At 45.7% G+C, this 72,089-nt stretch overlaps 1 pseudogene; it reads left to right on the forward strand.

Moving 5' to 3' along the window:
* The first annotated feature begins 10,365 nt into the window (after positions 1-10,365).
* Positions 10,366-51,312, forward strand: LOC147116259 (uncharacterized; annotated as a pseudogene).
* Positions 51,313-72,089: the final 20,777 nt, after the last annotated feature.

The raw sequence follows: 72,089 nt of genomic DNA on the forward strand, positions 1-72,089 counted from the left end.
TGGGAACATCCTCACCGCATCCACCCGATCAAGCCCCTTCACAATCTTATATGTTTCAATAAGATCGCCTCTCATTCTTCTGAACTCCAATGAGTAGAGTCCCAATCTACTCAATCTCTCCTCATATGACCACCCCCTCATCCCCGGGATTAACCGAGTGAAACTTCTTTGTACTGACTCGAGAGCAAGTATGTCTTTTCTTAAGTATGAACACCAAAACTCTATGCAGTATTCCAGGTGCAGTCTCACCAATACCTTGTACAACTGCAGCAATACCTCCCTGTTTTTATATTCCATCCCCCTAGCAATAAAAGCCAACATTCCATTGGCCTTCTTGATCACTTGCTGCACCTGCATACTAACTTTTTGAGTTTCGTGCACCAGAACCCCTAGATTCCTTTGTACCACAGTACTTTCCAGTTTCTTGCCATTAAGATTATGGGCCAGAAATTCCAGGCCAGAAGCGTGAGTACGGTCGGGTTACTCACGCATCTGGCCGTTGGAAATGCCGGCGTTCAGCAGGAACAGCGCATGCGGGGAACGCTGGCATTTCCAGACCCGAGGTCTATTCACAGCGCGTGCGACTGCACAGGCAGCGCTTGCGCAGTGAACTTTGTAGATTTCACTGATGGATTCAGTGAGGGTAAGTCCCTAGAACTTGCACTTGAAAAAAGCAAGTGTAAAGTTGTTCATTGGCTGGGGAAGGAGATATATTTTATGGAGGAGCTTATGAAATGCAATATTTAGGTTTGGGAAAGGGAGGGAAGTTATTTTAAGAAATTTTAACTAAGTTTTAAACTTTAATTTATTTTTTTTTAACGGGTTTTCAGAACGGTAGGTAGAAGGAGCAATTGTGGCTGTGTGAATGGAATGTGAGAATGAGTTATGTATGTATGTCCACATATATTCCTTTACATATATGTATGTATGTTTTATATTCCTTTACTAATGTGTATGAATGTATATTTTTAATTATGATTTTCCAATAAGTTACTTTCTCTGAAAGTCATAATTAAATAATACATTCATACACATAAGTAAAGGAATATATACATAACACACAAAGGAATATATACAGACATACATACTTTCAGAAGCTCCACGATAAGAAATATCTTCCTCCGCAGCCTCTGGAGCAACTGTACCCATGCTTTTTTCATGTGTAAGTTGTAATGACTGGACCTCACTGAAAGCATTAATGAAAGCGGCGAATTATACTGCGCACGCGCTGCCTCTGAACCCCTTCGTTCAGAGGACAGGAAATGCCGGTTTTCCCCACATGCACTGTGCATGCTGAAAACCGGCATTTCATCCGGCCAGATGCGTAAGTACCCCGACCGTACTAGCGCATTTGGAAGGGAATTACTGGGCCAACATTTTACATGTCAATAAAATAAAAAATTTAACAATTGCACAACTTGCCCCCTCGCATCTGCGACTGAGGGTCCAAGGAGGTGCATTGCGCAAGAGGTCATCATCGTACGTATCCTCACACTGTTCCCTTTGGGGAACTGTATGAAGTGGTGGAAGGATTTATGGCCGTGATTAACGCTCATTCCGTGACCGTAACCATCTTTGAACCAGCCATTAGGGTGGTTAGTCCTATGGTGGGCGGGTTTTACGGGCTCCCACAACCCATCTGAGGCGGGGGGGCCACCAACACCCACAGACGCAAGCATCCCGCTGGATGTCCACCCAGAATTTAAAGTTGGAGCTCCGACTCCACTTGCCGGGACTGTCTTGAGTGGGGTTCAAAACCCTACTCATTCTGGCCCAGCGGCGGGGATGCTTACTGCTACACAAAAGGCCCACTCTGCACAAAAGGTGACACCCATACGTTTCCTGCGCCTTTTCCCTCCCTGTGACTGGAGCCCTATGCTGCCATTTCACGTTGCTAATTGGATTGGGCCTTTGTCATAGCGGTAGGATCCCCGCCGCTGGGCCAGATCAGGGTAGGGTTTCGAACCCCGCTCCAGACAGTCCCGGCAAGTGGAGTCGGAGCTCCGGCTCTAAATTCTGGGTTGACATCCAGTGGGATATTTGCGTCCGTGGGTGTGGGTGGCCCCCCCTCCTTGTATAGCTTGGGGGAGCCTGTAAAACCCTCCCGCCATAGGACTAACCACCCTAATGGCTGGTTCAAAGATGGTTACGGTCACGGAATGAGCGTTAATCATGGCCATAAATCCTTCCACCACTTCATACAGTTCCCCAAAGGGAACAGTGTGAAGATACATATGACGACGACATTGCTAAATAAATAAATGGAACTAAAAAAATTCTTTTAGGGCTTTTAAAAGTCTTTAAATTGCTTTAATTCTCTTTAAAACTACTTCAGATTACTCAAAATAATGTAAACATTTTAAACAGTTTATAAAAGTTACCAAAATCTTCAAAAAACTTCTAAAAACCTATTTAAACTGCTGCTTTGCATGTAAAAATCCTTAGCAGCTTGACAGAAACATTGGGGGCGTGTCCAGTGAAACTGAGACCTCAAGGGGCGTGTCTCACTTACACTGCACGCTCCTGGTTTTGCGCTGGCTGCACTCCTGGGCGGCGTGACATCATACGCTGCCCGGGAGTGTGCTTTCTATTTCTGCAAGTTCAGACGTCCCAGAAGCTGATCGGCACGAGTGCAGGGTAAGTGCAAATACGGGGCTTGCACGCGCTGCAAGCCCCGTTCTGGAATTTCTGGGCCAATAACTTGCACTATGATTTTTCCTGCCAAAGTGCATAACCTCACACTTTCCAGTGTTGTATTCCATCTGCCAAATCTCTGCCCACTTACATAGCCTGTCTATGTCCCTTTGCAGGTTTTTTATGTCCTCCTCACTCACTACTTTCCGTCCCATCTTTGTATCATCTGCAAACTTTGATATGTTACACTCGGTCCCCTCCTCCAAATCATTAATATAGATTGTAAAGATTTGGGGACCCAGCACTGACCCCTGCGGAACACCACTAGTTACTGGTTGCCAATCAGAGAACGAACCATTTATCCCAAGTGTCTGCTTTCTGTTAGAGAGCCAATCCTCCACCCACGCCAGAATATTACCCCCAATCCCGTGATTTTTTATCTTGAGCAATAATCTTGTGTGGCACCTTGTCAAATGCCTTTTGGAAGTCTAAATACACTACATCCACTGGTTCCCCTTTATCCACCCTGTATGTTACTTCCTCAAAAAACTCCAGCAAATTTGTCAAACATGACTTCCCCTTCATGAAACCATGCTGAGTTTGTCCTATTAAATTATGTTTATCCAAATGTCCCGTTACTGTCTCCTTATTAATGGACTCTAACATTTTACCAACCACAGATGTTAGGCTAACAGGTCTATAGTTTCCAGCCTTCTGCCTACTACCCTTTTTAAATAAGGGTGTTACATTAGCAGTTTTCCAATCTGCCGGGACCTTTGCTAAGTCCAGTGAGTTTTGGAAAATTATTACCAATGCATCCACAATCCCTGCCGCTACTTCCCTCAAGACCCTAGGATGCAAGCCATCAGGTCCAGGGGATTTATCCGCCTTGAGTCCCATTATTTTACCAAGTACCACTTCCTTAGTGATTTTAATCGTATTTAGTTCCTCCCCTGCTGGAGCCCCCTGTTTGTCCAGTGTTGGGATATTCTTAGTGTTCTCTACTGTAAAGACTGATACAAAATAATTGTTCAGTGGTTTTGCCATCTCCATGTTTCCCACCATTAATTTCCCGGTCTCATCCTCTAAGGGACCAACATTTACTTTAGCCACCTTTTTTCTTTTTATATAACTATAGAAACTTTTACTGTCTGTTTTTATATTTTTTGCTAATTTACTTTCATAATCTATCTTCCCTTTCTTAATCAATCTTTTAGTTATTTTTTGCTGTCTTTTAAAGACTTCCCAATCTTCCATCCTCCCACTAGATTTGGCTACCTAATATGCCCTTGTTTTTAGTCGGATACTATCCTTAATTACTTTACTTAGCCACGGATGGCTATCTTTTCTTTTACACCCTTTTTCCTCAGTGGAATATATATTTTTCGGAAGTTGTAAAATAACTCCTTAAATGTACACCACTGATCATATACCGTCTTACACTTTAATCTATTTTCCCAGTCCACTCTAATCAATTCCGCTCTCATACCTTCATAGTCTCCTTTATTCAAGCTCAGCACGCTTGTTTGAGATCCAACCTTCTCACCCTCTAATTGAATATGGAACTCAACCATGTTATGGTCACTCATTCCAAGGGGATCCTTTAATAGGACATCTTTTATTAATCCTGTCTCATTACACAGGACCAAATCTAAGGTTGCTTGCCCCCTGGTCGGTTCAGTTACATACTGCTCAAGAAACCCATCCCTAATACACTCAATGAACTCATCCTCAAGGCTGCTCTGCCCAATTTGAATTGTCCAGTTAATATGATAATTAAAATCCCCCATAATTATAGCTGTTCCCTTATTACAAGCCTCAACTATTTCCTGATTAATACTCCGTCCAACAGAGTTGCAACTGTTCAGAGGCCTATAGACTACACCCACTAGTGTTTTTTTCCCCTTATTATTCCTTATCTCCACCCAAACTATTTCACTACCCTGCTCCTTTGACCCAATATCATTTCTCTGTATTGTAGTGATTCCTTCCTTTATTAACATAGCCACCCCACCTCCTCTCCCTTCCTGCCTGTCCTTCCTGATTGTAAAATAACCTTGTATGTTTAATTCCCAGTCATGGTCACCCTGCAGCCATGTTTCTGTAATGGCCACAAGATCTTACCCATATGTCGTTATTTGTGCCGTTAACTCATTCATTTTGTTACGAATGCTACGTGCATTCAGATAAAGAACTTTCAAATATGTTTTGTAACACTTAGTTCCTGTTTTTTCCCTTTTTAGTACTTTACTTTTTGCTCCATACCTTCTGTCCATTCCTGACGCATTCTGTTTTTTAATTCCCCCACTGCTACCTAAATCCATGACCTTCTCTGTTGTCATTTCTATTATTTGCTCTCTAGAAACCTCCCTCCCACTAATTAGTTTAAAGCCCTCTCTACAGCCCTAGTTATATGATTTGCCAGGACTCTAGTCCCAGCACTGGCCAAGTGGAGTCCATCCCAACGGAACAGCTCCCTCCTGTCCCAGTACTGGTGCCAGTGTCCCAAGAAGCAAAACCCATTTCTCATACACCAGTCTTTGAGCCACACATTTAACTCTTTAATTTTATTTATCCTAGCCATATTCGCTCGTGGCTCAGGTAATAACCCAGAGATTATTACCCTTGAGGTTCTGTTTTTTAATTTGGCCCCTAGCTGCTCAAACTCCCTCAGCAGAACCTCCTTCCTTGTCCTATCTATGTCGTTGGTACCAACATGGACCATGACAACTGGATCCTCCCCCTCCCACTCCAAGTTTCATTCCAGCCCAGAAGAGATCTCCTTAACCCTCACACCGGGCAGGCAACACAGCCTTCGGGACTCCCGCTCTTGACTGCAGAGAACACTATCTATCCCCCTAATGATACTATCCCCTACCACTACAACATTTCTTTTTACTCCCTCCACTTGAATGGCCCCCTGTACCACGGTGCTGTGGCCAGGTTGCTCATCCTCCCTGCAGTCCCTGCTCCCGCCCTCACAGGGAGTATGAACCTCGATCCTGCTGGACAAGAACAAGGGCTGTGTCTCCTTCAACACTACATCCTGGAGCCCTGTACCTTCCTCACTCATAGTCACACCGTCCTGTCCCTGACCACGGACTACATCTGCAGTAATTAACTTCATAGGTGTGACCATCTCCTGAAACATAGAGTCCAGGAACTTCCCCCCCTCCCTGATGTGTCGCAATGTCTGAAGCTCGATCTCAAGCTCCATAACATGGAACTTGAGTTTCTCTAGCAGCAAACACTTGTCGCAGATGTAATCACCGTGAGCCTCAATGGGGACCACCGGCTCCACATCTCGCAACAGCAACACATCACCTGCTCCATTCTATATAATTAATTACATTTCTTATTATTAGTTATGAAGACCCTGCCCGGATATAGATGATAATGTCACACCACTATTCAAAGGACTTACCAACTTAAAGGTATAAAAGAGAAGAGAAGGAAGAAAACCAACCAACCAGCTGATCACCAACCTCCTCCTTGAATACTGTCTGTGGGGCCTGTTTGGTTGACTTGTCTCGCTGCTCTGCCTCCGCAGTGTTGTCCAAGCCTGGGAGTGGGGAACAAAACAGAGCAAAAAACACACCCTCACCTCCCACGTATCCGAACTCTCCCACTTAGCAAAACTCCAGCACCACTCAATGCACAAGGCACTCCGTGCACTGCACTAGCCCCTCCCCTTTTATACCCGGATTCTACTTCCGGTTTAAACTGCCCAAGAGTTTAAAAAACCCTTAAAAAATGAAACTTACTTCAAATAATTGACTTCTTAACACACTAAAATTCACAAAATACACTTAAATGATTTTTCTCCCACTTAGCAAAACTCCAGCACCACTCAACCTTTCTTCATAAGACAACCCCTTCATCTCAGGAATGAACCTAGTGACCGTTATCTGAACTGCCTCCAATGCAAGTATATCCCTCCTTAAATAAGGAGACCAAAACTGTATGCAATACTCCAGGTGTGCTCTCACCAGCGCCCTATACAGTTGTTGCAAGACTACCCTCTATTTATATTCCATTCCCCTTGCAGTAAGGGCCAACATTCCATTTCCCTACCTAATTACTTGCTGTACCTGCATGCCAACCTTCTGTGTTTCATGTACAAGGACACCCAGATCCCTCTGTACCACAGAATTTTGTAGTCTCTCTCCATTTAAATAATAATTTGCTTTTTTATTCTTCCTACCAAAGTTGATAACCTCACATTTTCCCACATTATACTCCATTTGCCAATGTTTTGTCCACTCACTTAACCTATTATATATCTTTGCAGACTCTTTGTGTCCTCCTCACAAATTGCTTTCCCACCTATCTTTGTATCATCAGCAAATGTGACTTCGGTACACTCGGCCCCTTCATCTAAGTCATTAATATAGATTGTAAATAGTTGAGGCCCCAGCACTGATCGCTATGGCACCCAACTAGTCACAGTTTGCCAAACCTAAAAATTACCCATTTGTCCCGACTCTCTGTTTTCTATCAGTTAGCCAATCCTGTATCCATGCTAATAAAGCGCCCCAACCCTGTGAGCTCTTACCTTCTGCAGTAACCTTTTATGTGGCACCTTATCGAATGCCTTCTGGAAATCCAAATACACGACATCTACTGGTTCCCCTTAATCCACCCTGCTCCTTACATCCTCAAAGAAAGTTTTGCTACAAATGTACAGGGCCTTGGTGAGATCACACCAGGAGCACTGTCCACAATTTTGGCCTCCTCTTCTGAGGAAAGATATACTTGATTGATTCCTGAGATGCGAGGGTTGTCCTGTGAGGAGGGATTGAGTAAATTGGGCCTATACTCTCTGGAGTTTAGAAGAATCAGACGTGATCTCATTGAAACAAAAACGATTCTGAGGGAGATTGATAGGGTAGATACTGAGAGGTTGCTTCCCCTGGCTGGAGAGTCTAGAACTCGGGGGCATTGCCGCAGGGTGTGGGTTGGGCCATTTAAGATTGAGATGAGGAGGAATTTATTCACTCAGAAGTTAGTGAGTCTTTGGAATTCTCTAACTTCATTTGGCTGTGGATGCTGAATCGTTGAGTATATTCAAGGCTGAGATAGATTGACTTTTGGACTCTAGGGGAATCAAGGGATATGGAGATCTGGTGGGAAAGAGGAATTGAGGTCGAATATCAGCCATGATCTTACTGAATGGTGGAGTGGGCTCGTGGGGCCGAATGCCCTGCCCCTGCTCTTAATTCTTAAGTTCTTATATCTTGTGTTCTTATGGGGGATTTTATGTTATGGGTTATTTTACTCCTTTTGCTCTTTCTTTCTCTCACTTTCACACACACACGCGCTCTAGCTGCAGTCTGTGATGTGCAGTTGGGTATCCAACCCCGCTGAGTTATTATTTTTGGATCTGCACATGGATTCACTCTGACATCGCTATTGTTTGTGAGCCATCTTTAGGTCTCTGGTAAATTAAAATAAAAGTGCTTATCTGTGATAGTAGCGATGGGGTGTTAATGCACCCTCCCATTACTTGAATTTGACTCGTAGTTGGATGCAAATTCAGGGCAGTATCAATCGTGGTGTAAAAATGTGCATGTTTAAAGGGGAAGAGCTTCGCCTTGTCAAGCTTCTTGAACGCTCGAATGTTTTAATAGTTGCAAGTGCGCTCTGCCCAACACAGTATCCCTGACGCACCCAGCTCTCTCCTGGAGCTGACTGTTAGCAGTCGAGGGCCAAGCAACATAAACTTCGGTCTGCTTGGCAGACCAGAAGTAGAGCTATTAATCTAAGGTCGGCTGCTGCATTGTAAATGCACTCTAAAAAACAGTTCAATTAAATAAGATAAATCTTATCTTTAATTCTTACTTATGGCTTCAGTTGTGCAGCAAGGGTGAAGTTAGGGTGCAGATAAATCTAAACCTTTTGAACATTTAGCTTCATCTGAAAGACCACTTGGTTCATCCTAGCTCAGCCATCTAGAAATCTACATTTCCCCATTAATAGCATTTAATTGTCTCTTAAATTATTTCAGAGGGTTGCCCTCACATGAGTTCCCCAAGTCCACTTCCATTATCGATCAGTCTCTGTGTGAAGAAAAGCTTTTCCATTTCTGTGCTCGGAATGGGGGTGACACCTGCAAGGCTGCATTTATTATCCATTCCTAGTTGCTCTATACAAAGTGGTGGTGGACATTTTCTTGAACTGCTGCAGTCTTTACGGATAGTTTGCTAGAGTCTTCTAGGATATTGACCCAAAGATGATGAAGGAAAGGCGGCGTATATCCAAGTCAGGATGGTGTGTAACTTGGAGAAGAACTTGGCGATGATTACGTCCCCATGAAGTTGCTGCTCTCATCCTGCTCGTTGGTAGAGGTCAAAGAGTTGGGATGTGTTGCCCAATAAGAACTTCCTTATATCAGTCCTAAATTGGCTTGCATCCCGGTAGTCGGATAATAGATTCAGTTTACAAAGCGTTTGGAACACGACCGTAAACTGTATGACTTTTAGACAGTCCGCCTGAAATTTCACTTCCCACTATATTTTCGTTTATTTGAAATAAATATTTGGAGCTGAGAATTGTAAGATATATGAGTCCTGCATGGGTAGAATTGTTTTAATAAACGCATAAAGTGATGAAGTCTACAGCAGGACGCGTCTTGCAACGGGGACGTGATACCGCTATCTCAAGACACAATGCAAGCCCAGGGCTTCCTAGAGTAGTACAAACAAGCATGTTATTAACCAACAGCTAATTATTCTGTGTACACCTTATGACAATAGTTTTTTTATGGAATGATTTCAGGAAAGGAAGTTGGTGGCGAGGTTTTTCGTGGGTGACAAAGGTCACTATACTTATCAGTGTTCATAATGTCCAAGCGCACTTTCATGCCAAGCAGTTATTTTCCCCTCAACAGCTCTGGACTGTCTGCAAAGTCAAGGTCGTCAAGAATTGAAGATGCCCCCATATCGAGAGAGATTCTGATATCACCGACACTCCTGGACAGAACAACAGAAAAGCCGTCTCATCCAACACTTCTTCCCATTCTCATCTCCAGCGTCTAAGTCCCTCCCACCATTGTTTTCCAAAGCTATCATATTACTGTCAGCGCTGTTCCAAATGTTTCCCTCTTTCCCTCCTAAACTGCAAACATGTCTTCCAGCAGGCCCTTCCTCATTTCTGCTCCCTCAAATAATTGAAGTCAAGAATTATTCCTTCTGAAGACTTCCAAACCTTCCTCAGTCTTTGCTTCCTCCGATTATCGTCAGGATTTCAAAAGCTCTGCTTACCATTATTAATCACTGCCTCCTGATTTAACTTGTTTTCCATCTTGCACTTTTCAACCTCAAAGGTGACCAAGTCCGTACAACTTGGTTTCTAAATTTAAAAGAAGCTGAAATGTATGTGGCATTGTGTTTGGAACATTACGAACCTTTCTGTCACCATTGCAGACGCTCATAAAACACATCAAATTACATTGGCCAGCGCAATTGCACTGATCAATAATGTTCTCAAGTAGAACTTATTATAAAATTTAAAGATATTTTCAACAGATACATGGGTCTGAGGCTGCCTTGAAATAAAATTGGGTGAAGTGATGATGCTCTAATCTACATGAAGCACGCACCTTCATTTCACTCTCTAAACACAGCCGTTGGCACCACAGTCAGAGGCGTGTAGTCACACACGTCCTTGTCTCACAATTCCCATTAACTTATGCACTGCGTTATTTCCCAAAACTATTGCAGCTTCGTGTCAATGAGAGCCGTACTTCGGAGCTTACGGTTCATGGGGATTATTTTCATAGGTATTTTCTTTAGTTCACTCCGAGTCTTTATGTTTCGCCTTCTCGCTCTCTGAATCTCTGTCCGTGTTTTTTATAACTGTAACAAATGTTAATTTTCTTAAAAGTTGCTGCCGATACTCAGTTTGAAGTAACCCAAGCCCCTGAAAATAACAATTCGATCGCTCGTACAAACATTGTCTTCAATTGCACAATTCCTATTTTGGAAGACGATTCAGTTGGGAATATTTATTGGTGAACACTTGGCGAAAAGGAATTGATACAACCAGGCTCAGTCACCAGCAAACGATTTCTTACTGAGAAAGGAAGAGCCTCGTTCCAGCTCCGCAATGTCAGTGCCCAGGACTCTGGAGATTATCACTGCGGAGTGACACATCTGGGGAACAGGAAAGCAAATGGAAGCGGTTCAAAGTGGTAAGAACATTATAAAGAGCGTATCGGCGGTATAGTCTCATAGTTATTCAAGATAAATAATGAAGTATGGCATTCCCCACTCTCTCGTGTCGCTTTAAAATTTACATTAGAAATCAAATGCTTCAGCTATAGAGATTATATAGATATAAAATACATCACAAGTAGGTCTGTGTGCTTTTTTTAAAACCATCTTGATCGTTTTATTAATAATTTGTTTCTGTTATTTCATCATGTAAGCTTGCGCAGGAAGCGTTGTCATGCCATACAGGTGCGAATACAAATTGTGATAACTTGAAAGGTTTTCAGTATAAATAACATTTTGATTAGCCTTTTTTGAATATATCCTGAACTGCTTAAAGCTGCAGTTAGATGACCATTTAAACTATCACAATAAGTGTGCTGTTGTCGAGTATAAAGTCTGATTTCAATTATAACATGCACACAGAAGTTAATCCACGTGATCATTTTTGAATGTTGTGTCCCCGCTCTTGCTGCGATAAACAAGAAAAAACTTGTACTTATGTAGCGCATTTTGGTGTCCCAAAGCATTTTACAATCTAGTTGAAATGCTTTTGAAGTGTAGTCACTGTTTTACTGTAGGAAAAGGTGGCAGCCAATGTGCACACGGCATTGTCCGACAATGCGATAAAGACTAGATCATTAATGATGGTGCTTGAGGGATAAATATTGGCCAGGACACCGGGACAATTTCCATGCACTTCTTCGAATAGAGCCGTAGGATATTTTATGTTCCCCTGAGAGGGCAGAGGGGCCGAGGTTTAATATCTCATCCAAACATCCCTTCGACACTGCAGCACTCCCATCATAATGCACTGAAGGATCAGCCTTGATTATGTACTGAACTCTCTGGAGTAGAGCTTAGAACTCAGGAAGTTCTTACTCGGAGGCAAAAGTGCTACCACTGAGCCACGGCTGACATTGTGTTCTCTAGGACTGAGAGATCAGAGTCTCGGAAGGCTGGCTGTATTTCCTGTTATTCAGTCAATAGCTTTTCTTAGCCTCTGATAGAAGAACCAAATAATTGTTATCTCCTCAAATCCCTTCAAAAACGAATATGTCATCGATAAAGAATGTTGTGAATGTGTCCCTCAGTTGTGCAAACTCCATTCGCCACAGTATTTACTTTCCAGGTATTAATGTCTCTCACGCCGAAGTAACCTGTGAAGTGGAAGGTTCACCTTACTGATTGTGATGGTGTACGTTTATTGTAAACCATACAAGTAATACGAATAAAAAACCTCGTGGCTGGAAGTAGAATTCCTTTCGTCGTCGGGGCTAATTGTGAAATAATTCGTCTAAGATGCTATGCCGCCGCTTTTTATTTCTCGGGTTACATCAATAACAAGACGGGCGATGGGCGTGGGGTTACGCTTCCTCTGCTCACTGTAGGTAGCGACAATGTGTGAGCGTCGGGTCGGGAATAGTAGGCATAGAAGGCCTTCACAAACGCACCTTCTATTCGCTACAGAGACCAGGGAAATGCTTCACCCACGCGTTCAAATTGTTCTCAATAACGAGGTTACACTGGGAAGTTAGGTTTCGAGGTTTGATAGAGGGAGCTGTATAAATTGTGTACATAATGGTTAAAAGAACCAGAAGCAACATGAGGGGAAAAATACGCAGCGAGTTGTTATGATCTGGAATGCACTGCCTGAAAGGGTGGTCGAAACAAATTCAACAACAACCTTCAAAAGGGAATTGGTTAAATACTTGAAGGGGGACATTTGCAGAGTTATGCGGAAAGGGCAGGGGGGTGAGATTAATTGGACAGCACTTCCAAAGAGACGGCTCAAGCACGATGGGCCGAGTAGCCTCCTTCTGTGCTGAGCCATTCTATGACTCAATCATCTACAGTAATTAAAATTTAATGATTTCGCTATACCATAAACAAACAGATTTATAGTTATCTGATATTGTTGTAGTCGATCTGAAGTCGTATCAATTCGACTTCAGAAATTCCAGAATAGACCAGATATTTAACTTTCTTCTTCGACCTGTCACCAACTCCCCTGAGGATTATTTCCAACTCATCTGAAAGTAATGTATCCAGTTCTTTGTCTCTCGTGTGTGAACTGGCTTCATTTTACCCAGAGGGACTGGCTGTCAATGGGTACAAAAATAATGGACGCATTGAAACCGGAATACATACCACTAAACAGTTCAATAGAGTCAGGATGTATGAAGCTTCTAGTTATATTGAAGAGGCAAAGCCTGTCCAGGGAGTGACTGTTTATGCCTCTCTGGTTTCTCACGTGACCCTCCAGTTTCCAGCCATGGCAATTTACTTGGATCCAAATTCTAACACAGGTAAGATATCACATTGCTTACAAAACAAACGTCTGCCAGAAATCTGTGAGTGGTGCATTGCCAGACGGGACGATTTCCTTTTTTGATTATTGAAAGGGAAACGTGTAAGAAATTTGACTACAAATAGCGAACAGTGGAAATTATCCACCATGTAATATTTTGGTAAAATCCCATCAAAAGTAGAAATATTACAATTTAATGTTTATATGCAGAGCACTTATATATTTTTTTTCATCTACCACCTCCTCTGGAATGGTTGCAATTGGGCGGAAATTTCATCTTCGGTGGGGCGTAAAACTAGCGGTAAAGGATCGGCCATGTTACACATACCACCAGATTTTCCTTTCCATTTGTTTTGATATGCCTGCTGAAGTTGAAAGTTCTCCCAGTGCACGTGTACGCCGTCAATTCAGTAAATATTGCAACATAGAAACATAGAAGATAGGAGCAGGAGTAAATCATTCGGCCCCTCGAGCCTGCTCCGCCATTCAATGAGATCATGGCTGAGTAAGACTCAGTACCGTATCCCTGCCTTCTCCCCATATCCCTTGATCCCTTTAGCCTTAAGAAATATATCTAACTACTTCTTGAATATATTTAATGAATTGGACTGAACTGCATTCTGTGGTAGAGAATTCCACAGGTTCACCACTCTCTGGGTGAAGAAATTCCTCCTCATTGCTGTCCTAAATGGCTTACCACTTATCCTTAGACTGTGACCACTGGTGCTGGACTCCACCGCCATCGGGAACATCCTTCCTGCATCTAGTCTGTCTAGTCCTGTTAGAATTTTATAAGTTTCAATGAGATCCCCTCTCATTCTTCTAAACTCCAGCGAGTATAAGCCCAATCGACCCAATCTCTCCTCATACGTCATTCAAGACATGCCAGATATCAGCCTGGTGAAGCTTCTCTGAACTCCTTCCATGACAGGAATATCCTTCCTCAGATAAGGCGAGCAAAACTGCACACAATACTCAAGATGTGGTCCCACCAAGGCCCTGTACAACTGCAGCAAGACATCCTTGTTCCTGTACTCAAACCCTCTCGCTATGAAGGCCAACGTACCATTGGCCTTTTTAACCGCCTGCTGCACCTGCATGCTTACCTTCAGCGACTGGTGCACAAGGACACCCAGGTCTCGTTGCACTTCCCCTTCTCCCAATCTATTGCCATTCAGATAATAATCTGCCTTCCTGTTTTTGATGCCAAAGTGGATAACCTCACATTTATCCACGTTATATTGCATCTGCCATGCTTCTGCCTAATCACCCAACCTGTCCAAATCATCCTGTAGTTTCTCCACATCCTCCTCACAGCACACATGCCCACCCAGCTTTGTGTCATCTGCAAATTTGGAGATATTACATCTAGTTCCCTTGTCTAGATCATTAATATATATATTGGGAATAGCTGGGGTGCAAGGACCAATCCCTGCGGCACCCCACTAGTCACTGACTGCCACTCTGAAAAAGACCCGTTTATTCCAACTCTTTGCTTTCTATCTGCCAACCAGTTCTCTATCCAAGTCAATACCTTGCCCCCGATCCCATGTGCCTTAACTTTACACACTAATCTCTTATGTGGGACCTTATCGAAAGCCTTCTGAAAGTCCAAATACACCACATCCACTGGTTCTCCCTTATCTATTTTACTAATTACATCCTCAAAAAATTCCGGTAGATTAGTCAAGCACGATTTAACTTTTATAAATCCATGTTGACTTTGTCCGATCCTGTCACTGTTTTTCCAAGTGCTCTGCTGTTACATCTTTTATAATGGATTCTAGCATTTTCCCCACTACCGATGTCAGGCTTACCGGTCTTTAATTCCCTGTTTTCTCACTACCACCTTTTTTGAATAGTGGGGTAACATTAGCTACCCTCCAATCCATGGGTACTGTTCCAGATTCCATCGAATGTTGGAAGATGATCAGCAATGCATCCACTCTTTCTAGGGCCACTTCCTTAAGTACCCTAGGATGTAGATTATCAGGCCCTGGGGATTTATCGGCCTTCAATCCCATCAATTCCCCAACACCATTTCCCTACAAATACAGATTTCTTTCAGTTCCTCCCTTTCATCAGACCCTATGTTACCCGACATTTCTGTGAGGTTATTTGTGTCCTCCGTTGTGAAGACAGAACCAAAATATGTATTTAATTGGTCGGCCATTTCTTTGTTCCCCATTATAAATTCCCCTGATTCTGACTGCAAGGGATCTACGCTTGACTTCACCAATCTTTTTCTCTTCACATATCTATAAAAGCGTTTACAGTCAGTTTTTATATTCCCCGCAAGCTTACTCTCATATTCTATTTTCCCTTTCTTAATTAATCCCTTTGTCCTCCTTTGTTGAATCCTAAACTGCTCCCAATCCTCTGGATTACTGCTTTTTCTGGCCAATTTATATGACCTCTCCTTGGATCTTATGCTATCACTAATTTCCCTTGTTAGCCACGGTTGAGTCACCTTTTTCATTTTATTTTTATACCAAACTGGGATGAACAAATTCTGTAGTTCATCCATGCAGTCTTTGAATGTTTGCCATTGCCTATCCACAGTTAACCCTTTGAGTGACATTCCCCAGTCAATCCTACCCAATTCGCGCCTCAGACCATCATAGTCTCCTTTATTTAACTTCAGGACCCTAGTCTCTGAGTCAACTATTTCATTTTCCATCTTAATGAAGAATTCGATCATATTATGATCGCTCCGATCCAAGGGGCCTCGTACAAAAAGATTGCTAATTAATCTTTTCTCCTCTTGCTCTATGTGTGAATTCAGGGACGCTGCCTGTGTCCCTGAAGACCATGCATGCCAGAAATGTATCCAGCTGCAGCTACTCGTAGACCGCATTGCAGCACTGCAGCTGCGGATGGATGAGTTTTGGAGCATTCACGATGCTGAGTGGGTCGTGAGTAACACATTTAGTGAGTTGTTCACACTGCAGGTAAGGGCTGCACAGGCAGAAGGGAAATGGGTGATCATCAGGCGGAGCAGTAGAAGCAGGCAAGGTGGACATTCACCTCTCAAAGAGGTATACCGATTTCGATACTGTTGAGGGGGATGACTTACCAGAGGAAGGCAGCAGCAGCAAACTTCCTGGCACCAGGGGTGCGTCTGCTGTTCAGGAAGGGAGCAAAAAGAGTGGGAGAGCAATAGTGGTAGGGGATTCTATCGTAAGGGGAACAGATAGGTGTTTCTGTGGCCGTAGACGTGACTCCAGGATGGATTGTTGCCTCCCTGGTGCCAGGGTCAAGGATGTCACTGAACGGCTGCAGGGCATTCTGAAGGGGGAGGGTGAACAGTCAGAGGTCGTGGTTCACATTGGGGCCAATGACATGGGTAGGAAGAGGGATGAGGTCCTGCAGCAAGAATTTAAGGAGCTAGGTAGCAGACTAAAGAGCAGGACCTCAAAGGTTGTAATCTCTGGATTACTCCCAGTGCCACGTGCTAGTGAGCATAGGAATAGGAGGATAGAGCAGATGAATGCGTGGCTAAAGAGTTGGTGCAGGAGGGAGGGCTTTAGTATCCTGGATCACTGGGCCTGCTTCAGGGGAAGGTGGGACTTGTACAAGTCGGACGGGTTGCACCTGAACCAGAATGGGACAAATATCCTTGTGGGGAGGTTTTCTAGCACTGTTCGGGGGGGTTTAAACTAACTTGGCAAGGGGCATGGGATACAGAGTGGAGCTATAATAGGGGGTGATGTACAGCCAAATATAGAGGAAAAAACAAGTCAGACTGGAGGGCAGAGCAAATATGTAACGGCACAAGGGAGTAGGGCAAGGCTAAATGGCATTTATTTTAATGCAAGGAGTCTTACGAATAAGTTGAATGGACTGAAGTTGTTGATGAACACATGGGAGTATGATATTGTTGCTATCACCGAGACATGGTTGAGGGAGGGGCAAGACTGGCAGCTCAATATTCCGGGGTATAGAATCTTCAGGCGAGACAGAGGGGGGGGGTAAAAGAGGAACGGGTGTTGCAATATTAATTATGCAGACAATTACTGCTGTAAGGAGGGATGATATATTAACAGGTTCCTCTAATGAGGTCATATGGGTTGAACTTAAAAACAAAAAGGGGGCTAGCACATTGCTGGGAGTGTACTATAGGCCCCCAAACAGCCAGGGGGAGATAGAGGAACAGATATGTAGGCAAATCTCAGAGAAGTGTGCAAATAATAGGGTAATTATAGTGGGGGATTTCAACTTCCCCAATATTAACTGGGATAGTCAGAGTCTGAAAGGCTTAGAAAGTGCAGAATTCTTAAAGTGCATCCAGGAGAGCTTTTTGAGCCAGCATGTAGAAAGTCCTACAAGAGAGGGGGCGGTACTGGACCTAATTCTAGGGAATGTGGCCAGGCAAGTGCTAGAAGTGTTATTAGGTGAGCACTTTGGTGACAGTGACCATAATTCGGTGAGACTTAAGGTAGTCATGGAAAAGGACAAGGATGGACCAGAAATAAAGGTTCTAAATTGGGGGAAGGCCGATTTTAATGTGATAAGGCAGGATCTGGCCAATGTGGACTGGGAACAGCAACTTGAAGGAAAATCCACATTGGAGAAATGGGAGTCTTTCAGAAAGGAAATTGAGGGAGTACAATGGCAACATGTTCCTGTAAAGGTCAAGGGTGGGACCAACAAGCCTAGGGAACCTTGGATGTCAAGGGATATACGAGAATGGATTTGGAAAAAAAGGGGGGCTTTTGGAAGATACAAAGGACTAAAGACAGAGGAAGCCCTAGAGGAGTATAAAAAGTGCAGGGGGATACTTAAAAAAGAAAGTAGGAGAGTGAGGAGGGGCCATGAAATAACACAGGCGAGCAAAATAAAGGAAAATCCTAAGGTGTTTTATAAGTATATTAAGGGCAACAGGATAACTAGGGAAAGAGTAGGGCCCATTAGGGACCAAAGTGGCAAACTGTGTGTAGAGCCAAAGGATGTAGCTGGGGTTTTAAATGAATTTTTTGCATCTGTGTTCACTGTGGAGAAGGACGATATGGACATAGAAATCGGGCAGGGGGACTGTGATATACTTGAACATATTAGCATCGAGAGGAAGGAGGTACTAACGGTTTTAGCAGGCTTAAAAGTGGATAAATACCCAGGCCCGGACGAGATGTATCCCAGGTTACGATGTGAGGCAAAGGAGGAGATTGCAGGGGCTCTGACACAAATTTTCAAAACATCTCTGGCCACAGGGATGTGCCAGAGGACTGGAGAACAGCTAACGTAGTACCATTATTCAAGAAGGGTAGTAGGGATAAACCAGGGAATTACAGGCCAGTGAGCCTAACATCAGTGGTAGGGAAATTATTGGAAACAATTCTGAGGGACAGAATTGGTCTCCACTTGGAGAGGCAGGGGTTAATTATGAATAGCCAGCATGGCTTTGTCAAGGAAAGATCATGTCTGACCAATTTGATTGAATTTTTCGAGGGGGTGACTAGGTGTGTGGATGAGGGTCGTGCAGTGAATTTGGTTTACATGGATATCAGTAATGCTTTTGATAAAGTCCCGCACAGGAGACTCGTCAGGAAGGGAAGAGCCCATGGGATCCAGGGTGACTTGGCACATTGGATCCAAAACTGGCTTAGTGGCAGAAGGCAGAGGGTGATGGTGAAAGGTTGTTTTTGTGACTGGAAGCCTGTGTCCAGTGGGGTACCGTAGGGATCGGTGCTGGGTCCCTTGCTGTTTGTGGTCTACATTAATGATTTGGCTGTGAATGTAAATGGCATGATCAGTAAGTTCGCAGATGACACGAAAATTGGTGGGGTGGTAAATAGCGAGGCGGGAAGCCTCAGGCTACAGGACGATATAGATTGGTTGGTCAGATGGGCGGAACAGTGGCAAATGGAATTTAACCCTGAAAAGTGTGAGGTGATGCATTTTGGATGGACTAACAAGGCAAGGGAATACACAATGAATGGTAAGACCCTAGGAAAGCCAAAGGATCAGAGGGACCTTGGTGTGCATGTACATAGATCCCTGAAGGCAGCATAACAGGTGGATAAGGTGGTTAAAAAGGCATATGGGATACTTGCCTTCATTAGCCGAGGCATAGAATATAAGAGCAGGGAGGTTATGATGGAGCTGTACAAAACACTGGTAAGGCCACAGCTGGAGTACTGTGTGCAGTTCTGGTCGCCACACTATAGGAAGGACGTGATTGCATTGGAGAGGGTGCAGAGAAGATTTACCAGGATGTTACCTGGGCTGGAGCGCTACAGCTATGAAGAAAGACTGGACAGGCTGGGGTAGTTTTCCTTGAAGCAGAAAAGGCTGAGGGGGGACCTGATTGAGGTATACAAAATTATGAGAGGCATAGATAGGGTGGATAGAAAGGAACTTTTCCCCTTAGTAGAGGGGTCAATAACAAGGGGGCATAGTTTCAAGGTAAGGGGCAGGAGGTTTCGAGGGGATTTGGGGAAAGACTTTTTCACCAAGAGGATGTTTGGAATCTGGAAGGGTGGTAGAGGCAGGAACCCTCACAACATTCAAGAAGCATTTCGATGAGCACTTGAAATGCCATAGCATACAAGGCTACAGACCAAATGCTGGAAAATGGGATTAGATTAGACAGGGCTTGATGGCCGGTGCAGATGTGATGGGCCGAAGGGCTTCGTTCTGTGCTGTATAACTCTATGACTCTATGACTATGACTCTATATTGGTCCAGGAAACCATTCTGTAAACACTCCAGGAATTCCTCCTCCACAGTATTGTTACTAATTTGGTTAGCCCAATCTATCTGTAGATTAAAGTCACCCATGATGACTACTGTGCCCTTTTTGCACGCTTCTCTAATTTCCCTTGTAATGCCATGACCAACCTCCACATTAACTGTTTGGAGGTCTATGTACCAGTCCCGCTAACGTTTTCTGCCCCTTGCTATTTCTCAGTTCTACCCATACAGATTCCACATTATCAGAGCTAATATCCTTCCTTACAATTGTGTTAATCCTTTCTTTAACCAGTAATGCTACCCCACCTCCCTTTCCTTTTTGCCTATCTTTCCTGAATATTGAATACCCCTGGATGTTGTGTTCCCAGCCTTCGCCACCTTGGAGCCATGTTTCCGTAATCCCAATCAAATCATATTCATTTACCTCTATTTGCGCAGCTAATTCATCCACCTTATTATGAATGTTCCTCGCATTAAGACACAAAGCCTTCAGGCTTGTTTTTTTTAACGCTCTTAGACCTATTAGAATTATTATATACTGTGGCCATGTTTGATTTAAACAGTTGATTTCTCTGACTGCCACTTTTGTTTTTCTCCTTCCTATCTTTTGCTTTTATACTTGTTTCCCTTTCCTCTGTCCTCCTGCTCAGGTTCCCAACCCCCTGCCATTTTAGTTTAAACCCTCCCCCAAAGCATTAGCAAACAGTCCCCCTAGGACATCTGTCCCGGCCCTGCCCACGTGCAAACCGTCCAGTTTGAAGTGGTCCCACCTCCCCCAGAACTGGTTCCAATGTCCCAGGAATTTGAATCCCTCCCCCTGGCAACATTCCTCTAGCCACGTATTCGTCTGAAATATTATTCTATTTCTACTCTGACTAGCACGTGGCACTGGTAGCAATCCTGAGGTTACTACCTTTGAGGTCCTATTTTTTAATTTACCTCCTAACTCACTATATTCAGCTTTTATGACTTCATCCCATTTTTTACCTATATCGTTGGTACGTATATGCACCACGTCAACTGGCTGTTCACGCTCCCATTCCAAGGTGTTCTGCAGCCTCTCTGAGACATCCTTGACCCTTGCACCAGTGAGGCAACACACCATCCTGGATTCTCGTTTGCGGCCGCAGAAACGCCTATCTATTCCCCTTACAATAGAGTTCGCTATTATTATAGCTCTACCCCTCTTTTTCCTCCCGTCCTGTGCAGCAGAGCCACCCCTGGTGCCAGGAAGTTGGTTGCTGCTGCCTTCCCCTGGTAAGCCATCCCCCCATCAGTATCCAAAGCGGTATATCTGTTTGAGAGGGGGATGGCCACAGGGGACCCCAGCACTACCTGCCTGCGCCGATTACTCTGCCTGTTGGTCACCCGTTCCGTTTCTGCCTGTGCCACCTTTGCCTGCAGTGTGACCAACTGATTAAATGTGCTATTCACGATGTCCTCAGCATCGTGAATCGTCCACTATGTATCCAATCACTGCTCCAGCACCGCAATGCGGTCTGCCAGTAGCTGCAACTGGACACACTTCCTGCACACATGGTTGTCAGGGACACAGCAACTGTCCCTGAGTTCCCACATAGCGCAGGAGGAGCATACCATGGCACCGGGCTGTCCTGCCATGATTACCCTTTAATTAATTGCAATTAAATTAAATAAAATCAATCCCACCAATTACACTACAGTTAAATGGTATATTTAAGGGTACTGGATTACAAACAGTCCCCGCTACACCACAGAGACTTTAGAAACTATAAACCACAGAGTTTAAGTTTAAAAAAGAGAGAAATACTCACCAGCCAATCACTTACCTGCTTTCTGGTGATGTCACACTTCGATTACTTTTTACTTCTCTCCTTCCCTCGGAGTTCAGAGACTGGAGACAGGTAAGCCTACCTGAGTCTCTGGGGCCTTTTTTACAGACGCTGCACCGCGATTCCTGCCACTCTCGCGCCACACTGAGGCCTACCTGGGTCTCTGGGGCCTTTTATACAGCCGCCGTTCCGTGATTGCCGCTGCCTCTCACGCCGCACTGAGGCCTAGCTGGGTCTCTGGGGCCTTTTATACAGCCGCTGCTCCACGATTCCCGCCATCTTTCGCGCCGCACTGAGGCCTACCTGGGTCTCTGGGGCCTTTTATACAGCCGCTGCTCCGTGATTCGCACCACCTCTCATGCCGCACTGAGGCCTACCTGGGTCTCTGGGGCCTTATATACAGCCGCCGCTCTGTGATTCCTGCTGCCTCCCATGCCACACTGAGGCCTACCTGGGTCTCTGTGGCCCTTTATACAGCCACCGCTCCACGATTCCCGCCGCCTCTTGTGCCAACATAACATTTGCCTTCTTAACCACCTGCTGCACCTGCATACATAACTTCAGCGACTGGTGCACAAGGACACCCAGGTCTCGTTGCACTTCCCCTTCTCACAATCTATTGCCATTCAGATAATAATCTGCCTTCCTGTTTTTGCCACCAAAGTGGATAACCTCGCATTTATCCACATTATACTGCATCTGCCATGCATCTGCCCAATCACCCAACCTGTCCAAATCATACTGGAGTTTCTTCGCATCCGCCTCACAGCACACAGCTTTGTGTCATCTGCAAACTTGGAGATATTACATCTAGTTCCCTCATCTAGATCATTGATATATATTGTGAATAGCTGGGGTCCTAGGACCGATCCCTTTGGTACCCCACTAGTCACTGCCTGCTACTCGGAAAAAGACCCATTCATTCCAACTCTTTGCTTCCTGTCTGCCAACCAGTTCTCTATCCAAGTCAGTACCTTGCCCCGAATCCCATGTGACTAAACATTACATGCTAATCTTTTATGCGGGACCTTATCGAAAGCCTTCTGAAAGTCAAAATACACCACATCCACTGATTCTCCCTTATCTATTCTACCAGTTACATCCTCAAAAAATTCCAGCAAATTAGTCAAGCACGATTTATATTTTTTAAATCCATGTTGACTTTGTCCGATCCTGTCACTATTTTCCAAGTGCTCTGCTATTACATATTTCATAATGGACTCTAGCATTTTCCCCACTACCGATGTCAGGCTTACCGGTCTATAATTCCCCGTTTTCTCTCTACCACCTTTTATGAATAGTGGGGTAACATTAGCTACCCTCCAATCCATGGGAACTGTTCCAGAGTCTATAGAATTTTGGACGATGACCAGCAATGCATCTACTATTTCTAGGGTCACTTCCTTAAGTACCCTAGGATGTAGATTATCAGGAGCTGAGGATTTCTCGGCCTTCAATCCCATCAATTTCCCTAACACCATTTCCCTACAAATACTGATTTCATTCAGTTCCTCCCTCTCATTAGACCCTATGCTCCCTGACATCACTGGGAGTTTATTTGTGTCCTCCTTTGTGAAGACAGAACCAAAGTATGTAGTTAAATGGTCAGCCATTTCTTTGTTCCCCATTATAAATTCCTCTGATTCTGACTGCAAGGGGCCTATGCATGACTTCACCAACCTTTTTCTCTTCACATATCTATAGATGCTTTTACAGTCAGTTTTTATGTACCCTGCAAGCTTACTCTCGTGCTCTATTTTCAGTCTCTTAATTAATCCCTTTCTCCTCCTTTGCTGAATCCTAAACTGCTCCCAATCCTCAGGTTTACTGCTTTTTCTGGCCAATTTATATGTCCTCTACTTGCATCTTATGCTATCCGTAATTACTCTTGTTAGCAATGGTTGAGTCACCTTTTGTGTTTTATTTTTATGCCAAGCAGGGATGAACAAATTCTGTAGTACATCCATGTGATCTTTAAATGTTTGCCATTGCCTATCCACTGTCAACCCTTTGAGTTGCATTCCCCAATCAATCCTACCCGGCTCACGCCTCACACCATCGTAGTTTCCTTTAATTAAATTCAAGACCATAGTCTCTGAGTCAAATACTTCACTCTCCAACTTAATGAAGAATTCTATCATATTATGATCGCTCCACCCCAAGTGGCCTCGCACAACAAGATTGCTAATTATTCCTTTCTCATTACATAATACCCAGTCTAAGAACGCCTGATCTCTAGTTGGCTCTTCAGCATATTGGTCCAGGAAACCAACCCGTGTGCACTCCAGGAATTCCTCCTCCACAGTATTGTTACTAATTCAGTTAGCCCAATCTATATGTAGAGTATAGTCACCCATGATAACTGCTGTGCCCTTATTGCACGCGCCTCTAATTTCCTGTTTAATGCCATCACCAATCTCTGCATTACTGGTTAGGAGTCTGTATACAACTCCCACTAACGTTTTCTGCCCCTTGGTATTTCTCAGCTCTACCCATACAGATTCCACATCATCAGAGCTAATATCTTTCCTTACAATTGTGTTAATCTCCTCTTTAACCAGCAATGCTCCTTTCTACCTGTCTTTCCTGAATATTGAATACCCTGGATGTTGAGTTCCAAGCCTTGGTCACCCTGGAGCCATGTTTTTGTAATCCAAATCATGTCATGTCCATTTACATCTATTTGCGCAGCTAATTCATCCACCTTATTACTAATGTTCCTCGCATTAAGACAAAAAGCCTTCAGGTTTGTCTTTTTAAATCTCTTAGACCTTTTAGAATTATTATTTAAAGTCGCCATGTTTAATTTAAACCCTTGATTTCTCTGACTGCCACTTTTGCTTTACTCCTTCCTGTCTTTTGCTTCTATCTTTGTTTCCCTTTCCTCTGCCTCCCGGCACAGGTTCCCAACCCCCTATCATTTTAGTTTAAACCCTCCCCTATGGCACTAGCAAACACCCCCCCAAGGACATCGGTGCTGGTCCTGCCCAGGTGCAAACCGTCCAGCTTGTACTGGTCCCACCTCCCCCAGAACTGGTTCCAATATCCCAGGAATTTGAATCCCTCCCCCTTGCACCATTCCACTAGCCATGTATTCGTCTGAAATATACTTCTATTTCTACTCTGACTAGCATGTGGCACTGGAAGCAATCTTGAGATTACTACCTTTGCGGTCCTATTTTTAATTTACCTCCTAACTCCCTATATTCAGCTTTTAGGACCTCATCCCGGTTTTTACCTATATTATTGGTACCTATATGCACCATGACAACTGGCTGTTCACCCTCCCCTTCCAAAATGCTCTGCAGCTGCTCCGAGATGCCACCCTTGCAACAGGGAGGCAACATACCATCGTGGAGTCTCGTTTCCGGCCACAGAAACGCCTATCTATTCCCCTTACAATAGAATACCCTATTCCTATAGCTCTCCCACTCTTTTTCCTCACATCCTGTGCAGCAGAAGCACCCACAGTGCCAGGAAGTTGGCTGCTGCTGTCTTCCCCAGATAAGCCATCTCCCCCAACAATATCCAAAGCGGTATATCTGTTTGAGAGGGGGATGGCTACAGGGGAAACCTGCACTACCTGCCTGCGCCTACTACTCTGCCTGGCAATCACCCATTCCCTTCCTGCCTGTGCAGCCTTTACTTGCGGTGTGACCAACTCATTAAATGTGATATCCACGACGTCCTCAGCATCGTGAATGCTCCAGTATGTATCCATTTGCAGCTCCAGTGCCGCAATGCGGTCTGTCAGTAACTGCAGCTGGATACACTTCCTGCACACATGGTCGTCAGGGACACAGGGAGTGTACCTGATTTCCCACATAGTGCAGGAGGAGCATACCATGGCGCCGACCTTTAATTAATTAAAATTAAAATTAAATCAAGTCAATCCCACCAATTACACTACAATTAAATGATATAATCAAGGGCCCTTGTTTACCAGCAGCCCCCGCTGCACTGCAGAGACCCTAGAAACTACAAACCACAAAAATTAAGTTTGGAAAAAGCAAAAGAGAGAGAAATACTCACCAACCAATCACTTACCTGCTTTCTGGTGACGTCACACTTCGATTCTTTTTTACTTCTCCCGCTCTCGGAGCTCGGTTTAAATCAGCCTCTCCTGCTCTTGGAGCTCTGTTTAAATTAGTCTCTCTCGGAGCTCTGCTTAAATCAGCCCCTCTTGCTCGTGGAGCTCGGTTTAAATCAGCCTCTCCCGCTCTCGGAGAACAGTTCTGTACAAAATTCTTCTTTTCACATCAGGTGATGTTTATTCATTAATATTGACTCTTCATTCAAACTGCCCTCACCCTCATTCAGTTGTCAAATCAAGTAACCGCTGATTTAGCGCCACATGGTCGAAACTGTAATTAGCTTATTTTGTCCTAGAACAAGTCTGTGGCGTGAATGTTGAAAATCGTTATTCTGAAGGGTCAAATGAGGTAGAATTCCGCTGATCGCTCTATGACAAATATATATATAAACATTTCCTGTGATCGCTATTGATAGGGAAATGGGAAACAGATAAAACCAAAGTTATGTTTGGTACCGCATTCTAGCTGCTTATTTCTACTTTTCTTGAAATAGTGGCAATCATATGGTTTGGAATGAATGGAGCATTGATAAAACAAAGGGGCGGCGGGAGAAATTTTACAAACATAATTCTGCAGAAAAAAGCAACATGCCTAGATATACCTAACAGAGGAAACCTTCGCAAAATAAGTTACGACATAACCCCACATAGTGACGATGGCAATTGTTAATTGAATTAATTAACTACTTAAAACTAAAAATTAAGTTTTATTCTTATCAACAGAACATACTTCTGTCCAACAGAGTGAAAAACAGATACAGAAACTAAAGATCGGTCAGCCTTCCAAAAACATAAAGTAAACAGGGGATGAAATTGGTCTTCAGCGATAGCGCAAAATGGCCGACAGTGAATCAGCAGCCGGTTTTGCATTCCTCGCGCGATTTTCTGTTCTATTAGCCCGTTTTCCACTGGGCGATAATGTCTCCCACCCGTTTCGTTTAGTTTTAAATAGCGATAAAACAACTTCCATCAGTTAACAATTTGATTACCCATGCTCAACTGCTGTAAGCAATTGTTCAAATATCAGATTCCATTTAGGGCTCTCACTACCGACGGCATCCTCAACAATGCACAGCTCCATATGTGAATGTTATTTTCATCTCGCAGGTAGTGACAGTGCTTCGCCCTCGCCTTATTTACCGATCTTTGGATATGCAGGCTTTGCATTGACGTTTCTGGTGCTGTTGATTATCATTGGAATGTCGTTCAGATTCAGTAACTGTAAAGGTAAGTTATCACAAGTTTGTTTAATTTAAATACAACTTACAATGAACAGAAAGGGCTAGTCAGCATGGAGAGAGGATTGTTCGACGTTATAATTTACTGGTCAGAAGTTTTGTTGGCGCGGGAATAGAGCTCAGTTTGGCTGTTGAATTTTGAATCGGTCTGTGGTCCTGAATTGCAGCATTTATCTTAGAATGGTATGAACATGAAGATGGATTGTATTCCCGCTGCGCTACCACCCCACCCTGATCCAAAAATCGTCACTCTGATCTCCACATGTTTAAATATACAAGGGGATGAACATATCTGAAATTCTTCTGCCTTTTTTTACGCAGAAGTGTCAAACTGTTTATTTTTTGTTGAAAGCAATTTCGCATCAGTATTGGTCAACTAGCATCCCACGGCGAAAATCCAAGTTGCGGAATGTTATGATTTTTTTCGACTTTGCCCTCTCTGTAAATTGACATTCGCCATACTTGCTGAATCATATCGTGCATCGTTCACAATGAATTTTTGAATGTTGTATTTTACTAGGCAGAGAGAGAAAATATGAAGCAATCAATTGTGACAAGTCTGTAAGTTTATTAAATTCATCCGATTGATATTTGAATGTAATGTGATAATTTTGTGTTGAGCTGAGAACATTTCAAATCTATTTCAGACTAGGGTAACTTGTTTGTCCACTTTTCCAGCTGACTTACATCAGACTGAGACATCGAAACCGGTCAGCATGTAATACTCCCAAGTGAAAGTTGGCGCAGAATTCGTACCGAAATCCATTGTCTAGGCGCTAAGTGCACTCAGTCTGCTCAGGTCCAGCAGTAGCTTTTGTCAGGTACAATAACATGGTCAGGGGACACTCCCAGTGCATGCCGACTCCATGGCAGGGTCTAGTGACCGGTTAGAAAGAGAGGAAATTTGAGTGAGGCCCCGGGCCGTAGGATTCTGAAAGCAGCAGGCTCCCAAGCTCGGAGAATGGTTTAGTAACTTGGAGTGTTCAACTTCACTTTTAGCTTTATGTTGGTTTTGATGCTACGCCTTTGCCGGCCATCTAGTCGGAGGAGAGCAGGCAGACATGGCGCAAATCTAACACCATATTCATGTGGCATCCCTGCATTTAGATATTGACAATTCTTCGTTTTGAAAATGTGAGGGAGACCTGGAGCTCCCTCTCCCTCATGATTTCCATCAATAGGTCGGGCTGCTGCTACTGCTTTCACTAGATCCCGGCGCAAAGTAATGGGGATTAGGCCCTGTGTAATTGGTAATCGCCCCTATTTTCCTGACCGATGCGATCAAGGACTGGTCATTTCACCACGGCAAAAATCTGAAAATTGAACCATAATCAAATTCCCACCTTTGGGTGTTTTACTTTCAAACATCGATATCCTTTCTTCTGAGATTATTGATAGAATGTTTCAATTAGCCACAGTTCCGGACCAGCAACCATTGTCTGCCCACGCCTCCAGGGCAAGTTGCCCACTGCAGCTGGAAACCCAGCTTGGAGCCCTGCAAGGAAATTTTAAAAGGTTGGCCACGAAGATTTGCTGGAGCCAATGGCACAACAGTAAGTGGCCACAAACAGCACTGCACCAAATTAAATTGTTTGTGTTGTTGTTATGCATCATGTAAATGAGAGTTTTAAATTTATGCCCCATGCTTTGGGTACTCAAAGTGGGTTGAGGCTGCGTCCTTGAGGCGGATGTAGCATTTCAGAGATTTAGGGGGGAAATTCAATACCTTAGCGCCTCCCGTTAGCGGCAGCAGATGGTACTAATGGGGTGCTAGAGCATTATTAATGGTGCATGGCAAATCCAATGCCACACATAAAACCACCCTCTCCCCTGCAGCCCTGGCGCTAAAAGCTATTGCCAGAAACCTCAACGATAGGTGGATTGTGATGCCAGTCAGTGTGCAATGCTTACTGACTTCCCAATCTACAAAATTGATTGTTGCCACCTACCTTAACGCCTGAAGGATACAGCGACAGGGAGAGCTGGTGTGAAGCACCAGGAAGCTGGCTCCAGGGACGTTATTTAAAGCAATCATCAGTAATGAGTCTCAGCTGTGTGTTAGTGGAGTTTCAGTTTTTTCTTGCCAGTTTCACATAGTGCAACAGTTTTATTCTGTGATTTCTAGGTTATTTATTAGAAGGAGTGTTGTGGCAACTAAAAAGTAGATACATTGAATCTTAAAAAAATAAAACTGCTATACTTGGTTACATTAAGGGGCTGTAATTGCAGTCGACCTCGGCCTCCAGGATCTACAGTGAAGGGAGCAGAGACAGCGAGAAAGTCTGCAACATGTGGTCAGAGGGAAAAGGAGGGCCATCAAACCTCAGAACAGAATGCCTATCTGTCTGAGGGTATTCCGAGAGCACTTCCCCTAGCTCCAATTAAGTGAGGAGCAGTGCATTAGAAAGCTCCACTTCACCAAGGAGGTGATAACAGAACTCTGCCACCTCCTGCAGCCAAAGCTCCAGCCTCAGATCAGGGTGACCACGGATCTCTCAATGGCCATCAAGGTCACCATCACCGTCAATTTCTTCGCCAGTGGATCTTTCCAGTTTGCAGCAGGAGACAAAACTAACATCTCGCAGTTTGCCATCCATCGCTTCATCCAGGACGTCAGAGAGGCTCTCTACAGTAAGAGAAGGGACTACACTTCATTCCCCACCACCAAAGAAAAGCAGGACGAGCGTGCATGTGACTTCATCAGGATAGTGGGACTCCCCACGATGCAGGACACCATTGACAGCACCCATGTGGCTTTGCAGGCACCACATAACAATCCTGAGATCTTATGTAACCGCAAAGGCAACCACTCAGTTAATGTGCAGTTGGTGTGCGACCACAGACAGTGACTCCTCAATAGAGTCAGAGTTAAACAGCACAGAAAGAGGCCCTTTGGCCCATCGTGTCCACGCTGGCCATCAAGCCCTGTCTATTCTAATCCCATATTCCAACACTTGGACCATCGCCTTGTATACTATGGCATTTCACCTGCTCATCTAAATGCTTCCTGAATGTTGTGAGGACTCCTGCCTCTACCATCCATTCAGGCAGTGAGTTCCAGATTCCAACCACCCTCTTGGTAAAAAAAGTTTCTTCAAATCCCCTCTAAGCCTTCCGCCGCTTACCTTGAAACTATGCCCCCTTGTTATTGACCCATCGACTAAGGGGAAAAGTTCCTTTCTATCTATCCTATCTATGCCCCTCATAATTTTGAACACCTCAATCAGGTCCCCCCTCAGCCTTCTCTGCTCCATGGAAAACAACCCCAGCCTGTCCAGTCTCTTTTCATAGCTGAAGCACTCCAGCCGAGGTAACATCCTGGTGAATCTCCTGTGCACCCTCTCCAATGCAATCACATCCTTCCTATAGTGTGGCGACCAGAACTGCACACAGTATTCCAGCTGTGGCCTAACTAGCGTTTTGTACAGCTCCATCAAAACTTCCCTGCTCTTATATTCTAAGCCTTGGCTAATGAAGGCAAGTATCCCATATGCCTTTTTAACCACCTTATCTACCTGTCCTGCTGCCTTCAGGGGTCTATGTACATGCACACCAAGGTCCCTCTGATCCTCTGTCCTTCCTAGGGTCCTACCATTCATTGTATATCCCCTTGCCTTGTTTGTCCTCCCAAAATGCATCAGCTCACACTTTTCAGGGTTAAATTCCATTTGCTATTGTTCTGCCCGTCTGGCCAAAACATGTGTATTGTCCTATAGCCTGGGGCTTCTCTTCTCCCTATTTACCACTCCACCAATTTTTGTGTCATCTCTGAACTTACTGAGCATACCTCCTACGTTCATATCTAAATCATCAATGCACACTATAAACAGAAAGGGACCCAGCACCGATCCCTGTGGTACACCACTGGACACAGACTTCCAGTCACAAAAACAACCTTCGACCATCACCCTCTGCCTCCTGCCACTAAGCCAATTTTGGATCCAATGTGCCAAATTGCCCTGGATCCCATGGGCACTTACCTTCTTGACCAGTCTCCCATGCGGGACTTTGTCAAAAGCCTTACTGAAGTCCATGTAGACTACATCAACTGCACTACCCTCATCCACACACCTAGTCACCCCCTCGAAAAATTCAATCAAATTGGTTAGACATGATCTCCCCCTGACAAAGCCATGCTGACTGTCCTTGATTAATCCTTGCCTCTCCAAGTGGAGACCCATTCTGTCTCTCAGAATTTTCTCCAATAATTACCCTACCATTGATGTTAAGCTCACTGGGCTGTAATTTCCTGGTATTTTCCCTAAAACCCTTCTTCAATAATGGTACTACGTTATCTGACTTCGAGGCATCTGGCACCTCCCCTGTGGCCAGAGAGGTTTTGAAAATTTGTGTCAGAGCCCCTGCAATCTCCTCCTTTGCCTCGTACAACATCCTGGGATACATCTCGTCTGGGCCTTGGGATTTATCCACTTTTAAGCCCGCTAAAAACGATAGTAACTCCTCCCTCTCAATACTAATTTGTTCAAGTATATCATAATCCCCTTGCCTGATTTCTATGCCTATATTGTGCTTCTCCATAGTGAACACAGTTGCAAAATATTCATTTAAATCCTCACCTACATCCTCCGGCTCTACACACAGATTACCACTTTGGTCCCTAATAGACCCTATTCTTTCCTTGGTTATCCTCTGCCCTTAATATACTTGTAAAACACTTTGGGATTTTCCTTTATTTTGCCCGCCAGTGTTTTTTCATGCTCCCTCTTTGCTCTCCTAATTTCTTTTTTAACTACCCCCCTGCACTTTCTATACACCTCTTTCCACTGTTTTTAGTCCTTTGTATCTGCCAAAAGCCTCCCTTTTTTTCCTAATCAATTCTTGCATATCCCTTGACATCCAGGGTTCCTGGACTTGTTGGTACCATCCTTGACCTTTACGGGAACATGTTGGTGCTGTACTCTCTGTATTTCCTTTCTGATTGACTCCCACTGCTCTGATGTGAATTTTCCTACAAGTAGCTGATCCCAGTCCACTTTGGCCAGATCCTGCCTTATCATATTAAAATTGGCCTTCCCCCAATTTAGAACCTTTATTTCCGGTCCATCTTTGTCCTTATCCATGACTACCTTAAATCTCACCGAATTATGGCCTGTCACCACTTACCACTTGCCCAGCTACATTCCCTAGAATTAGGTCCAGTACCGCCCCGTCTCTTGTAGGACTTTCTACATGCTGGTTCAAAAAGCTCTCCTGGATGCACTTTAAGAAATCTGCACCCTCTGAGCCTTTCACACTCTGACTATCCCAGGTAATATTGAGGAAGTTGAAATCCCCTACTTTTATTATATTATTATTTCTACACTTCTCTGAGATTTGCCTACATATCTGTTACTCTACCTCCCCTGACTGTTTGGGGGCCTACAGTATACTCCCAGCAAAGTGCTTGCCCCCTTTTTGTTTTTAATTTTTACCTATTTGACCTCATTACAGGAACCTGATAAGATATCATCCCTCTTTACTGCAATAATTGACACCTTGATTAATATTGCGACACCCCCTCTTATTTTACACCCCCCTCTGTCTCGCCTGAAGATTCTATGCCCTGGAATATTGAGCTGCCAGTCCTATCCCTCCCTCAACCATGTCCCTGTGATAGCAACAATATCATACTCCCATGTGTTCATCAACACCTTCAATTCATCTGTCTTACTCGCAAGACTCCTTGCATTAAAATAAATGCCATCTAGCCTTGCCATACTCCATTGTGCCATTACATATTTGCTCTGCCTTCCAGACTGACATGTTTTTTCCTCTATATTTGGCTGTGCATCACCCCCTACTATAGCGCCACTCCATATCCCATCCCCCTGCCAAGTTAGTTTAACAACCCCCACCCCCACTACAGCACCAGCAAACATCCCCACAAGGATGTTGGTCCCATTCCGGTTCAAGTGCCATCCGATTTGTACAGGTCCCACCTTCCCCAGAAGCAGACCCAGTGATCCAGCAAACTAAAGCCCTCCCTCCTGCACCAGCTCTTTAGTCACGCATGCATCTGCTCTATCCTACTATTCCTATACACACCAGCACGTGGCACTGGGAATAATCCAGAGATTACAACCTTTGAGGGCCTGCTTTTTAATCTGATACCTAGCTCCCTAAATTCTTGTTGCAAGACCTCATCCCTCTTTCTTCCTATGTCGTTGTGAACCACGAGCTCTGACTGTTTGCCCTCCCCCTTCAGAATGCCCTGCAGCCGTTCAGTGACATCCTTGACCCTGGCACCAGGGAGGCAACATACCACCCTGGAGTCACGTCTGTGGCCACAGAAACGCCTGTCTGCACCCTCATTATTGAGTCTCCTACCACTATTGCCCTTCCACTCTTACTCCTCCCGCCTTGTGTAGCTGAGCCAACCACAGTGCCGTGAACTTCGCTCTGGCTGCACTCCCCAGAGGAACCGTCACTTTCACCGTTTTCCAACACAGAAAAACGGTTGTTGAGTGAAATGCACTCTGGGGCTTTCCTGAGTACCTGCCTGCCCCCCTTCTTCTGACTGGTGGTCACCCATTCCGGCTCTGACTGCACTTTGTCAATGCCTGCTATCTTGGCAGCAGCCACAATGCCTTCATGCTGCACCAGCATTGTTACAGCCACCACATCAAGCTCATGGCTGGCTGGTTGGAGAGAAGGGCTATCCGCTCTCCACTGGGCTCATAATCCCGCTCTACAACCCCAAAACTCCTGCTCAGCGCTCACATAATAAGACCCAAGCTGCCACCAGGAACATAATCGATCAGACCATTGGGGGGCTCAAGCAACAATTCCACAGCCATGACCACTCGGGAGCAGTCCTCCAGTAAACTCGGCTGAGTGGGTGTTCCATTTTGTGGTGGTCTGCTGCATGCTCCACAACTTGGCCATCATGAGGGCCCAGACCTTGCCACCAGCAATTGCGAGACCACCTCAGGAGGAGGAAGAGGGAGAGGAGGAGGAAGATGAGGATGAGGAGGAAGTGGAAGCTGAGGAGCAGGAGTAACAGGAGAGAGCGAGGAGGCAACCACTCAATCAGCCTTCCAGATGGGTTGTCCGTGACCACCATATCAGACTGCAAATTAATTTAACAACAGTTCGTCCTTGCTCACCACATCCCTATAATTCCATCCCTGTTGCAGGCCATATCACAGCGCAAACCTAAAATGAGATACACCAGAAAAGAATCCAAACTGAATTAATATATTTATCAATAATCAGTAAACACGTATTTACAACAAAATATTGGCCCTGAATTTCCGATCGGAGGCTTCCTGCGGGCGGATGCCTCCTTTCGGAATAAAATCTATGAACCTACCTGCTTGTTCCATAGATCCCGAGGCTTCTGATCCTGAGCCCCTCCAGTTGGAAATGCGCAGAGGCCCACATATCCCAGGGGCACATGCGGTTTGCAAGCACTCCTGGGATTACGTGGGCCAGGTGAACCAATCAAAGAAGGGAATCCCCCTTCTTAATTTTGACCGGTCAGTAGGGATTGAGCTGTCAAAAGTATGAATAAGGTACCACATTTAAAAACACACTAAAACATTAAATAAATTTAAAAATAACATTAAATAATTCAAATTAATTAAAATTCCATTTAATTATAAAAATTAATTTATATTTTGGAAAAAAATGTAATGTTTTTACGAGTCTAAAAATAAACTTACCTTTGTGAAGAGTATTTTTAATTTATGACTGTGTTATCAAATTTAGTTTTTCTATTTTTCAACACTCTTAAGCTGGTAAAACCAGGCCTTATGCCTGCTTTTACCTGGCATAAGAATACTGTGGCCTTTCAGTTGGGCAAAAAGTGCAACACTCCACCCACAGAGGCACTTTTCCTGGGAAGGTGGATGATCTGTCAAGAGAATTCTTGACAAATCGCAATTGCCGGTTTTCAACTCATGCATGTGTGGCAGCAGACTCAGCTGGCCCGATGACAGGCAGCAACAAGGACAATGGTGACTGGCAGTGGTGGGAGCAGGAATGCTGTCATCCTGAGGATGGAAGGCAGGTTCCTGCTACACTGACCTACTGCCACTCCTCCTAGGCAACACCTCAGCATTCTCAGCAATTTTTTGGAGCAGATTGCTGGCCTGCTGATACAACGTGGTAGACTGAGCCAAGATGGCAGCAGTCAGAGAAAGAAAAAAAGACTTGCATTTCTATAGCGACTTTCATGACGACTGGACATCTCAAAGCGCCTTGCAGCCAATTAAATACTTTTTGAAGTGCAGTCACTATTGTAATGTAAGAAATGCGGCAGTAAATTTGTACACAGCGAGTTTCCACAAACAGCAACGTGATAATGACCAGATAATCTCCTGCACTTCCGCCCTCACCCCTGCCCCTCCCTCCCGGAATGACGATAGGGTTCCCCTTGTCCTCACCTTTGACCCCACCAGCCTCCACATTCAACGGTTCATCCTCCGCCATTTCCACCACCTCCAGCATGATCCCACCACCAAACGCATATTCCCCTCCCCTTACCTTTCAGCATTCCATAGGGACCACTCCCTCCATGACATAGAAACATAGAAACATAGAGATAGGAACAGGAGTAGGCCATTCGGCCCTTCGAGCCTGCTCCGCCATTCAATGAGATCATGGCTGATCTTCGTCTGAGATCATAGCTGATCTTACCAGTTCAGTACCCCGTCCCCGCCTTTTCTCCGTAACCCTTAATCCCCTTAGCCTTCAGAAATATATCCAATTCTCTCTTGAAAATATTTATTGAATTAGCCTTCACAGCCCTCTGTGGCAGGGAATTCCACAGGCTCACCACTCTTTGAGTGAAGAAATTCTTCCTCATCTCTGTTTTAAATGATTTGCCCGCTATTTTTAGACTGTGGCCCCTGGTTCTGTGCTCCCCGGCCATTGGAAACATTCTCTCTGAATTCAGCCTGTCCAGGCCTGCCATAATTTTATATGTTTCGATGAGATCCCCTCTCAATCTTCTAAACTCCAGTGAGTACAAGCCCAAACTATTTAATCTCTCTTCGTAGGTCATTCCCGCCATTCCAGGTATCAGCCTGGTGAATCGCCGTTGCACTCTTTCCATGGCAAGAACATCCTTCCGCAGATGGGGCGACCAAAACTGTACACAATACTCCAGATGCGGTCTCACCAGCACCTTGTACAGCTGTAGTAAGGTATCCCTATTCCTATACTCGAACCCCCTTGATATGAAGGCCAACATACCATTTGCCTTCTTGATCGCCTGTTGCACCTGCATGCTCTCCTTCAGTGACTGGTGCACAAGAACACCCAGGTCCCTCTGCACTTCCCCATCTCCCAATCTATTGCCATTTAGATAATAATCTACCCTCCTGTTTTTACCCCCAAAGTGGATAACCTCGCATTTATCCACATTATAGTGCATCTGCCACGTATCTGCCCATTCCCCCAACCTGTCCAAATCGCACTGTAGCCTCCTGACATCCTCATCAGAGCCCACCCCTCCTCCTAGTTTAGTGTCGTCAGCGAATTTGGAAATATTGCATCCAATTCCCTGATCCAGATCATTTATATATATTGTGAACAGCTGGGGTCCCAGGACAGATCCTTGCGGCACCCCGCTGGTCACTGCCTGCCACTCTGAAAATGAGCCGTTTATTCCAACTCTCTGTTTTCTATCCGCCAGCCAGTTCTCTATCCACGTTAATACTTTGCCTCCAATCCCATGAGCCTTAATTTTGCATGATAATCTTTTGTGTGGAACCTTATCGAAGGCTTTCTGGAAGTCAAGGTACACCACATCCACTGGCTCTCCCCCATCTATTTTACCAGTTACTTCCTCAAAAAATTCCAGCAGATTAGTCAAACACGATTTACCCTTTGTAAATCCATGTTGACTCTGTCCGATCCTTTCCCCATTTGTCAAGTGCTCCGCTATTTTATCCTTAATAATGGACTCTAGCATTTTGCCCACAACCGATGTAAGGCTTACTGGTCTGTTAGATTCAGGAGATGGTTCTGTGATAGTGGATTGGCGGTTAGGATCAGATCAGCCATGATCTTATTGAATGGTGGAGCAGGCTCGAGGGGCCGATTGGCCTACTCCTGCTCCTATTTCTTATGTTCTTATCACAACCTAGTCCACTCCTCTATCACCCCCAGCACCCCTTCCCCTTCGCCCAGCACCTTCCCATGCAAGCGCAGGAGATGCAACACCTGCCCTTATACCACCCCCTTCCCACTGTCCAGCTGAAACTGTGATAAGAACATAAGAAATAGGAGCAGGAGTAGGCCAATCGGCCCCTCGAGCCTGCTCCACCATCCAATAAGATCATGGCTGATCTGATCCTAACCGCCAATCCACTATCACAGAACCATCTCCTGAATCTAACAGAATTAGACACACGAAATAGGAGCAGGATCAGGCTACATGGCCCCTGGGCCCGCTCCGCTACCCACAGGGCCATGACCGATCCGAACCTAGACTCATGTCCAAATTCCTGCCCGCTCCCCGTAACCTTTAATTCCCTTTACTTCTAGGAAAATGTCTATTTCTGTTTTAAATTTCTGTAATGATGTAGCTTCTACAGCTTTTTGGGGCAGCATATTCCATGGACCTACCACCCTCTGAGTGAAGTAGTTCCTCCTCATCTCAGTTTTGAAAGAGCAGCCCCTTATTCTAAGACTATGCCCCCTAGTTCTAGTTTCACCCATCATTGGGAACATCTTCCCCGCTCCACCCGATCCAACCCCTTCACAATCTTATATGCTTCAATCAGATCGCCTCTCATTCTTCTGAACTCCAATGAGTAGAATCCCAATCTACTCAACCTCTCCTCATATGTCCATCCCCTCATCCCCGGGATTAACCTTCTTTGTACTGACTCGAGAGCAAGTATGTCCTTTCTTAAGTATGGACACCAAAACTGTACGCAGTATTCCAGGTGCGGTCTCACCAATACCTTGTACAACTGAAGCAATACCTCCCTATTTATATATTCTATCCCCCTAGCAATGAAAGCCAACATTCCATTGGCCTTCTTAATCACTTGCTGCACCTGCATACTAACCTTTTGAGTTTCGTGCACCAGGACCCCCAGATCCCTTTGTACTTCAGTACATTCCAGTTTCTTGCCATTAAGATAATAACTTGCTCTATGATTTTTCCTGCCAAAGTGCATAACCTCACACTTTCCAGTATTGTATTCCATCTGCCATATCTCTGCCCACTTACTTAGCCTGTCTATGTCCCCTTGCAGGTTTTTTATGTCCTCCTCACTCACTACTTTCCCTCCCATCTTAGTATCATCTGCAAACTTTGATATGTTACACTCGGTCCCCTCCTCCAAATCGTTAATATAGATTGTAAAGAGCTGGGGACCCAGCACTGACCCCTGCAGAACACCACTAGTTACTGATTGCCAGTCTGAGAATGAACCATTTATCCCAACTCTCTGCCTTCTGTTAGATAGCCAATCCTCTATCCATGCCAGAATATTACCCCCAATCCCGTGATTTTATATCTTAAGCAATAATATTTTGTGTGGCACCTTGTCAAATGCCTTTTGGAAGTCTAAATACACTACGTCCACTGGTTCCCCTTTATCCACCCTATACGTTACTTCCTCAAAGAACTCCAGCAAATTTGTCAAACATGACTTCCCCTTCATAAAACCATGCTGACTCTGCTTGACTGCATTATCATTTTCCAAGTCCCTGCTACTGCTTCCTTAATGAAGGACTCCAGCATTTTACCAACGACAGATGTTAGGCTAACTGGTCTATAGTTTTCTGCTTTCTATCTCCCTCCTGTCTGAAATAGGGGTGTTACAATAGCGGTTTTCCAATCCGCTGGGACCTCTCCAGAGTCCACAGAATTTTGGAATATTCAACCAATACATCCACTATCTCTGCAGCCACTTTTTTAAAGACCCTGCGATGCAGGCCAGCTGGTCCAGGGGACTAGTCATCTTTTAGTCCCACTATTTTACCAAGTACTATTTCCTTGGTGATAGTGATTGTCTTTAGTTCCCCCTCCCTGTGGCCCTCTGATTATCTATTATTGGGATGTTGTTAGTGTCTTCTACCATGAAGACAGATACAAAATATTTGCTCAGAGTCTCTACCATTTCCCCAATCCCCATTACTAATTCCCCAGTTTCATCCGCTAAGGGGCCAACGTTTACTTTAGCTACCCTCTTCATTTTTATATATCTGTAGAAGCTCTTACTATCTGCTTTAATGTTTCTTGTCAGTTTACTCTCATAATTCAGCTTCACTCTCTTCATTACTTCTTTAGTTATCCTTTGCTGGTTTTTAAAAAATCCCCAATCCTCTGGAGCAATCTTGGCAACATTGTTTGCCTTCGTTTTCAATTTGATACAATTCTTTACTTCCTTAGTTAATCACGGATGGTGCTCCCTTCTCTTAAAATCTTTCGTTCTCACTGGAGTATATTTTTGTTGAGAGTTATAAAATATCTCCTTAATGTCTGCCACTGCATTTGAAATGTCTTACCCTTGAATTTATTTTTCCAGTCCACTTTAGCCAGTTCTGCCCTCATGCCACTTTAATTGCCTTTGTTCAAGATCAGGACATTGGTTTGAGATACAACTTTCTCAACCTCCAACTGAATTTGAAATTCAACCATGCTATGATCACTCTTTCCTAGAGGATCCTTTACTATGAGAACATTTATTAATTCTGTCTCATTATATAGTACCAGATCCAAGATAGCCTGCTCCCTGGTTGGTTCCATTACATACTGTTCTAGGAAACCATCCCAGATGCACGCTATGAACTCCTCCTCAAGGCTACCATGGCCAATTTGATTTGTCCAATCAATATGGAGATTAAAATCACCCATGATTAATACCATACCTTTTTTACAGGCCTGCATTATTTGTTGATTTATACTCTGCCCAACAGAATTGTTACTCTTCGGGGGCCTGTAGACGATGCCTACCAGAGACTTTTTCCCTTTATTAATTTTAATCTCCACCCAAACCGATACTACACCTTCATCTTCTGAGCCAATATCACTTCTCACCACTGCACTGATCCCATCCTTTACCAACAAAGTGACCCCGTCTCCCTTTCCTTTCTGTCTATCCTTCCGAATTGTCAAATATCCAGGAACATTCAGTTCCCAGCCCTGATCACCTTGCAACCACGTCTCATTAATTGCGATCAGATCATACCCTTTTGTATCTATTTGTGCTGTCAATCATCCATCTTGTTACGAATGCTGCATGCATTCAAATATAGAACTTTTAACTTTGTCTTTTGACCATTCTTTCTTCTTTTGGCCCCATTTTCTGTTGCACTCTTATTTTTAAACATTCTTTCCCTTCCTGTCACATTCTGGTTATTATTTCCCCGATCTCTATCCTGCTCTATTGCTTTCTCATTTGTCATTGACTTTTTAAATTCCCACTCACCTTGATCCTCCCCCACCCAGTATTTAGTTTAAAGCCCTCTCTACAGCCCTAGTTATTCAATTTGCCAGGACTCTAGCCCCAACATCGTTCAGGTGAAGCCCGTCCAAGCGGAACAGCTCTCTCTTATCCCAGTACTGGTGCCAATGCCACACAAATCGAAACCCATTTCTCCCACACCAGTCTTTAAGCCAATCGTTCATTTCTCTGATCTTATTTACCCTATGCAAATTCGCTTGTGGCTCAGGTAATAATCCAGAGATTATTACCTTTGTGGTTCTGCTTTTAAATTTAGCCCCTAACAGCTCATACTCTCTCAGCAGATCCTCTTTCTTTGTCCTAACTATGTCATTGGTGCCAACGTGGACCATGACAACTTGATCCTCCCCATCCCACTCAAATTTCTCCCCAGCCCAGAGGAGATGTCCTTAATCTTGGCACCGGGCAAGCAACACAGCCTTCATTTCCAGCCTCGCTCTCTATGGTGCCCTGAGGGAAAGTCTGGTAAGGTGCTTGCTCATTATCTGAAGGGATAAAGGCACAAAAGTCAGGTTAAGGTGAGGAGAGGGGGGCTGGAAGGGGGAAATGAATGCATACAGCATGATTAGCATGAAAGTGCAAAAGGCTTGTGGGGTGAGGGGGAAGTGGGATGTGAGAAGTAAGAGTAGGGATGAACATTCCGTTTTTATCCCCAAGGGGGTCAACATCGCCGGTGGCCACGGCGCCCACCACCTAGCGCCAATGATTTGAGCACTCTTTCCACCAGAAACTGGTTGGGTGTCTGGTTGCCCCCCGTGTGCACTCCTGCTCCCTCCTGTTGTGAGCCACCGTGGCCTGCAAGAGAAACGAAAGTGTGTGAATGAGTGTGGAGCAATGTGTTTGGGTGAAGTGCCTGCCATATTGAATAGCTGTCATTGTGTGCAAGGTGTGAGAAGTGGGGTGAGCGTTGGTAGGTAAAGATTGATGGTGGGTGAGGGTGAGGTAAGAACATAAGAACATAAGAAATAGGAGCAGGTGTAGGCCAATCGGCCCCCCGAGCCTGCTCCACCATTCAATAAGATCATGGCTGATCTGATCCTAACCTGAAATCTTCTATCAATCTACATCCCACCCGAACCCATGTGATCTCCCGGGAGAGGTGAAAAACCAGATAAAAAACCCAATGGCCAATTTGGGAGAAAAAATCTGGGAAATTCCTCTCCGATCCATCTAGGCGATCGAAACTCGTCCAGGAGATCACTCTGTCCCTATATTTTCTGCAGTACTTACCTTCTGTAAAGACGAACTCCACCCCAGCCAGGAACAGGAATAAAACCATCTCCTGAAATCTAACACATAATTAGAACACAAGAAGGAGGAGCAGAACCACGCTACATGGCCCCTGGGCCCGCTCCACTATCCACAGGGCCACGACCATTCCGAACCTAGACTCATGTCCAATTTACTGCCCGCTCCCCGTAACCCTTAATTCCCTTTACTTCTAGGAAACTATCTATTTCTGTTTTAAATTTATTTAATGATGTAGCTTCCACAGTTTTCTGGGGCAGCAATTCCACAAACCTACCAGCCTCTGAGTGAAGAAGTTTCTCCTCATCTCAGTTTTGAAAGAGCAGCCCCTTATTCTAAGATTATGCCCCCTAGTTCTAGTTTCACCCATCATTGGGAACAGCCTCACTGCATCCACCTGATGAAGCCCCTTCACAATCTTATATGTTTCAATTAGATCGCCACTCATTCTTCTGAACTCCAATGAGTAGAGGCCCAATCTACTCAACCTCTCGTCATATGACCACCCCCTCATCCCCGGGATTAACCGAGTGAACCTTCTTTGTACTGACTCGAGAGAAAGTTTGTCTTTTCTTAAGTATGGACACCAAATCTGTATGCAGTATTCCAGGTGTGGTCTCACCAATACCTTGTACAACTGCAGCAATACCTCCCTGTTTTAATATTCTATCCACCTAGCAATGAAAGCCAACATTCCATTGGCCTTCTTGCTCACTTGCTGCACCTGCATACTAACTTTTTGAGTTTCATGCACCAGGACCCCCAGATCCCTTTGTACTACAGTACTTTCCAGTTTCTTGCCATTAAGATAATAACTTGCTCTATGATTTTTCCTGCCAAAGTGCATAACCTCACACTTTCCAGTATTGTATTCCATCTGCCAAATCTCTGCCCACTTACTTAGCCTGTCTATGTCCCTTTGCAGGTTTTTTATGTCCTCCTCACTCACTACTTTCCCTCCCATCTTTGTATCATCTGCAAACTTTGATATGTTACACTCAGTCCCCTCCTCCAAATCGTTAATATAGATTGTAAACAGTTGGGGACCCAGCACTGACCCCTGCAGAACACCACTAGTTACTGATTGCCAGTCTGAGAACGAACCATTCATCCCAACTCTCTGCTTTCTGTTAGAGAGCCAATCCTCCACCCATGCCAGAATATTACCCCCAATCAGGTGATTTTTTATCTTGAGCAATAATCTTTTGTGTGGCACCTTGTCAAATGCCTTTTGGAAGTCTAAATACACTACATCCACTGGTTCCCCTTTATCCACCCTGTATGTTACTTCCTCAAAGAACTCAAGCAAATTTGTCAAACATGACTTCCCCTTCATGAAACCATGCTGAGTTTGTCCTATTAAATTATGTTTATCCAAATGTCCCATTACTGTCTCCTTAATAATGGACTCTAACATTTTACCAACCACAGATGTTAGGCTAACAGGTCTATAGTTTCCAGCCTTCTGTCTACTACCCTTTTTAAATAAGGGTGTTACATTAGCAGTTTTCCAATCTGCTGGGACCTTTGCTGAGTCCAGGGAGTTTTGGAAAATTATTACCAATGCATCCACAATCCCTAACGCCACTTCCCTCAAGACCCTGGGATGTAAGCCATCTGGTCCAGGGGATTTATCCACCTTGAGTCCCATTATTTTACCAAATACCACTTCCTTAGTGATTTTAATCGTATTTAGCTCCTTCCCCCCTAGAGCCCCCAGTTTGTCCAGTGTTGGGATATTCTTAGTGTCCTCTACCGTAAAGACTGATACAAAATATTTGTTCAGCGTTTCTGCCATCTCCATGTTTCCCACCATTAATTTCCTGGTCTCATCCTCTAAGGGACCAACATTTACTTTAGCCACCCTTTTTCTTTATATATAACTATAGAAACTTTTGCTATCTGTTTTTATATTTTCTGCTAATTTACTTTCATAATCTATCTTCCCTTTCTTAATCAATCTTTTAGTTATTTTTTGCTGTCTTTTAAAGACTTCCCAATCTTCTATCCTCCCACTAGATTTGGCTACCTTATATGCCCTTGTTTTTAGTCGGATACTATCCATAATCACTTTACTTAGCCATGGATGGCTATCTTTTCTTTTACACCCTTTTTTCCTCAGTGGAATATATATTTTTTGGAAGTTGTAAAATAACTCCTTAAATGTACACCACTGATCATGTACCGTCTTACCCTTTAATCTATTTTCCCAGTCGACTCTAATCAATTCCGCTCCCATACCTTCATAGTCTGCTTTATTCAAGCTCAGCACGCTTGTTTGAGATCCAACCTTCTCACCCTCTAATTGAATATGGAATTCAACCATGTTATGGTCACTCATTCCAAGGGCATGCTTTACTTGGACATTTTTAATTAATCCTGTCTCATTACACAGGACCAAATCTAAGGATGCTTGCCCCCTGGTCGGTTCAGTTACATACTGCTCAAGAAACCCATCCCTAATACACTCAATGAACTCATCCTCAAGGCTGCTCTGCCCAATTTGATTTGTCCAGTTAATATGATAGTTATAATCCCCCATAATTATAGCTGTTCCCTTATTACAAGCCTCAACTATTCCCTGATTAATACACCGTCCAACAGAGTTGCAACTGTTCAGAGGCCTATAGACTATGCCCACTAGTGTTTTTTCCCCTTATTATTCCTTATCTCCACCCAAACGGTTTCACTATCCTGCTCCTTTTACCCAATATCATTTCTCTGTATTATAGTGATTCCTTCCTTTATTAACATAGCCACCCCATCTGTAGTGTCAGTGTGTTGATAAAGACACTGAAGACAGGAGTTGGTTCATAGGCATTTACTAAGCAAAGTCTGGGGGGGGGTTTCTAAAGGATATACACAATACACAGGCTTATATAGCCCAAGTGGCCATTACTGGCATTATGCACACCTGGGGCTCTTAAAGGCACATACACCACAATTCCTCCCCTTTTAGCTAACCAGTACATCATATTTTAAGTAATTATTAATTACATGTTATATGCAAAATAATATACATTGCTGTAATTAATTAATTATAAGTTAGTCTCTCAGGAGGCTTCCTGACTCGGTCCGGATAACGCCTCGGGGGTGTAGTAGTTTCTGGTGGTGTAGTAGGTTCTTCTGGCAAGGCTGATTCGGCTTGAATGCCAGTGTCGGGTTCATCGGGTTCCAGTATCACCGGATCGGAGGTAGATATGGGTATCTCTACTTCATCGTTAGATGTATAGAGTGGTGGTGTAGGTTGTCCCTTTTTGGATGACTTTATGATTTGGTCAGCATGGCGCCTTATTATGCTTTCTCCAACGTCCACGGTATACATCAGTGGTCCTAGCCGTGTGCAGATAGTTCCAGGCTGCCATTTCTCGGTACGGTAGTCGCGGGCCAAAACCTGTTGGCCTATCTGGAAGGCCCTAGTTGGCCTTTCATTCATGCCTTGAAACTGTCGGTTCTCCACGTCCCTTCGGATGTTGGGCTTGACCAAATCCAACCAGCATCTTAGGTTTCTATTGAAGAACATCATGGCGGGAGTTTGGTTGGTAACCATATGTGTTGCATTCCTGTATGCGAATAAGAAGTTATCCACCTTGTGCTGAAGTTTTATGTCTTCATTACCCATGGCCTTTATGGCCTTCTTGAAGGTCTGGACAAACCTTTCAGCCAATCCATTGGTGGCGGGATGGTATGGGGCGGACGTGTAGTGCTTTACCCCATTGTTTTTTAAGAACTTTCTGAATTCTTCGGACACAAATTGCGGTCCATTATCAGAAAATATCTGTTCCGGCAGCCCATTCCTGGCAAATATGGTCCTTAATACTGTGATGGTTTTTTCCGTGGTGGTGGAGGACATCTTTATTACCTCCAGCCACTTGGAGTGTGCATCAACCGCGATTAAGAACATTGAGTCCATAAATGGACCAGCAAAGTCGATGTGCACCCTTTGCCAGGGAGATGAGGGCCACTCCCATGGATGTAGAGGGGCTTGTGGTGGAGCGTTTTGGACCTTCTGGCATCCTAGGCAGCTCTTGGTCATTTCTTCGATGTCTCCATCGATACCTGGCCACCATACAAACGCCCTGGCTAGGTTCTTCATTTTCACTCCACCCAGATGCCCCTCGTGAAGCTCCTTTAGCACTTTATCCTGGAGTTTGGGTGGAATCACCACTCTGGATCCACACATCAAGGTTCCTCGGCACACTGACAGCTGTTCTCTTCTTTGCGAGAATGCTGGCAACAGTGGTTCGCCATGTGCTGGCCATCCCTTCACTGTTAAATTGTAGACCCGTGAGAGAGTTGGGTCATTTCTTGTCTCCCTTTCAATGGCGGAATTTGTCACTGGTAGACTATCCACTATGGTAGAGTGGAATATCTCTATTGGGTCCACTGTAGGCATCTCTTCTATCGTTGGCAATGGTAGGCGCGATAAACCATCAGCATTCCCATGCTGTTTTGACCCTTTGTATTCTATGTTGTATTGGTGTGCCCCTAGAAAGAGGGACCACCGCTGTAGCCTTTGTGCTGTCATAATGGGAACACACTTTTTAGGGTTGAATATGGAGATAAGGGGTTGATGGTCAGTCAACAAGGTACATTTTTGTCCGTGTAGGTAATGGTTGAATATCTTTACTCCCCATACCAGGCTGAGTGCTTCCCTATCGATTTGGGCATAGTTACGCTCAGCTGAGTTCAATGAGCATGACGCAAAAGCTATCGGCCATTCCGAGCCATCAGGGAATTTATGCGATAATACTGCTCCTATGCCATAAGGGGATGCATCGCACGCCAGTCTGATTGGCAGTGATGGGTTGTAATGAGCCAAAACTACTTTGGATGTGATTAAATCTTTGCATTTACGGAAGGCATTTTTGCAGTCTTCGTTCCATTTCCAAATTACTCCTGTTTGTAGCAGTTCATTAAGAGGGTGTAGAAGAGTTGATAAGTTCGGTAAAAATTTATGATAGTAATTTATTAATCCCAGGAACGACCTTAATTGTGAAACATTTTCAGGTGCTGGGGCTTTTATGACCGCCTCAATTTTTTCAGGTGACTTATGCAACCCTTCCTTATTTATTATGTGGCCACAATATGATATTTGATTTCGGAAAAATTCGCACTTGGGGCGATTTGCTCGTAGGCCCCGTTCTCTCAGCCTAGTGAGCACCTGCTCTAAATTGGCAAGGTGCTCGTTGTCATTTTCTCCTGTTACAAGGATGTCGTCTAGGTAGCATTGAGTCCCCAGAATCCCTTGGAGGACTTGCTCCATAGCTCTTTGCCAGGTAGCTGGAGCGGATGCTACTCCGAAAACCAGTCGATTGTACTGGTACAGACCTTTGTGTGTATTTATCGTGAGATATTTTTTAGAGGCCTCTTCAACCTCCATCTGTAGGTATGCCTGTGCCAAGTCAGTTTTGGTGAAACGTTTCCCTCCAGATAGTGAGGCGAAAATATCTTCTATCCTCGGAAGAGGATCCTGTACCGTGTGAAGGACCGGGTTTACAGTCACCTTGAAGTCTCCACAGATGCAAATTTTTCTCTGTTCTTCAGATCCATCACCCTTCAATGCTTTCTTCATGACTGGGATGATGGGTGTTGCCCACTCACTCCAATCTATTTTAGATAATACGCCTGCCTTTTCCAAATTCTCCAGCTCTGCCTCGACTGCTGGATGAATTGCGTATGGCACCGGTCTTGCCTTAAAAAACTTGGGAATTGCTGCATCTTCCACTTTTATTGAGGCGGTGATGCCTTTCAAGGTTCCTAGTTTCTCTTGAAACACTTCCTTGGCGTTGGCCAAGATGTCTTTTAATCGTCCAGGTATGACGTCATCATCATTTTTTTCCTTACTGGTCACCGTCAGTGCCTGAATGGAGTGCCAGTCTAAACGTATTTTCATGATCCATTCACGTCCCAACAGCGGTGGACCACCATCTTGTAGAACGTATAAATACAACTTCTGTATTTCCTTGCCGTTGTATACTACGGGCACCCTTATTTTTCCTTTGGGGTATACTTTCTGCCCCGTATATGTTTTCAAGATAATGGATGTGTCTTTTAAAGGTATATGCGGAAATAGCCGCTCGTAATCCCGTCGATTTTGTCCAGTGTTAAATCTTTTTCAGAAGAGACCTTTTTTTGTGTTTCTACACTTAGGGGATCGCAGATGAATTTGTCCCGCAGAGAATCTGCCAGTCCTGCCTCGAATTGGCAGTGTAGGGTATCAACAATCTCCTCAAAATTCTTGTCCATCGGTTTGGCTGGAGTGATTAAATTTCATAACAGCTTGTATGTCTTCGCGCCCATTAGATCCAGAAACACTAAAGCTTTTTTTCCATCTTGTATTCCATTTGCGGTGCAATATACTTCCACTCTTTCCACATATGTGGTCCAATCCTCTATCTCGTTATCAAAAACATCAATATTGCCAAAATTAGGCTCTCTTTCGCTATCAAAAGCATCAATATTGTCAGACTTAGGCATTTCAGCAAAGATATGGTGATTCCTGCGCTTTTTTTTTCTTTTCTATAGCAAAGATATGGCGCTTCCCGCGCTTTCCCGCTGCTGCTGCCGATAACAACGCTGTTTATTGAGGTTCCCGTTCTCTTTATGTTTTTTAATTTACTGTTGGAGACTCGTTCCCGCCGGAGGTCTGAACGCTGACCTGCTTGCCATGCCGGCCGTCTTCCGAGTGCTCCCTCCCAGTCCATTATTGCTTGCCTCCAATTTCGCTGCCTGTCTCAGCTGTAGAGCCCGCCGCTGGAGCCCCAGCCTGACGCCCAGGAAGGATTAGCGCAGTACCTGCCACCAGCTTGGCCTGCTGGTGAAACCACAGTTTTTCTCACTTCCTTGAGTCTTCTGGACGCCGGAGGAATCGATGTCCTTGAGGTGCTGCCGAATTGCAGGTAATTCCGTTTCCACTTCGTCGCCACTGTAGTGTCCGTGTGTTGATAAAGACACTGAAGACAGGAGCTGGTTCATTGGTATTTACTAAGCAAAGTCTAGGGGGGGGGGGGTTCTAAAGGATATACATAATACACAGGCTTATATAGCCCAAGTGGCAATTACCGGCATTACGCACACCTGGGGCTCTTAAAGGCACATACACCACACCATCTCCCCTCCCTTCCTGCCTGTCCTTCCTGATTGTTAAATAACCTGGTATGTTTAATTCCCAGTCATGGTCACCCTGCAGCCATGTTTCTGTAATGGCCACAAGATCATACCCGTATGTCGTTATTTATGCCGTTAACTCATTCATTTTGTTCCGAATGCTACATGCATTCAGATAAAGAATTTTCAAATATATTTTGTAACACTTAGTTCCTGTTTTTTCCCCTTTTAGTACTTTACCTTTTACTCCATACCTTCTGTCCCTTCCTGACACGTTCTGTTTTTTAATTCCCCCACTGCTACCTAAGTCTATGACCATCTCCATTGTCATTTCTATTATTTGCTCTCTAGAAACCTCCCCCCAACTAATTATTTTAAAACCCTCTCTACAGCCCTAGTTACATGATTCGCCAGGACTCTAGTCCCAGCACTGGCCAAGTGGAGTCCGTCCCAATGGAACAGCTCCCTCCTGTCCCAGTACTGGTGCCAGTGTCCCAAGAAGCAAAACCCATTTCTCCCACACCAGTCTTTGAGCCACGCATTTAAATCTTTAATTTTATTTATCCTAGCCAAATTCGCTCGTGGCTCAGGTAATAACCCAGAGATTATTACCCTTGAGGATCTGTTTTTTTATTTGACCCCTAGCTGCTCATACTCCTTTAACAGATCCATCTTCCTTGTCCTATCTACGTCGTTTGTACCAACATGGACCACGACAACTGAATCCTCCCCCTCCCACTCCAAGTTTCTTTCCAGCCCAGAAGAGATGTCCTTAACCCAGGCAACACAGCCTTCAGGACTCCCGCTCTTGACTGCAGAGAACCCTATCTATCCCCCTAATGATACTATCCCCTACCACTACAACATTTCTTTTTACTCCCTCCACTTGAATAGCCCCCTGTACCACGGTGCTGTGGCCAGGTTGCTCATCCTCCCTGCAGTCCCCGCTCCCACCCTCACAGGGAGTAAGAACCTCGATCCTGCTTGACAAGAGCAAGGGCTGCGGCTCCTTCAACACTACCTCCTGGATCCCTGTACCTGCCTCACCCATAGTCACACCGTCCTGTCCCTGACCACGGACTACATCTGCATTAATTAATTTCATAGGTGTGACCACCTCCTGAAACATTGAGTCCGGGATCTTCTCCCCCTCCCTGATGTGTTGCAGTGTCTGAAGCTCGATCTCAAGCTCTTTAACATGGAGCTTAAGTTCCTCTAGCAGCAAACACTTATCGCAAATGTAATCACCATGAGCCTCAATGGGGTCCACCAGCTCCCACATTTCGCAAAAGTGACACATCACCTGTTCACCCATATCTATGTAATTAATTAAATTTCTTATTAGTTATGAAGACCCTCTACCCTGATATAGATGATAATATTACACCACTATTCAATAGGTGTCGTGCTTTGGCCAGTTTGTGCAGATTGTGTCGCATTTGTTGAGGCATTGACTCACACTGACCACCTGCGTGAGGTACTTAAATTTCTTTCAGCACTGTGTATGGGTCCTGGGGACAACAGTGCTGTCTGACACCTGATGAACAACCTCCTCCCACATGACATGGAAGACATGCAGCGAGTGCTTCCTGCCACTTGCTGGGTAGCACACCACCCTCTGACTCTCCACAGTGGACACCAAATCCTCCAATGCTTGGTCCAAAAATCTGCAGGGTCTCTCCCTGGGGCATGGATCTGCCATGAGTACAGCCGATTGATTCATCCAGCTCCTTAGACTTGGCCTGCTCCTGCTTGCTCACACAGGTTCACAGGCAGCAATGCTGAGAATGAGGTTCTGCAGCATGAATGACCATCCCCTTTAAAAACTGGAAGGAGCCTGTGGCAATGATGACTTGCAATTAGACTGCATCTGATACTGGTTAGAGTTTTGAGTGTTACACCACTGAGCTAGGCCATCAACATTTGCTTCAGCACTCCCATCCTTTCTTTAAGCAATGGCACTGAATTTTGAGTGCAGCAGGATTCCTTAGCACCTGGCGCTAAATCTCAAACTTTTCCAAAGTTAGTGCCCATTCCTGGGCTAAAATGAATTACGTCCCCTATTATTCTAACACTGTATCAAACATGTGGCCTGTGAAACTGTAGATGCAATGGGCATTAAACACTGCATACTGTGGACAATGGCTTGATGATTATTAAACTATATTAACAAGATTATGGAGGTGGGATTTTCTATAGCTTTACTTGTAAAGAACTTATTGTAGGGGAATGAATGTTAGGCAAATGAAATTGCTTCAGGTACGTAGCTAGCCCAATAATATAAATATACTAATCTAAGGAATTTTCAAATATCATCATGACCTTAATCTGTTTTATAAAGCGTTCTGTAGGTTAATTAAGTTAATGAGATAACTTTACAGCACATTGCTTTTATGGACTATGTAAGAAGCAGTTGATAACCCGCTGACGTACACAACCATTGTTCTGCTTAATTCTAAGAAAATGGAAAATCTAGAAGGAAGGGAAAGAGTGCAGAATACGCAGATATAAGGACCGTACACCAAAAGAGATAACCACCGATCGATGACACAGAACCAAGATTCAAATTATACCAATTCCAAATGTAAACACCTTTTACTTCTTTACATTGGCTGGATCTATCCACGTAACATGCAATGTCCTCTGTTTTCATCAATGTCAGTCCCTATTATAATTCCAACACAATGTTACAGCTAAAGCTTCAACAGAATAGTATTTATTAAAAGTGAATATGATTTGGTAATTTAAATGAGAGTTGATTGGACTAATTAGATCTTGTGTCGATTAATATATTATGCTTTCATGACTGTCCATCCAATGGTAAAAACTATTCTAGCATTGCTTAAAAGTAGCCAGAAGAAATGGGCAACCTAATTTTTTCAGAGATTCTATTCAAAGTCAATATACATTTCTTCCCAGGGTCAATTCATTTCAAGACTGGTATAAAAAATTAAATATTCTGCAGTCTGCCATAAATACAGAGTACAGAAGGAAGATAAAATATATTTGGGACTCCTCAAAGTCAAAGACTACTACACGTAAAACATGGGTCATCCAATTCAGGTATTACTTACTACCAGGTAATATAGCCGGATGTAGCAGATAACTCGTTTTAGCCTGTCCCTGAGTGAACAGTATTTCTTCACACAAACACCAGATGAGCACTTCCAACTACATAGAATTGCATAGGCCCGGAATTTGCGGTCGGAGACGTACATATGGTGTACGCCGCTGACCAGCTAAAAATATCCGCACTTACTTTCTGGGTCCCAGACTGCTAAGGCTTTGGGTCCTGGGCCGAAAGGAGTACACCTGTGGAAAGGACGACCGATCCCAGGGACACAGGTGGTACGGAAATGTGCTTGTGGTCCCGTGGGCCAGGTTGGCAAATCAGAAAGGAGAATTCCTAATTTGCTTAAAGGGACTCCATTTCCGTATGGAATCCTCAGAAACATATTAGGAATCCCCAAATAATTAAATAATATATACAACTAGAATTAAAATGAAGTTTCTCATTTTAAAATTAAATTAAAAGTCACTTCAATAAAGCAAATAAAATAAAAATGTAATTTTTGGAAAAATCATTTTAAACATGTTAATCCGGGCCAAAATTGGCAGAAAGTAATTTTATGCAGTTGTGCATAATTTTTAATTTTTTAATTTAAGATTTACATTAACCCTTACGCTTGTGAAATCAGGCCCTATGTCTGTTTTTACCAGGCGTAAGGTTTTCGTGGGCATTTGCTGGACAGTAGTTGGGCTAATACCCCAATTCTGCATAAGCGAAAGTTATTTTCTATTCGTTTTGGTAGATCTGTCAAGATGAACCTAGGCAGATTGCAAGGTCCATGTTTTCGCGCATACGCAGCGCATGTGGAAACGCAGAACTTGCAGGGCCTTTCTGAAGGGTAAAATGCCGTCAGCGGAACTTCAGAATCCGGGCCATAGTGTCTACAGCTCAGAAACAGGCCATTCAGCCCAACTGGTCTAGGCTAGCGTTTATGCTCCACATGAGCCTCCCCCCACCGAGAGATGTGAGCACAAATATCTATGCTGAAACTCGAATGCAGTACTGAGGGAGTGTTGCTTTATCTTTCAGATGAGACGTTAAAACGAGGCCCCGTCTGTACTCTCAGGCGGATGTTAAAGAACCCATGGCACGATTTAGAAGAAGAGCATTGGAGTAATCCCCAATGTCCTTGTCAATATCTATCCCTCAATCAACATTACAAAAGAACAGATTATCTGGTCATTATAACAGTGCTGTTTGCGTGTGCTTGCCGGGCATAAATTGGCTGCCACGTTTCCTACATTACTACAGTGACTACATGACAAAACTATTTCATTGACTGTAAAGTGCTTTGGGATTTCCTGAGGTCATGAAAGGCGCTATATAAATGCAAGCCTTTCTTTTATTTTCTTCTTCATCTAAGCATCATTAGCACATCCTTCTATTACTTTCTTCCTCGTGTGCTTATCTAGCTGCCCCTTAAATGCATCTATGCTATTTGCTTAACCTGCTCCTTGTGGTATCACTCTCCACATTCTTACCACTCTTTTGGTAAATAAGGCTCTTCTGAATCAACTTCTGGATTTATTAGAGGCACTCCTTTATTTATGACTTCTTGTTTTGGACTCCCCTTCAAGAGGAAACATGTGGTCTACGTCTGCCCCATCAAATCCGTTCATAATCGAAAATGCCTCTATCAGATCACCCCGCAGCCTCGTCTTTTCTGAAGAAAAGAGCCCTGACCTGTTCAGCCTTTTCTGATATGTATCCTCAGTTCTAGTATCAGCATTGCAAATCTTTTTTGCTCTGGTATAGATATATCCATCTCCCTTATACAGCTATTTCCATCTCCCTCGTATATGTCCGCCCCTGCGGGGCCACTGAGTATAAAATTAGTCTCTAATTACCAATTTTTTTTTTCTGTTGTGGGCTCTTGTCCTTTTGAACTTGGTCTGCAACCGTTCCAAACAAATTTCATGTACGAAGCTCTGGGAGCAATGCAACAGGATTGGGGACTTTGATTGCTTCACGCTGGCATGCTTCACTTGGAGGTGTAATTATTGAAAGTATAATATATTAACCCACCAGAACAGCTAGTTGTTCACTCTTTATATTTTTCATTGTATGTTGTTCTGTGACTGATCTCACTGAAGACAGAGGTTATACTGTTCGACCACCGACAGAATCTCAATGTTTTGCCCTTCAGTATCATCCCTTTCCAGGATTCCCACTCAGCATCAATCTGACAGTGCACAACCTAGCAATTGCGTACCTGACTTGAGCTTCAGGTCCTACATCCAGCCAGTGACCAAGACTACCTACTAATAGCACCTCTCCCAATCCCTATCTCATCTTCACTGCCATGAAAACTCTCATCCGCAACTTTGCCACCTGCAGACTGGACTTTCCCAAAGCCCTCACAGCCAGCTTTCTCCAAGCACTGATTGAGACTTCCAGTGTGACATCTTAACTTGCAAATTGCCATTCACCAAGATCCCCTCTGAATAATTGTTGCATTATGGAACTCGGTTAAATCAGCTTCCAAAAGGTATTTAGTTAATTCAATATAGGGAACAATGTGGTTGACATCATTAGAGAGAGAGAGATACAGATTTCTCTTAGCAAAAGCCAGTGTGCACAACCAACTGGCCTTGCATATGTTTATAATAGAATGTTTAGATTAGAATTGTTATGGTAAGAATGTCTAGAGACTAGAAGTGTTGTGCTTACCACAGCAAGGCCACGGTATTTTTTAGTTTATCTAACATTGTTGATATATGTTGAAGAAAATGTAGACTTTTTTCTCTGGACTTTGCAGTAGCAAGAGACTTCCATATTAGGCAATGCCAGTTCAAGTTTGATAAGAAAACACTGTATAAATATAAGTTTGTTCCTTTGTTCAAGCAGCATGAGAAAGAACCTATGTCTAGGTTTGCGCTCTCTATCTGTGACTACACTCCACTTGTAAATTGCTTGTTATGCTGTGGTTAAAGAATAGAAATATAGAAACATAGAAGATAGGAGCAAGAGTAGGCCATTCGGCCCGTCGAGCCCGCTCCGCCATTTAATGAGATCATGGCTGATCATCCAAATTGAGTACCCAGTCCCTGCTTTCTCCACATATCCCTTGATCACTTTAGCCTCAAGAAATGTATCCAACTCCTTCTTGAATATATTTAATGAATTGGCCTCAACTGCCCTGTGTGGCAGAGGATTCCACAGGTTCACCACTCTCTGGGTGAAGAAATTCCTCCTCATCTCAGGCCTAAATGGCTTGCCCCTTATCCTTAGACTGTGACCCCTGGTTCTGGACTCCCCCGCCATCGGGAACATCCTTCCTGCATCTAATCTGTTTAGTCCTGTTTGAATTTTAGTTTTGGTAAAGAAAAAAATAATTATAACAAGAAGACTGAATTCATTACTACTCAAGTGAACAACAGAACACTATTTACGACAACAATAATGAGCCCCTGTGCCTCTAGGCATAGGCTTCAAATTCCTCATCCTTATCAACAAATGCCTCCATAATATCACTGCGCTCCATACTTCCTCCACCCTTGTTCTCATCTTAGGCTTTCCAAATCTGCTCGACCACACATCCCATCCTCCCCACACCCTACCATCGGTGGCAGAGTCCTCAGTCATCTGGAATTCAGCAGTATTTACTCCTTTTCCAAAATATTCTGCCCGACTGCATCTTGTCCACTATCAAACTTAACTCTGAGATGGAACCAGCGTCCAGCTCCTCTAATGTCCTTCTAGGAAATAGGAGCAGGAGTAGGCCATACAGCCCCTCGAAGATGCAATAAGATCATAGCTGAAATTCTACATCAACTCCAATTTCCCACCGATCCCCATAACCCTTGATTCCCTTAATGGCCACAAATCTATCGATCTCAGTCTTGATATACACATCGACTGAAAATCAACCGCCTTCTTGGGTAGAGATTTCCACAGATTCACAGCCATCTGAGTGAGGAAATTTCTCCTTATCGTAGTCCTAAATGGCCGACCGATTATCCAGAAAATATGACCCCTAGTTCTAGACTTTCCAGCCAGGGAAAACAGCCTCTCAGCCCTCTAAGAATTTTATAAGTATAAAAAAAACTCCAGGGAATATAGGCCAATTCTGCTCAACCTCTCCTAATAGGACAACACTCTCATCCCAGGAATCAATTTAGTGAACATTCTTTGCACCCTCTAAGGCAAGTATATTCTTCCTTAGGTAAGGAGACCAAAACTGTACACAGTACTCCAGATGCGGTCTCACCAATGCCCTATATAATTGGAGCAAGAATTCCTTACTTACATAATCCAGCCCACTTGCAAGAAAGGCTAACATACCATTTGCCAAAAATGACCTGTTTAATCCTACGCTGTTTACTGGCCGTTAACCAATCCTCAAACCATGGTAATATATTACCCCCAAATCCCATGAGCCATAAACTTGTGTAACAGCATCTTGAGTGGCAACTTAGCGAATGCTTTCAGAAAATCCTAATATACTGCACACACTGGTTTCCCTTATCTCCTCTGCTAGTTACACCCCAAAAAAACTCTAATAGCTTTGTCAAACACAGTTTTCCATTCAGAAAACGGTGTTGACTCTGCCTAAGCATATTGTGATTTTTCAATTCCTTAATAATAGATTCTAGCATTTTTCCTACTACTGATTTCATGTCGAATGGCCTGTAGTCCGTGCTTTCTCTCACCCTCCTTTCTTGAACAGCGGGGGGTATGTTTGATACCTTGCAATCGACGGGGCCACTTCTAGAATCCAGCGAATCCTGGAAAATCAAAACCAATGCATCCACTATCTCTGCAGCCAGCACTTTTAAATCTCCACAATGTAGTCCAGGGGATTTGTCAGATTTTACTCCAATTAATTGCTCCAGTATTTTATCTTTACTAATAATAATTAACTTAGGTTCCTCACTCTCATAAGACTCTAGGGCCTAGAAATTCATTGACGCCACTTTTGGGGCGCTAAAGTGGGGCGTCCGCTAAAGTTTGCGGCCACCGCCAAATCTAGGCCACTTCTCCAATATTCATTAGCTTCGCCCTACTACTTCAGGCGAGCGCTAATACTGCTGCTGGTTGCCTCTCTTTGGCCGCTAAGCCGGAGGTGGTGATCGATAGCGCCAAGGCCGGGCGCAGAGCAGGTGCGGCCATCTGGTGACTGACAGCAGACACCCTGGCGCCGGTCAGCTCTTAAGGGGGAAGGGTCGACTGTGTCTGCTGCCACGCCCTGGATAGTGGAGTCCTCCAGCTAGGCCTGAACACTGCTGCTGGACCCAAATAGCGCCTGAAGACATGGAGAAGGCCCGTGAACGTGCGCAGCGCTTCTCAGAGCGTGATCTGAGTGTGCTGCTTGCTGCTGTGGAGAAGAGGCGCCATGTCTTGTACCCGGACAATGGCAGGAAGGTGACGGTCCGCGTCTACAGGAGAGCCTGGAGGCATGTCGCCAGCAAGCTGTCAGCCAACAGCGACGTCCCCAGGACCGGTGCCCAATGCCGCAAAAAGTTAAATGACCTCACACGCATTGTCAGGGTGAGTACCCTTTCCAATGACCTCCTCATCCTTGCATGTGCACCTCACATTATGGGCAAAGGGACCTGAAAGCTCTAATGGCCAGCCTTCATCCAGCAGCTATGGCACAGGCATGAGCTTCAATTGCACATTCTGTACTGAACACACTGGCCAAGCTATTCTACCATGGGAGGCAGTGCACACCAGATCATGGCGACACACTGGCCAGGTTATTCCCCCATGGGAGGCAGTGCACACCAGATCATGGCGACACACTGGCCAGGCTATTCCACCATGGGAGGCAGTGCACACCAGATCATGGCGACACACTGGCCAGGCTATTCCACCATGGGAGGCAGTGCACACCAGATCATGGCGACACACTGGCCAGGCTATTCCACCATGGGAGGCAGTGCACACCAGATCATGGCGACACACTGGCCAGGCTATTCCACCATGGGAGGCAGTGCACACCAGATCATGGCGACACACTGGCCAGGCTATTCCACCATGGGAGGCAGTGCACACCAGATCACGGCGACACACTGGCCAGGCTATTCCACCATGGGAGGCAGTGCACACAAGATCACGGCGACACACTGTACTTAGAGGCCGTCCTTTCTCTTGCAGGCCAAGCTGGCGAATATTCGCAAGAGCCGGACTGCGACCGGGGGAGGACGACCCCATATCCAGCCACTCACCGACCTGCAACATTGCGTGGAGCGCCTCATGGGTGGCTGGGTGATTGGGCCCGTTGCATGTGGAGATGCCGACCCTGTTCTGGGCAGCAATGGTAAGGACATCACCTTTTGCACCTCTCTCGTCCCACTTGCGCATCAGATCTACATCCTTTGCCACTGTCCGACCAATGCGCTGAATGCCACCACTCATGCATCCCGCACTGATGCTCTCTCCTCACTCTAAAGCTACTCTTGTGCCTTCGTGCTTTCAGATGGTCAAGAGGAGGTCCCTCAACTTGCCAGTGACAGACCCTCCGAGGAGGAGCAGGAGGAGGAGCAAGAGGAAGGTGGCCCATCAGGGGAACCCTCAGCCGCGGCCACCCAGGCCAATGTAGGGGACACGTCTTCCCTGGAGGGCAGCGTGGCGGAAGTGTCGAAGGGGAGGGGAGCTCCTGGGACCTGCGTGCTGCAGAAAGGCGGGAGGGGGTGGAAGCTCGGCGGCCTTCTCCCCAGAGGGGGGATGCGTCGGAGGGGAGTCCAATTGCTGGGCCCAGCGGCCTCCAGCAATGGAGGAAGGGTCGGCCAGCTCGGCGGCCTTCTCCCCAGAGGGAGAGTCCAGCCTCCAGTCAGGAGATGCTCTTCGCCGAGGAGATGGAATGCCTCGAAGACATGTCCACGGACTCGGAGCGCCAGCACACGGAGCTCATGGCGGCAGTGGCACGGTTGCCTGAGTCCATCGATTCGCTCTCTCGGAGTGTGGCCGAGTTCGGGCCCTTAGAGGCCACCAGTCGGGCGGAATACCGGGCAGATCTGTCAGCGACTGGCCAGGTGATTAGTGGTGCCGCCCAGTCACTGGCTGCTATGCTGCGGTCAGTGAACAGGTCAACACGGGCACTCACTGCTGCCACACTCGCGGTGTCAGCCAGGCATCGCCAGGGCACCCGGCGTGCTGCAGCAGCACAGCGGTCTGTCCCTCAGCAGATTGGTGCGAATGCTGCAGTGCTGGCCCGGGCGAGTGCCAGTGTCTCAGGCGACCAGCGAGCGCCTGCCATCCACCAGCTTGCCGCCATTCCTCCAGCCGCCACTGCCACTCCCCCAGTGGAGCTGCCAGGAGCTGCTGCAGCGACTGATGCTGGCCAGCCACAGCTGCAGCAATCAACAGCCAGCCACTCGACGCCCAGACCTCGACTAGGCCGACCCCCAAGAGCATCTGCCGTCACGACATGTGCCCCTCAGGAGCCTGCCCCCAGCCTTGCAGCAGCCAATGGCCTTACTTTGAGGCGGAGCAGCAGGGCGGGCAGGGGCCACCCAAAGATGGCCAAGGCATCGCCATAGCGGGCCAAATAGTCGAATGTGTGGCCATTTGTGTTTGTTTCTTGAGGCCGAGAATTGGATGTTTGTTTTTTGAAGGCCGATGATGTGATGTTTGTTTTGGACGAAGGCCGAGAATGACGGCCATTTTAGTTGCCCAATTTTGTTAATCCTCCCCAGGTTGTGGGAGCGAGTAATGTGTTTGAGTGTTTTTTGGGGGTTTCATCTCTTTTTGGTTTTCATGTGGGAAGGGCCCAGAGTTTGTACAATAAAGCATTTTATTTATTCACGTTGTCCATGTTTGATCTTTGAAGTGTTTGTTGCCTTAACTGGCTGAGGGCTTGCGGAGCAGCTGCAATCATGTTCTATCATTGGCACAAGCCATTCCCTGACAGGGGGCCTAGAAGTGATGTTCAATAAGCTGACGACGGGCGGCCCTTGGACCTTGTGCGTCCCTCCTGGGCTGGTACTCCTCATCCTCATCGTCCTCATGCTCCTCCTGCTCCTCCTCCTGAGGTGGTGGTCCAACGTGAGGTGGCAGTGCCTGAGTCCTGCGGATAACCAGATTGTGCAGCATGCAGCAAACGACGACGAATTGGGAGACTCGATCCTGCGAATACTGGAGTGCTCCCCCGGAGCAGTCGAGACAGCGGAACAGTTGCTTGAGCATGCCAATTGTTTGTTCTATGAGGTTCCTCGTCACTTGATGGCTCTCGTTGTATGCCTCTTCAGCAGGGGTCGTGGGCGCGCGGAGCGGGTTCATGAGCCAGGTACACAAAGGATAGCCTTTGTCCCCGATAAGCCATCCTCTTGGGGGAGGCTGTGCCTGGAACATGTCAGCCACAGTTGTCTGTCGCAGGATAAAGGCATCGTTGCTGCTGCCTGGAAAGCGGGCTTTGACAGCTAGGATGCGCTGCCTGTGGTCACACACCAGCTGTACATTGAGGGAATGGTAGCCCTTCCGGTTGCGGTACTCCTCGGCATGCTCAAGAGGTGCCCGCAAAGCCACCTGCGTGCAGTCAATGGTGCCCTGCGCCATGGGGAAGCCCGCTATTCTTGCAAACCCCACTGCACGCTGCTGCTGCTTGTCTAGGGTCATGGGGAAGGAGATGAATTGATGTCTCCTTCTGAAAAGGGCTTCAGTCACCTGGCGGATGCAGCAATGCATGGCGAACTGGGAGATGTTAGCGATGTCCCCAGTAGCGGATTGGAAGGAGCCGGAGGCATAGAAGTTGAGAGCCACCGTCACCTTCACTGCCACCGAGAGAGACGTCCTGCGCATCAGCTGTGGCTGCAGATCTCTCTGAAGCAGCCGGCAGATGTCTGCAACCACCTCCCTTCGGAATCGCAGCCTCCTAACACACATCGCGGCAGACATGGTCAGATAGGAGGTCTGCGGGCGGTATACCCTGCATGGGTAAGGCCTCAGTTGGTGACACCTGTTGCCCCCTCTGCGTCTAGCCAGGGCTGCCACTCTCTCACGGCGTCTGTAAGCCCTTCTGGCATAAGGCTGAAATTCTGCGTTGCCACCCAATGCAGCCCCCATTATATGCTGGCAAACACTGAGCTCTGAATGAAGGCAAAGATAATTGGTAAGCTCTGGCCTGAGCCAAAAATACCTGTCCAAGTGTTGGTCCAAAGCAGTAAACTCTCCTCCTTGGTCTCTGTCCAAAAAACCGTTGCACAAGAGTGAATGCTGCAAAATGGCTTGCCTTTATACTGCTGGGTAAGTGCCCTTTAATTAGCGCTCCCCCCGGCCCGGCTGGCCTGTGTACCGTTCCACTTCACAGTCGCTCGGGACGCCCGGCGCACAATGGGCCGGCACGAGTGAAGTTCCGGTTTGGGGTGCACAAAGGGCGTTGCACTATTAAATGACGTCATGATCGGCGCGCGCAGCAGGGCGCACTAAGACTTTGCGCCGGCGCTAAATGTGTCCTGAAGTTGGGGAGAGGTGCAGATCGCGCTGCGCCCGGGCGATAAGCGCCTAGCGCTCGAGATCTACTCCCCCTAAGGCGCTAACAGCTGGCGCGCCCAACTGAATTTCTAGGCCTAGGTTCCCGGTATGTTCTTTGCATCCTTTACTGTGAAGAACGATAAAAGATATTTCTTTAACGTCTCTGCCATGTCTTTATTTCCTATTATAATTCCTACTGTCTCTGGTTCTAAGGAACTCACGTTTACTTTCACTAATCTCTTCCGTCTTACATACATGTGAAAGCTATTACAATCAGCTGTTATATTTCTTGTGATTTCTGCTTCAGCTTGGATCTGACGCCCAACTGTGAAACGTTTTTAACATTTGCTACAATAAATGCACTATATGAATGCAAGTTGTTCTTTGTAAATAGAAATGAGACATAATTTAAAAAGCTACAGAAGAATATAGTAGACATTTATATACCAAGAAAGCAGCTTTCCATATTATAACTTCATAGACATAACATTGCCATGAGATAATATTAATTATAAAATGAAATCCTAAGCAACTGTGGTGTAGATTTAAAAAAAAGTAAATCCAGCCAATTCCTACACGAGGCCTGCACAAGTGAAATAGTTAAATCAGAAATATTTAAAATGTTCACGTGTTGCATGCATACTTCTTCACGCAATGGTTAATGGAAATCTAGAACTCTCTCTAAAAAGGCTGTGGCTGCTGGGTCAACTGAAATGTTCAATATTAGACCAAAAATATTTGTTGGGTAAAGTGTTTCAAGAGATATGGGGCACTTGTAACTGGGGTCTGAAATCTGAAAAAAGCAAACTATATAGGTATGAGAGGTGAGTTGGCTCAGATAGGTTGGAAAACCTGATTAAATATATGATGGCAGATAAGCAATGGCAAACAATTAATGAACTAATTCATAATTCACAACAAATATACCTTTCCTTAAGGAATACTGTAGTGTATGTACCTGTCTACCTTTAAGAGAACTATTGTATGTAACCGTTCACCTTCAAGAGAACTACTTTAGGTGTGGCACTACTTGTTTGGCTTCTGTATACTGTAAGACCAACGGTGACCACACCGGTATATAAGTGTTGTGGCATGATTCCTTGGGCAGGTTCGCCCTGACCTTCGAATAGTAAAGACCTGTTTGTTTGTTATTCCTGAAGTCTGTGTCGTTATTAACTGTACAACCCACAGACTTTACAGTGGCGACGAGTCCGATCGTACCCTGCGGCAAGACTACCAAAGCAACTAAAGAGCGTCGAAGAGAGGCAACCGCCCTCGTCGTTCTGCTGGAAGAAAACACGAGGCTGCAGCAATAGAAAGGAGGAAGACTTTAGCAACGAAAGCTTCCATCAGCAACAGGCACTGACTACCCTTCTACCACGGTGCGGAGTGAGCCGATCAGCAGGAAACAAGGCGGCCGCGGAGACTGTGAGTAGGGGAAAGTGTAACGAAATCAAGAGGATAAGGGCTGTGCACTCGACCACGGTCGAGGGGGAGCAGAGCTGGTCAGGAAGGTGGGTCCAACGGCGTCGTGAGATAGCCGGACCGCGATCGGCGGGAAAAGCCGGGCAGCGACCGAAGCCACGAAGCGCTGAGACCGGGAGCAGGCGCGGGAAGAGAGAAACTCAGCCGCAGCCGGGGAGGGAAGCACCGGACTGCGTGAGGGCTGGGAGGCGAACGGGAGCCGGGTGTGTGGGAGAGGCAGAGCCGACCAAAGGAGGCTGCGCGAGAGCCAATCCAGCGGCTGAACTGTTCTCCACCAACGGGGTACCCAGCGCCGGTAGAGCCGAACGTGGGGGAGAGAGAGACGGAGCCGAGCAAGGGGAGAGAGACTGCGCGAGAGCCAGTCCAGCGGCTGAACTGTTCTCCGTGAACGGGGTACCCAGCGCCGGTAGAGCCGTGCGAGCGGGAGAGAAAGACAGAGCCGAGTAAGGGGAGCTGTGCAGAAGCCAGCCCAGCAGCTGAACCTGTCCGCTGTGGGGAAAGCGTACCCCTCCCACCAGGGAAGAAACGCGGGAAGCCGCCATTAGGCGGAGAAGATGACAGACGCGGGAGACCGCCATTGAAGGGGCGGGGAGAGAAGGAAAGAGCGGGAAACCGCCATTTTCACGGGAAAAACCGCCATCTTAGAAATAAATAAATAATAAATAAGAATTTAAAGAAATACTTGTGCTGCTCCCAAGGAAAGGAAGATGCCTAAGCGAGGGAATATTAACGATTTTAATTCTGAGATAGAAGACTGGGCCACGTACGTGGAACGCATCGAGATCTATTGTGAAGCCAACAAAATAGAGGAAGACGACAAAGCGATAACATTGCTAAACTCGATGGGCGCAAAGACATACGGGCTCTTGAAGCATCTACTAGCACCAGCTAAACCAGCGGATCAGACTTTCGAAGGGATTGTGGCTGTTCTGAAGGACCACTTGAACCCCACACCATTGATGTTGGCTGAACGATTCAAATTCTATGCAAGAACGCAACGGAAAGACGAAAGCAACGCGGAATATTTGGTCGAACTGCGTAGGCTAGCGAAATGCTGCCAGTTCGGAGGGAATCTGACAGAGGCACTGCGAGACAAGTTCGTATGCGGATTGTCCAAGGAAGGGACACAAAAGCGACTACTCGAAGAGAACGACCTCATACTTGACAGGGCTGTCCTTATAGCTGCATCGCACGAAGCCGCAGCAAAAGGAACGGCGGAAATGCAGCTAAAGGTGGCGGCACTCGGGGTTGACCAAATTACCTCAAGTACAACAAAATGCTATCATTGTGGGAAGACAACACACGACCAGAATCAATGCTGGTTTAAGAACCAAGAATGTAGGAAATGTGGCAAACTGGGTCACATCGCTAAGGTATGCCGGTCAGGGAAGAAGACCAACAACCAAAGGAAGCCACCACAAGAAAAGTACAACAAGGTGCACAAGGTGGCTGAGAAGAGTTCAGACGAACAGAATTCAGACTCAGACCCAAACAGCCAGGAGCTGGGTAGTCTGAGAATTCACAATGTGAGTAAGGAAGCTGACCTACAAACTATCTGGGTCATACTAAAAATAGCTGGAGTCCAAGTAAGAATGGAGTTGGACACTGGATCAGCTCTATCAGTCATAAATCGAAGGGACTACCACCGGCTATTCTCTCACATACCCTTAAGAAATACCAAGTTCGTATTGCAGACATACACAGGGCATAAGGTATACCCCATGGGGAAGGTAAGAGTCAAGGTGAGAGATAGGGGTAAAGAACACCCAAGAATGAACTTGTACGTATTATCTGAGGGAGGACCACCACTTCTAGGACGAGAGTGGATCAAGAAAATAGACATGGAATGGCACTATCTAAAAGCCATAATGAGTGAGGACTCAGTGCAAGCTATCAGCTCAGATTCTGAAATGGATGACGATAAGACAAACTCAAATATGGAAGACAAGGCTAAAATGAACTTGCTGACTATGGTGGAGAAAAGGAAGATCTGCATAAAGGCTTATGCGACCAAGAAGAATAAAGCTTCAGAGCAGAACTCCAGTTTGACAGAGAATTCTGAGCCTGTTCAAGTTAAGGACTTATCCACGATGGAAGAACACCGAACTCGGACTCAAACTTATTTCAAAGTACGACAACAATTAGAACAGTTGAGTTACCATCTCGTACAAGAGATGAAAACAATGGAAAAGTTCTGGGACACCGAATGGGAGAACCTGGAAAGACAGCAGAGGCAGCTAGCTCAAGCAAAGAGCGACCATAGAGCCATCATGACCAATTACCGATCACATCTCCCTTATGATGTTCAGGAGTTAGAATATTTGCATGATCTAGAGATACAGCATAAAGGCAAACCACACTACACTGAGGATTTTGTTCTGCAATTGGAGACGGAGCTAGTGCAAGCAAGGTTAAGAGAAGCTGAATCGCAGTGTGCACTTAAAGATATGCAGAAAAAAATCTTGGACATGGAAAAGAGAAACGCTTCTTTACCTGATGTGAATAATGTGGCCATGTTGCAAGAGGAGCTTATAGGGGCGAAACTGAAAGAAGCTAAGCAAAGGATGTTGGAACTTGAAACACAGAACCAAATCAGCAGTAACCAGCTATGTCGAGCAGAGAAGGAGTGCTATGGTCTACATGAGAAGGTGCAATATCTCTCAGCCCAGAATAAGGGACTACTCACTCAGTTAAATGAAAGTAATCAGAAAATGGCTGAGATAGACTGCAAGAATAAAGAAGATTTGATGGCAGTGAGACTTCGAGAGGCAGATAGCATAGCAGCCTTGGCTGAACTCCAACAGGAAATTGCGAAAGAAGCAAATGAAGAGGAATCTTCAGGAAGCCAGGATGTTATTCCAGTTCTTCTCTACGACTCCTTACAAGCAGAGTGTGAGAAGTTGAAAGAACAGTATGAACAGGCCCAGGCTACAATTCTGGAGGGGGTTAACTTGGCAACCTCCGAAAAGCTAGTTTCAGTAGAAGCATATGAACAACTAAAGGTTGAACATGAGCAAGAAGTCCAAAGGCTGCAGGAAATTCTTGATGAGCTCAAGGCCAAGACAGACTCATCGGTAGAAGTTCCATCCATAGATGAGAAATTAGAGGTGAAAGACATGGCAGAACATGAAAGACAAGATGTCCAAGAACTCATAAAAATATTGAAGGAAACCCAAGACAAATATGAGGCGGCAATGTCCGAGGTTCAACAACTTGAAGAACAGATTCAACTGGGAATCCTTTCAGTGGAAGAAAAGGAAACTGTAAGAAACACAGAGACTGTAAGAATGGTCCCTGAACATGAGCTAGAGAGCATCAGGGCGCAACTTTTCCGAGCGCTGAAAGCCAAAGTACAAGAGGAACAGAAGGTGGAAGCATTGGAGGAAAAGGTGGATGAAATGGAGAAGACTCTGATCCACAGTGTTCCCGTGGAAGAGTTAACGGTCAGCCAACTCCTTCATATGCTGAGGGAAAAGACTCTGCAATGGGAACAATCTGAACACGAGCTTCAATCTTCAACGGGAAGGAGTTCGAAGCTCTCAAAAGTTTGGGAAATAGCTGAGGTTGCAAAACAGACTTTACTGGGATGCCAAAAGTACGCTGAATCGTGTCTATGTGAACAATAGAATGTTGAAACAGCTGCTCCAGTAGAAGGATTGAATAGCCCGATCAATCAATCCCCGAGGGAAGGGGAAGTATTGAAATCACAAATGAGGTCATTAGTGAAGGATTTGCAGGAAACCCAGGAAGAGCGGGATGAAGATGAATGCATGAAGAAGTCTTTTCAAGAAAGATGTCTAGGGAAAGAACCACAGTCAGCTAACGTCCAGATGGGTAAGGAGGAAGTAGAAGGCCCTCTCGCTGGCCTAACTCAGGACGAACCTGAATATTACCATGACCTGTTGAGTGACACTGAATATTACGAGGATGTGGTCTGCCCAGTTTGTGATGAAAACTCCCAAAGTGCCGAAATCAGGATGAAGCACTTAAAGTCGAAGGAACATAGAGAGTTGGTGGTGCTACAGCTGGCAGCTGATAAGGGAGCCCCGAGAGTCTCCAAAAAGCAGAAAAGAAAAAGAAGCAGAAGATGATAACTATCGCAAATATTATCACTTCTACCAGATCATGTGTGGACCCTACGAAAGGAGTTAAATCAGTTGGGAAGTAGGAAAATATCAAGGCAACCCAGTTGTTGTAAAAGTCAGCACTGCTGGTTCAGCAGGACGAAAGTTCAAGCTGTTACGTCAAGAAAAGGATATGGAGGAGTCACGCTAGCAATGTGAACCATCTACACCAAAGAGATGTTGTTCGGTCCGAGTCAAGATCAGAGACTGAATATGTGAACTGTTCCCGCAGAGACTGAACCTGTGAACTGTTTCCCACCGAGACTATGTCTGTAAATTGTTTTATATGAAGTTGAAGATATGTTATGTTTAATGGGGACTCTGTATGTAATAAGCTAAAAAGAGAGGATTGTAGTGTATGTACCCGTCTACCTTTAAGAGAACTATTGTATGTAACCGTTCACCTTTAAGAGAACTACTTTAGGTGTGGCACTACTTGTTTGGCTTCTGTATACTGTAATACCGACGGTGACCACACCGGTATATAAGTGTTGTGGCATGATTCCTTGGGCAGATTCGCCCTGACCTTCGAATAGTAAAGACCTGTTTGTTTGTTATTCCTGAAGTCTGTCGTTATTAACTGTACAACCCACAGACTTTACAAATACAAATTCCACAGGAAAATGGTCCAATCGTGGCTAACAAGAGAAATTAAAGATAGTATATGATTAAAGGTAGAGGCATATAATATTGCATAAAAGAGTAGCAAACCTGAGGATTGGGAGTGTTTATAGAATTCAGCAAAAGAGGACCAAGAAATTGTTTAAGAGAATGGAATATGAGAGTAAACTAGCAAGAGACATAAAAGTAGATTTTATAAACTTTTATAGGTATGTAAAAAGGAAGAGATTATCAAAAGTTAACGTGGGTCCCTTACAGGCAGAGACAGGAGCAATTATAATGGGGAATAAGGAAATGTCAGAGACATTAAGCAAACACTTATGTATCTGTGTTTAATGAAGAAGACACAAATGCAATACTGGAAATAGTGGGGGACCAAGGGTCTAGTAAGAATGAGAAACTTACTGAAGTTAGTATTAGTAAAGAAATAGTACTGGAGAAAGTATTGGGACTAAAAGCTAACAATTCCCCTGGACCTGATGACCTACATTCTAGGCAGCAAAATTCGGTTGTTTAGCGCCATCGATTGGTGCCTGGTGGGGGTGCTAATGGGGCACTAAGGGGGAGAAATTTGGTTGGTTGCACCACCCATTAGCGCCTAAAGAGGCCGAGAAGTGGGGCGGTAACCAACTAGTGCCCGGGCGCAGCGAACCCTGCGCCTCCTCCCATATTAAATGGACATTTTGCACTGGCGCTAAACCTTAGCACCCGCTCACAGGCGCAAGCAGATCATGACGTCATTTCAGTGTACAACGCCTTCTGGGTGCCCCGGACCGGAAATTCAGTGGCGCGCCCCTCCGTTCCGCCTGGCGCTAATAAGGACAGCTTACCTGGAACGTTCCCCAGTTACTATGGGGCTGGAGGGGCGTTCTTTAAAGGGGACTGCTATGGTATAAAAGCGGCAGCCATTTTTGGAGCACAACTTCTTCGAGAGTTACAGAGACTTGCTGAGCTGCACACTAAGAGTCATTTCACCACTGAGCCAGCGCTGGCAGAAGAACTTCAGCCTTCTGACCATCACCTTGCTGTTGGTGAGCATATCAAATGGGGAGGCTTTCTGTGCGCACTTATTATGGGGGCTGCATTGGAGTGGAACGTCCTGCTGCTAAATCATTTGGAAAGTGCACATAGATGCAGGGAGAGAGGGGCAGGCATGGCCAAAGAGAGTAGGGCCAACATACATCCCCACACCAGACCTTACACTGCCAGGGTTTTCCGAAAGCAGTTTTCCTACTTGAACATGTCAGAGGAGCAGTATCAGAATGCTACGCTTTAGAAAGAAGGTGGTGACTGAGCTGTGCCACATGCTTCAGCCAGATCTGCAGCCTCAGATAAGGTGCAGGATATCGCTGTCGGTGGCTGTGAAGATGACTGTTGCCCTAAACTTCTACGCAAGTGGCTCCTTTCAGACCGCAACTGGGGACAATGCCAACATCTCACAGTTTGCGGTGCATTGCTGCATCCGTCAAGTGACTGATGCCCTGTTTAAAAGGAGGTGGCAGTGTATCTCCTTCCCAATGACCCCGGACAAGCAGTGGGAGCGCGCAGAGGGCTTCGCAGCAATAGCGGACTTCCCCATGGTGCAGGGTGCCATTGACTGCACGCATGTGGCTTTGCGGGCGCCTGTATTGAACCCGGAGGAGTTCCGCAACCGCAAGGGGTTCCATTCCTTGAATGTCCAGCTGGTCTGTGACCACCGACAGCTGATCCTCGCAGTGAATGCACAGTTCCCAGGCAGCAGCCACAACGCCTTCATCCTGTGCCAGGCTTCTGTTGCAGACCTTTTCGAGGCCCCGGCTCACCCAGGAGGCTGGCTTCTCGGGGACAAGGGCTATCCTCTGTGCCCGTGGTTGATGACCCCGCTCCGTTCGCCCAGCACCCCCGCTGAAGAATGCTACAATGCGAGCCATCAGGCAACAAGGAACATTTTGGAGCAGAAAATCGGCGTGCTGAAGCAGCGGTTCTGCTGTCTGGACCATTCCGGAGGAGCACTGCAGTACTCGCATGAGCGAGTCACCCACTTCATGGTTGTATGTTGCATGCTCCATAACTTCGCTATTCTACGGACCGAGCCAATGCCACCAGACATTGAAGCACCAGCAGAGGAGGAGGAGGAGGAGGAGGAGGAGGAGCAGGACCATGATGGGAGGGAGGCACAAACTGGAAGGGCCATCCGTCAGAGGCTGATCAGAAGTCACTTCTAGGCCCCACTCACGGAATGCATGCTGACATGCCAAGAAGACGAATGGAACCATTCTGATACCCCAAAGCCTGTGAAGGGCAAAATGCATGTAAATAGCAGACATGGCCATTGTAAATAAAGAAAGTATTTTATTGTACAAAATGTGCTTCCTTCCAACAAGACAAAGCAATGGCAACTGGAAGCAAAACTAACACACTGACACATAAGTGGCTCGCACACCCAGGAGACTGTCCAGAACATAACTAACATTCAGACCAGCATCCTCGGCCTTGATTTCTACAAATAAGATGCTTCAGCAGCACATTCTACTCTTTCACCCTTGATGGTGATCTGCTTCTCTTGCAAGAATGGCCCCTTCCCTCCCTGCAGCTCCTCTGTAATGGGACCCCAGTGGCTGCAGCAAGGCTGGGGGAGGCCTGCTGACTGTCCGAAAGCACAGATGCCCCTGAGGGACGGCCTGGACGACCTCTGGGCCTGGAGGGCCCGGCTGCTGACTGCTCCATCTGTGCATGGGTGGAAGCAGTCTGTCCTGCAGGTGGTGGCAGCTGCAGTGGAGATGTGCCAGCGGTGGCATCAGGAATGCTGTCATTCTGAGAGCGGTCAGTAGCTCCCTGGTCGGCTGACACACTGGCACTCTGATGGGCCAGCACTGCAGCATGCGCAGCAATCGGATGGTGCACAGTTTGCTGGCCTGCTGTGGTGCTGCAAGGGCCCCGGGTAATCCTGCCTGATCCAGCGAGGGTGGCAGCAGTCAGTGGTGGTGTGGCCTCAATCTGCGTCTGCATTAGACCAGCGATTGACTGCGTGGCAGCGCTCAGCAGTTGCGTGGCAGGTGCTTCGGTGAAGCCCGGGACAGTCCTTTCCTGAGCTGTCCCAAAGCACTGGACAGTCATTTCCAGTGCTGTCCCGAGGCCCTGGACAGTCCTTTCCAGTGCTGTCCCAAAGTCCTGCGCACTCCTTGCCTGTGCTGCGCTGAAGTCTTGGAGACTCCTTGCCTGTGCTGCGCCTAAGTCTTGGACACTCCTTGCCAGTGTCTCGATGGATTCAGGCATCCTTGCCACTGCAGCCATGAGCTCAGTGTGCCTCAGCCCAGCCTGGGCGCTCATTTCTGCGAGAGCACGCACCTCTTCTGCGCTCTGTGCAGCAGCACTCACGGCCTGACTCGCCCTCTGGGGAGATGGCCCCCGAGCTTCACTACCCCTCTTGCGTTGCTGCAGCCCGCTGGTTCCTGGAACTGGTTCCTCCTCAGAGCATTCACCCCCGCTCCCCTCCAGGGAAGTAGTCTCCCCAGTCTGCAGAGGGGCTGGCTCGCCTGAGGGTGGTAGGGATGATCCGGCTTCCTCCTGCTCATCGCCTCCGGAGTCAGTGGCAGCTTGAGGGCCTGGCTCCCGAGCTGGTGATGCAGCATCTGAAAGCAGGGAGGTTGAAGAGTGGCTTTAGCGAAAGGACAGGGTGGCAGCAAGGGATGCATGAGTGTTGCAATGCACTGACTTGGGTCCAAAGTGAAAAAGCATTCTGGTGGGGGGAACAAGTGGAAGGAGAGAGCTCAAATGGTGATGACCTTACCATTGCTGTGCACAATGGGGTCGGCAGCTCCAGAGGTGACAGGACCACTCATCCAGCTTCCAACAATCTGATGGACTCACTCCTCGAGGTCTGTGAGGGTCTGCAGGTGAGGCTGGCCTCCTCCGATACGAAGCTGCTCCCTACAGTTCCTGGCCAGCTTGGCCTGCAGGAGAAAGGACCGAAAGTGATGGAACATGCTGCCTGAGCTGACATTACATGCCCCCCACTTGGAAGGAGGGGAGGAGCTGCAACTCTAACATCTGCAGGTGGGTGTCTCTGTGTATTCCCCCTAAAGACTTTTGCATTCTAGGCGGGGGAGGAAAAGAAGATGGGCCGAAAGCCTGGCCTGGGTTGGCTGGAGCCTGCCCAGGTGAAGCTTGTTCCTGTGCATCGAGAAGACCTGGTGTAGGCTGACCTTGGGCGTTCTCCAGCCTGCCCAGGCGAAGACATCCTCTCCCCCTGCCCAAAGACCAGCTTAAAGACTTTGTGTGTCACCATCGGGGGAGTGCACCCTGCCGACACCCACCCACCGTCTACCATCTTTGAGTGGGGACCCTGCCTTTGCGGCCCCCCCTCCTTCCCACCCCCCCTCTCTCTCTCTTTTTGTCCTCTCTCTGCCTCTCCAAAAGGCACCTCTTTTCTTATTTATTATTACCAATTGAGCAGAGGGAAGAAAGGGCCCCCTCCCAATTTATACCATCAAGGGGAGAGGTGGCCCAGTACATTTACACTCCCTCTGCTCAGGACTCTTTTACCGAGGCCATTGAAAACCTCCAGGCCTGTGACGAAGTTGGGGTGTGTGTAGCTCTTTTTTAAGAACCACCCCAT

Source organism: Somniosus microcephalus, chromosome 6 (genome assembly GCF_052327205.1).
Source record: "Somniosus microcephalus isolate GS21.2 chromosome 6, FLI_Smic_1.0, whole genome shotgun sequence".
Classification (NCBI taxonomy): domain Eukaryota; kingdom Metazoa; phylum Chordata; class Chondrichthyes; order Squaliformes; family Somniosidae; genus Somniosus; species Somniosus microcephalus.